At 34.3% G+C, this 71,534-nt stretch overlaps 9 protein-coding genes and 1 pseudogene across 9 annotated transcripts in view; 7 read left to right on the top strand and 3 right to left on the bottom strand.

Annotated features, from left to right (window-relative positions):
* LOC126672240 (uncharacterized) overlaps positions 1–1,019 on the bottom strand; it is a 1,335-nt gene extending 316 nt beyond the window's left edge. The window contains exon 1 of the mRNA XM_050366189.1: positions 1–1,019. This exon is cut by the window's left edge and continues 316 nt beyond it. Coding sequence (XP_050222146.1) covers positions 1–1,019 — 1,019 coding nt within the window.
* Positions 1,020–5,413: 4,394 nt separating this feature from the next.
* On the bottom strand, positions 5,414–7,275 carry LOC126674904 (AAA-ATPase ASD, mitochondrial-like). Its single transcript, XM_050369448.2, has one exon. The coding sequence runs from the start codon at positions 7,217–7,219 to the stop codon at positions 5,639–5,641; it is 1,581 nt and encodes a 526-aa protein (XP_050225405.1). The 5' UTR covers positions 7,220–7,275; the 3' UTR covers positions 5,414–5,638.
* A 1,820-nt stretch (positions 7,276–9,095) lies between these two features.
* On the top strand, positions 9,096–10,117 carry LOC126674408 (uncharacterized). Its single transcript, XM_050368856.2, has 2 exons — positions 9,096–9,187; positions 9,274–10,117. The coding sequence occupies exon 2, from the start codon at positions 9,284–9,286 to the stop codon at positions 9,683–9,685; it is 402 nt and encodes a 133-aa protein (XP_050224813.1). The 5' UTR covers positions 9,096–9,187; positions 9,274–9,283; the 3' UTR covers positions 9,686–10,117.
* Positions 10,118–20,703: 10,586 nt separating this feature from the next.
* Positions 20,704–21,399, top strand: LOC126671874 (uncharacterized). The gene is made up of 2 exons (XM_050365690.2): positions 20,704–21,004; positions 21,074–21,399. Exons 1-2 carry the CDS (start codon positions 20,724–20,726, stop codon positions 21,393–21,395), a joined length of 603 nt encoding a protein of 200 aa, XP_050221647.1. The 5' UTR covers positions 20,704–20,723; the 3' UTR covers positions 21,396–21,399.
* A 75-nt stretch (positions 21,400–21,474) lies between these two features.
* Positions 21,475–23,095, top strand: LOC126672239 (uncharacterized). Its single transcript, XM_050366188.1, has 6 exons — positions 21,475–21,574; positions 21,652–21,783; positions 21,863–22,156; positions 22,230–22,337; positions 22,628–22,924; positions 22,970–23,095. The coding sequence occupies exons 3-6, from the start codon at positions 21,959–21,961 to the stop codon at positions 23,093–23,095; spliced, it is 729 nt and encodes a 242-aa protein (XP_050222145.1). The 5' UTR covers positions 21,475–21,574; positions 21,652–21,783; positions 21,863–21,958.
* Positions 23,096–27,731: 4,636 nt separating this feature from the next.
* LOC126674945 (AAA-ATPase ASD, mitochondrial-like) lies at positions 27,732–29,621 on the top strand. Its single transcript, XM_050369496.2, has 2 exons — positions 27,732–28,335; positions 28,416–29,621. Exons 1-2 carry the CDS (start codon positions 27,922–27,924, stop codon positions 29,427–29,429), a joined length of 1,428 nt encoding a protein of 475 aa, XP_050225453.1. The 5' UTR covers positions 27,732–27,921; the 3' UTR covers positions 29,430–29,621.
* Positions 29,622–31,638: 2,017 nt separating this feature from the next.
* Positions 31,639–32,589, bottom strand: LOC126672238 (NAC domain-containing protein 30-like). The gene has a single exon (XM_050366187.1). It carries the CDS (start codon positions 32,587–32,589, stop codon positions 31,639–31,641), a length of 951 nt encoding a protein of 316 aa, XP_050222144.1.
* A 23,809-nt stretch (positions 32,590–56,398) lies between these two features.
* LOC126672237 (uncharacterized) lies at positions 56,399–58,970 on the top strand (annotated as a pseudogene).
* A 1,293-nt stretch (positions 58,971–60,263) lies between these two features.
* On the top strand, positions 60,264–61,340 carry LOC126672236 (uncharacterized). Its single transcript, XM_050366186.1, has 3 exons — positions 60,264–60,341; positions 60,475–60,650; positions 60,698–61,340. Exons 1-3 carry the CDS (start codon positions 60,264–60,266, stop codon positions 61,338–61,340), a joined length of 897 nt encoding a protein of 298 aa, XP_050222143.1.
* An 8,739-nt stretch (positions 61,341–70,079) lies between these two features.
* On the top strand, positions 70,080–71,060 carry LOC126672235 (NAC domain-containing protein 30-like). The gene has a single exon (XM_050366185.2). It carries the CDS (start codon positions 70,087–70,089, stop codon positions 71,035–71,037), a length of 951 nt encoding a protein of 316 aa, XP_050222142.1. The 5' UTR covers positions 70,080–70,086; the 3' UTR covers positions 71,038–71,060.
* The last annotated feature ends 474 nt before the right edge of the window (positions 71,061–71,534 follow it).

Below are 71,534 nucleotides of genomic sequence, written 5' to 3'. Positions count from 1 at the left end.
CCGTGATCCTTACCAACTTCACTCTGACTGACCATCACCTCCACAAGGTCTAGGCCGCCGGTAATCATCCCCTTCCCTGCTATGCTTTGGTCTTCGCACTGGGATGTGATGTTAGCCCTGCTTTCTGAGCTTTCTCCTCGATTTTCCTTCCCCTTTTCGCACGCCTGTTCTCCTCCCCTCCCTCTTTCTATTGGGAGCTGGTCCATCTCCGGTGCCCGGAAAATTCCATCTTTGTTTCCTTCGCCGCCGTTTTCACCATGTTTCTGACGTTTTCCCTTAGTCACGAACCTTTGAGTTGGTCCTGCTCTTATGGTTTCATTGTATTTGTACATACCGTCTTCCTTTCCTGGAATGCTGCATTCGAGGATAGGATGCCCTATTATCCCACACTTCATGCACAAATCTGGCAATCTTTCATATTTGAGCATAATGACAGTCGGAGCTCCTTCTGCCTCTAACTTCACCTTCAACCCTCTTTTTAGAGGTTTGGTAATGTCCATCTTCACTCGGACTCTTAGATACTTTCCAAGACAGTCCCCAGTGGCCCCTGGGTCCACCTCTTCCACCTCCCCTATCTGAGCTCCAAGCGAAAGTCCCGCCTCTCGCGTCATGCCCATAAGCGGCAAGTTGTGAATTTGAACCCAGAAAGATGTTTTATCAAACTTCATTGTTGAATAGTTACCCAGCCCTGTGGGGGCCTCCAGCACAATAAGTAGCTCCTGGAATCTCCACGGTCCTCCTCCCATGATCCTTCGTCTATCCTCCAGTGATTCGAAATGAACGACGAACATGTTTTCTCCTACCGATTCCACCACCATTGGTTTCAAAGTTCGCCAGAGGTAGTTAGCAGCTGAGATAAAACCTTCCCTATTAACTTTCTTCGTTGAGAGAACCTTGCCTACCAGAGAATGTGCAATTTTTGATTCTCCTACATTCCTAGCTTTCTCGCCAAGATCGCATACCACTAAATCCTCGTCATCTGATAACGATAAGGACTCACACAGAGACGCAATATCCATTCTTACCACACCCTTATGCAGCTCCACTATTGGAGAGAAAAACTACTCATGAGAGAGAAACTTTTTATCCCAAAAGGAACATTTTGAAGATGTCCACTCTGATAAATTCAGGAAATCCTTTTTAAAGATAGGCCACATGCACCTTCTTGTAAAAAAGAAATTAAAGTCATCCGGTACATGAATTTTATTGCATCGCAACCCGCGAAAGTCATAAAAATTTCTTCCGAGAAACTTTTGATGAGATCGATAACAATATAAAAAAACAAAGACTCCAAATAGGCAATGCATTAAGCGAAATCAAATTGAGAAAGCGATTTAAATAAGTTCTTCTAGAAAAGTTGGACATTCTACTTAATTGAATTTGGACTAATATTAGGGGTGTGCAGTATTCGGTCAAAACCGAATTAAACGACCGAACCAAATCGAAATTTTAATTTGGTTCGGTTTTTGATTAATTCGCTTCAGTTTCGGTTTTCATTTTTAAAAAGTTTGGTTAATTCGGTTCGGTTCGGTTTTGACTATGGAATTTCCGAATTAACCGAACCGATCGAAATAACCGAATTATATATATTAATAGTGTTATTTTTGTAATATTTTTAAAAAAATTAAGGTAATTTTTTATTTTTTTAGAATTTAGTTACTAAAACCCCTAAAATTTTACTTAAATTATAAAATTAGTATTAAAATTATTATTTTTTATTTTTTATTTTATTTTTAATAACTAATTCGGTTATTTCGGTTAACCGAAATAACCGACCAAACCAAAATATTATTTCAGTTCGGTTTCAATTTTGGAAATTTCTAACATTTCGAGTTCGGTTAATTTGGTTTCGGTTCGGTTTCGGTGACCGAACCGACCGATGCACACCCCTCACTAGTATAATGATTACAATCTCCAAAATAAAATTGTTACACTGTTTTCTTTTATTTTAATATGAATAATATTAAAGCCAACTAGATATGAATTTTTTTTTATCCAAAAATTTATATAAATATTTATAAGAATAATGTCAAATAAAATCACGAACTTTACATGTTTTTTCATTTTAATCACGCAATTTAAATTTTGTCATTTTCATACATGAACTGCCTCTAATTCATACACGGTGCTGAAATGTCACGGTTTCATTGGTGTGAGGTGGAGGTCATTTTACACCAATAAATGTGCAACCTCAGCGCCGTATATGAATTTGGAAAAGTGTGGTAGTTCGTGAATGAAAATAATAAAATTTAAACTGTATGATTAAAATGAAAAAACATGTAAAATTTGTGGTTATATTATTACTACCAAACCGATTAGCTTAGCTAATGCAAAGGCGAGAAGTCTCATGGAGGTGGGCGGGAGAGCATGGGATGAGGGCTTAGTAAGGGATGTCTTCGATGGCAATGATGTCGATAAGATCCTTAGCATCCCGGTTAGCAATCGGAATGTGATGGATGGATGGAAGTGGATTCTTGACTCCAAGGAGAAATATTCGGTCCGTAGTGTGTATAGGACTGCTGTTGGTGATATTTGTGACCAACCGAATAGCTTATGGAATTTGCGCATTCCGTTACATGTACGTAACTTCCTGTGGCGTGCTTGTTCAGATTTTCTCCCAACAACGGATATCCTTGCTTCTAAAAGGGTATTTGCTAATGAACAGTGTGTTGTGTGTGACAATAGCAAAGAAAGCGCTGTTCACTTGTTCTTTGAATGTCCGGTTGCTGTTGATTGTTGGCAGCTGATTTCGGTTCATCCGCCGTGCATGGGAAGTAGATTTGCTGATCGGTTTAGTGTGTGGTCAGAGTTGCTACCAAATGAGGAGAGATCACTAGTTGCTTTGGTCTGCTGGAATATTTGGATTAATCGCAATAATGCAGTGTGGAATAAGAAGAAGGGTTCGCCGGAGTCCATTATAGCTGCTGCCGGTACCCAGTTAGCGTCGTGGAAGATGGCGCAGAACAAAGCAGGGAAACTCCGTTTTGCTAACCTGATGAAGAATGATGGCTGCTCAAGATGGTGCCCGCCGGATTCAGGCTGGCTTAAGGTTAATATAGATGCTGCAAAATTCACAGGTCAAGGAAGTATGGGAATCGGGATTGTGGTTAGAGACGAAGCTGGTAAAGTGAAGCAAGCTAGGCAAGTGAAGTTAGCTGGCAGCTTCTCTCCAAGAATTGCTGAAGCGATAGGTATACGAGAAGCGTTGAGTTGGCTAAAGGGCTATGATCAGCTGATTATCGAATCCGACGCGATGGAGGTTGTGGTGGAGATCAGAAACCCGAGTCTGTTTGAGCCAGATATCATTATTGAGGATTGTGTTAATTTAGCAAAGCAGTTTAGTAACATTCTATTTTTATTTGTGAGGCGATCTGCGAATCAGACCGCGCATGTTATGGCGCAACGAGCCCGTTCCATTTCAGGTCATCAGGAGTGGTACTGTCACTTTCCTGAATTTCTCACGTCTGTAACTGCTTTGCATTATTAATGATATCGACTTTGATTCTAAAAAAAAAACTCATATTTATATAGTAGTAACACTTTTAAGAAGTTAGCACAGTGGGAAAAATTTAATAGTGAAATAATTAATTTATAAAAGTCTAAACGTCATTATTCTAACTTTTGTTTATGATTGTCTGTCATAGCATTACATTTAATCAAAATTTAATCCTGACATAATCTTTTCGATTAGCATATTGAAAAGATAAACTATGAAGATACAATAATAAATTTTTAGATTAATTGAATCTGAGTATTAATAATAGTATCAAATTATAATACTTAATTCACAATAAAAATATATTATAAGTTGAGAAAGAAGAGCTATCATCATGTGAACACAGAAAAAATGAAACTGCATGGAAAATCCTTTGAAGCTCTCTCCTTGATGACGTAGACAAAATGACACAAGCAGAACGATAAATTACAGAAGCATAAGACTAAAATGCGCCATGAATACTTATAAACACAACGGTTGCGCCACGTCATTCGTGCAACAAACTAATGAGTCGTTAGTTATGTGCAAATATTTAATGATAAAAAAATAAGTAATAAATAAAAAATTTCTATCTCAAATGATTATTGGCTTGTTGTAAAAATGACGTGGCACATCCGTTGTATGAGATACACACTCTATGCGCCACAGATTGAGAATCCTTTGATTTTAATTGTAATAATACATTTAAATTTAATTTAATGACGACTCTTTTTAGATAAATTTGACGTGGCAGTGAATCATTTAAAAACAATTATGTGATGATATTAATATTAATTTATTTATTAAACTTTAGCTAATGCTTTAAAAAAACTTTCACCTTTTAACTCCTTTTTGTTTAGACTCTCATACATTTGCAATATATAATTAAATTAATATTTCCAACCAGTATATAATAAAGAACACATAAATAAAAATTTATATTAATTTTTTAATTAAAATTAAATATTTCAATTGACTAAAATTAAAATTGTAACTATACGAAATATCACTATTTAATAAAAGTTAATGCACATCTTTTAATATAACCTCTCCTTTAAACTAGTCAACAATGATAATATACATTTTTAACTAACTTTATTATCAAAAAAATTATATAAACGTATATCACTTTTTTTTAATTAAGTTTAATAAAAAAATTAATTTATCAATTATATTTTAATTAAAAATTACTTTAATTACAGCCTATTCAACCTAATTAAATCAATTAATTTTATTTTTCTTATGTGTCATCCATTATATTAGTAATTTTTGAATTTCTTATTTAATTGGATGAATATAACTTCAAAATTGATTTTTTTTTTGTTTTTTCTTAGTAGATATGTATAGCTATCCTGAGAATAATTAGTAGGTTTGTATTTCAATACAAAATGTACTAGTAAATAAATTAGTTATTAATATACGATTCAGATATGAGTCCTATTTAAGAATAGAATTATAGTTATTATTCCTTCATATATCTTTTCATTTTTTCTACCAAAGCTCAAAAGTCAAAACATAGTTGAATTTATGTTATTGGGTAATGTTTGACAGATCAATCGACTCAATTTATTTGAAAGTACATTCATAGTTAGTATGATTTTTCATTTTTTGTTGATAGTTTCTATTATTTTCACATAATAACCCAACTATTATGCAAATGAGGGTGTTCTTGTAATATCATTATTCAAAAGTGTATGCAAATAACAAACAAAATTACAAGAATACCCTCATTTTAATGAGGTGTTATGACATAATTAGCTTAGTCTACGGATGACGTGGTGAACTGAGTTTACATATGAATTTCTCCTCATATACTCACGTTAAAAGTTTTCTAATACAAATAGAATTATGGTTATTATTCCTACATATATATCTTTTCATTTTTTCTACCAAAGCTCAAAAGTCAAAACATAGTTGAATTTATGTTTTTGGGTAATGTTTGACAGATCAATCGACTCAATTTATTTGAAAGTACATTCATAGTTAATATGATTTGTCATTTTTTGTTGATAGCTTCTATTATTTTCACTAATAACCCAACTATATGAACTAATCTAACAACTTAATTTGCTCGTTATCATACTCCCAAATTTTATTTTACAAATCAAAACTAATACTTAAAACACAAAATTTATTTAAACCACTCTTCCCAATTTATATTCTTCAGTCTGAACTCTTTTTATCTCCATCTGATATGAATCCATTTTCTTTAATTTCTTTATCTATTTTCCCATTCTCCTTTTCATCATCTTCTTTCTCCTTCTCTTTAGCTTCTTTCTCAGCCTTCAACTTTGCTTTTTCCTCTTCTTCTTCAGTCTTTTTTCTTGCTTCCTCCTCCTTTGTCTCCTCAAGAGCAGCAATCAAATTCTTCAGACAACTCTCCGCGTCTTCCTCATCGGATTTCGGCATCAAATTCTCCGCAACATCAGCCGGAGTCATCTTAATCTCCCCCAACAATTCGCTAACTCTTGAAAACAGTTCATGATCATCAACATCCAAATAATTCCTAGCCAAAACCTTGAACGCTTCGAAGCAACAATACGACATTTCGATATGTTTATCCATTCTTCCCCTTCTGATCAAAGCAGGATCAAGCTTCTCTACGTAATTAGTAGTAAACACAATAATCCTTTCTCCTCCACAAGCTGACCAAATTCCATCAATGAAATTCAAAAGCCCTGATAAAGTAACTTTACTTGCTTTCTTGCTTTCTTCTTCATCTTTCTTTTTCTTCTCAGAAATCGGATCTTTACTCTCTTTCGCGTCTTCCTCATCCCCGTCTTTTGCCTTTGGTTTCCTCTGGCCCGTAAGATCGAGTGAGCAATCAATATCTTCTATTATGATAATAGATTTTCCTGTCGTTTCGATTAACAATCTTCGAAGCTCGCTGTTGTCCTTAACCGTAGTCAACTCGAGATCATATATGTCGTAATTCAACAGATTCGCCATGGCGGCTATCATAGTCGATTTTCCAGTTCCAGGAGGACCATGAAGGAGATAACCGCGCTTCCATGGTTTTCCAACTTTCGCGTAATATTCTTTCGCTTTACTGAACTTGATAAGATCATTCATTATATCTCTTTTCTTCTTATCCGTCATTGCTAGCGTTTCGAAGCTTGCAGGATGCTCGAAAACGACGTGGCTCCATTTGCTTGCAGGCATCCATTCCCTCCAATCCTTGCTTGGATTGTTAGTATAAAGCTTCCTTTGTCGATTCTTGATGGCGATCAATTTCCCTTCTTTTATCACATGATCAATATACGAATTAGTAATTAAATCTCTGTGACGTCTATGAACTGTAAGCCTGAAAAATCTCCTATCCTCGGTATCAGGAAATACAGAAAACGACTGCGTCTTTGGAATCCGTTTACTCGAAGCCCACCAGATCTTAATCCCTTGATATTCATCGGTGATTTCTTCGTAATCATCCATGGTGAGAACAACAGATTGGCTATCGTTGACAGCATCCGCCTTGAGCCTCTTGGCGCAAGTGGATGAGTTGGCGCTGAGATAGTTCCGAATGTTGGCGTACACGTCGGTCTGTTTGAGACGATAGCCGGAGTGCTCATGGAAGGTGATCTGAATGTAAGGGTAGACGAGAGAAACCAGTTTCTGAGTGTATCTGTCGAGATAGCCGCGAAGTTGGTGAGGGAAATATTGTTGAAACATAGCCCAAGCAAACATTAGGCCAGCAATGGCGGAACCTAAGCTGGTAAACATTTCTGTAAGTGTCAATTTCTCCATTTTTAGTGAGGTTTGAATGATATAATTGAATGGTTTGTGTGGGGAGGCATTTTATAGTGAAAGAATAAGCAGAGTATGGTTAGCTTGGTCTTCAAGGCAATGATATTCTATTTATTATTTTGGCAGTTTCCGAAAATAATAGATGAAAGAAGATGGAAACTACCAAGTGGGCATTAGATTATTTTTTTTTTTGGGTAAGTTCATCCGGTCCGTCAGTAATCCGGATCTGACCCGCGCCGCGCGCCTGGCATGGTGGTTGAGTCTACTAATAGAGATTTTCTGCATTCAAAAGAGTCGAAACCGAGACCTTACTTAAACAATACCAATCCGCTTACCACTTTAATCAGACCCCATTGATAGTAGGCATTAGATTTTGATATGTTATAATTTGTCATTTTTGGCTCTCACCAATCCTAAATTTCTAGTATTAAAAATGCAAGAGGGATTAAATTTTTTGTCGAGTGACCTTATAATTAAAATTAAGTTGAACATGAAAGGTGTCAAAACGTCGCCCAAGCAAACATTAGGCCAGCAATGGCGGAACCTAAGTTGGTAAACATTTCTGTAAGGGTAAATTTCTCCATTTTTAGTTGGGTTTGAATGTTATAATTGAAAGGTTTGTGTGGGGAGGCATTTTATAGTGAAAGAATAAGCAGAGTATGGAAGTCTTCAATGCAATGATACTCTAGTAGACATTTGACTGCCATTATTTTGGTGAAATCTCTTAGTAAAATTATTGTTTTTGTATGCCTGCTATTTTAATAGTGGAAGATTAATTTGGATTTTAGCCGATGGACTTAACCCAACAATAAGGGGAACTGTGTTAAAATTATCGGTGGCATTTATTATTTTATTTATGTACATTTTTATTTCGACAAAATAATTCTGCTGCGTACCCAATATTTCTTCATTAATGAAATATCCATTATTATGTGTCTGTGCCTGTGTCTATTTTAAATAAAAGAGATTACTATCAAAATGTTACTAAAATTTGAATTTCAATTTTATAAAATCAAAATAATTTAGATATTTTAACATTTGATGTCGATTCAATTTTGTTTAACGAATAAATATTCTAATTTTAAAAAAAAGCTACAGTTATTTTATTTTATTCATTTGACAATTGGATGAATGTGATAAAAAATTATCCAACTATAAAGCAAGATTTATTTTATAAAAAATAAAATAACCATAAAGAAAGACCCTTAATTTTTCTATTAATAAACACTATAGAAATCCAAATTGTTACCAATTTAATTGCATCTAACTTTTTTTTACTACTAGTTTTGCATTACGCACGTGACTCGTAACGTAACTTGTCAATTTATATAATACTTTATGACCTACTTTTATTTATAAATTATTATAACTTATTTTACGAACTACATTCGAAAGCAGAAAATCAATTTTAATCAAAAATTGGAGAATTTTTTAGGTAGACTCGGTCTACCACATTATCCGTGGACTAAGCTAAACATAGCATAACACCTCATTAAAATGAGGGTATTCTTATAATATCATCATTTAAAAGTGTATGCAAATAACAAACGAAATTACAAGAATACCCTTATTTTAATAAGGTGTTATGATATGATTGACTTAGTTCACGGATGACGTGGTAGAACAAGTTTACATAAAAATTTCTCCAAAAAATTGAAGGTAACCAATTATCTTTTATTATATTGCCACAACACCATATGACTTAAGAGCTACATACTCGGAACTGCCAAGGAAGAAACATGGAAAGTAGCAAATACGGATTTGAAAACTTTCTGGGAAAGCAAGTCAACAAGTCAGCAGCATCTAATAAAAAAATTTATAATTAAACAACATAAATTTATTTATCCATCATTATTGGTGGTCTGATATATATTATTTACTATTTTTTTGATTTTTATTGAATATATCAATTACTCTTTGAAAGATGATGTTTGTTTGTTTTTAGTGTTTAAAGGAGCACATGCCCTAGTAAAATCCCTAGTAACCGATTTGTTAATTTCAGTCAATTTTTTTATCTCATTCCCTTTGATGATTGGCTGTTTGGTAACTTGCAGGGTCTTTCTAATGGAAAGGATTCAGAAACTTGGAGCATTACTTTTGGCATTGCTTGTTGGGTCTTATGGAAGCAGCGCAATGATTTTGTGTTTAACAACAACAGTTGCAGCTCCGTCACTCTTGCGCTCGAAGTTCGCCGGATGGTGGATTACACTACTCAAGCTCAGCGCTACGCCCTTCTTTCCAATCCAGGTCTGCGAAGTGAGCATGAAGTTCTTATTGGCTGGAGTCCTCCTCCCCCTTTTGTGCTTAAGATCAACACTGATGGGGCGCTTCGGACTTCAGAGAATAAAGCTGCTTCAGGTGGCGTTGCTCAGAATAACAACGGCGATTGGGTTTTTGGGTTCAGCAGATATATTGGTTATTGCTCAGTTATCCAGGCTGAACTTTGGGGAGCTTTGGATGGTTTAGATATTGCTTGAAATAGAGGCTCTAGAAATATTATTCTGGAAATGGATAGCTTGCTCGCGGTGGAAAGTCTTATGCGCAATGACATGACGACTAATGCCAATACTAACCTGCTGCTTGCCATCAGAAACCTTATGCGCAGGGACTGGCACGTTTGTATCCAGCATATTCATGGGGAAGGCAACCGTTGTGTCTACAAGATGGCGAGTGTTGGCCTCACTCATACTTTGGGGCTGCGAATCTACGACAACATGTTAGCTAATTGTTCCAGTTTTATTCTTGATGATGTTGCGGGTGTTTCGATTCCCCGTATGTGTCGTTTGGTTTAGTTTTTCCCTGGCCTTGGCCAATCCTTTTGTAGCAAAAAAAAAAAAAGAAGCACATGCCAAATCGCACCCAGCACTCATATATAACATGTTTCTAGAGATGATATAACCGAGTAATATACATCCATGCATATGTATGACATTTATGTTAGAGTTTTTAGATTTATAATGTAGCGAAATTTTAAAAAATTTAGTAAAACTTAAAATAAGATTTATGTAATTAACAGACATATATGGTTGTATAATTAAAACTAATTAAATGTCAAACACAACATTAATATAGTCAGAAAGAGATGTGGTTCACTTTGCTGATATCTTATCTCGGATCAAAAACGCATCTAAAAGAATGCGTCCTCTTTGAATATCCATACAATAGTTTCTCTCCAAAATGAGTGCTTGTGTGCCAACACATTTTACTTTTAAAAATAATTTTGAATAAAATGACTAATATTTTGTAAGTGTCTTGTGTTTAATTTCGAAAAACACATACCTAAATTCTTGGTTTAAGTGTGTATTTATAGGCAAATAATACATTTAGGATTTACTCAAAAAACGTGTGTTCCAATCAAAATCAAACACTTTATTTTTTATATTTTTTTAAGTTTAAGTATATCTCTTTTTGATAATTTCACATATATATTAATTATTCAAAACATAATACATTAAAAATAAGTCTTATGCTTTAAATTTGAAATTTAATTAATATAAAAATAAGTCTTATCCTTTAAATCACATTATTCCATTGGGCTATACAACCCATAATTCTTTTGGCCATGTTTTTAATGTCGATCCTGTAAATTCATATAACATTGGCAGTGAGTTCGAAATTCCTATTTTGGCACACATCATTAGTGGCCTCTCGCAACACATTATAACTACCCAAATTATATAAAAATCGATTATCAGATTTCACGTTACATAATAATATTTTGATCCATTTGTCTCAAGATATACAAATTGAATATAAGGCCGAGTACAGTCATCCTTATATAATTCAATTATATATTAGTTTTCTAATTTTAAGTAAACTGAAAATGATAAATCTTTATCGATTCATTTAGTATGGTCATGCATTTTATTCGGTCTATCTTTTTAAGGGGCTCATAGATATCTAACTCAAGTAAATGAAGGACAAATTTTTCTTTGTCACTTACATTTCTCACATATTTACTTTCATATTTAACAACAATCTATTTCATTATCTTATTAATGATAATGTAAAAATGTATCAAAATAAGAAATAGTTATATAGAAATACATGGTGATTTCAAGGTAAAATAAGAAATTTTATATTACTATTATGAAAAATATTTAGTTAGTGATCTATGTAGTATTCTCATGATAGATCATACAATGTTTCATTTAATAAGTGGCACATATGATTTAACTTAATACTCATATACATGATTAGTTAATATTAGTCAATATCATACTAGTTTTAATGTACTATTAAAAGTAGAGATAGATTGAATATAATTCTATATTAATTTTAAGACTTTTACTATTAAGTCATATACTTGATGATTTTAAAAAAATTAATCATTTAATTATTTAATTATAATATAATATGATAATAAAAATGCCAACTAATTAATAATAAAATACTAAAATCAATACATGATCAAATAGGATTAACTTAGAGCATATCACTATTTGATATATATATTATGTTGCGCCGACAATTAATTAAATGTGTATAAATCTAACAATATTTAAAAAAAAAGCTTAATTAGTCAAAATCCCCCTCCCCTCACTTTTAACCTCCTTTGCAATTGACCCTGATGTAGGAATATTTTTAATTTTACCCTAATTTAGATTTTTATGTTTTGATTGTATCTCAGAGCATTAAATTAACCTCTTTTCACTTAAAAAAAAGTTTAAAATAATCTTTCATATTTTATATTATTAATAATATTAAGGTCTAATTGAAATTTAGGCTAAAAATAAAAGATTATTTTAGATTTTTTTCTAAGTGAAAATATGTCAATTTAATGTCTTGAGGTACAATTGAAACACAAAAAGATAAACTGGGGTAAAATTAAAAACATTTCTATATCAGGATGCAATTGTAAAAGAAATTAAAAATGAGGGGATTTTATGTGATTAGAAAAATATAGTAGATTAAACTGAATTTTTTAAAATTATTATATATTTAATAAATGAAAGCATACGTGTTGATAAATATGTTTTGCCTTATAATATTAAGAAACTTGAAATTATATTTCAAGAAAAAAGGGTGTAGTAGGTAGTATGATGAAAGAAAAAGACAAATGAAGAATTCAAAATTCATGGATGTGTAAGCCTTTTATGTTTTATCCAATGATAATTTTTCAAAGTGAAAACGTAATTTATGACTCAAAATAATAATATATCTAGTGTGCTTTGTTGCAAACAATTATTTTATAAAAAAGTTTCAACCACCCAAACATGAAGCTTGGCTAAGGGAATCAAATACAAGAAGCATGGTCCCATAAATTCTCTAACATTTTGCGGTCATGTTTGGAAATTTTGTTTATAAATTAGACCATGACATCAATGTTAAACAATTGTCGTTGCAACACTTTCATATGTCACAAGTGACATCTACTCACTTAATTGACAAGTTATAGCAGCCTGCCTTTGCCGACTTTTGGCCACTTCTTAAAAGCCATAAGTCAATTATAATACTCCTCTTTTATTTAAAATAGGGCTAACATCATAAAAATTCACCAATTTTATACGTTTTTCTAATTTAATCACATTTTATTTTAAATTTTTCATAAAATTATACCAACTTTCATTTTTTTCTCAAATTTATACACGGCGCTGACGTGTCACTTATATATTGGTTAAAAATAATTTACACCTCAGCTAATTGCACCAAAGAATGGATGTCACGTTAGTACCGTGTATAAATTTGAAAAAGAATGAAAGTTGATATATTTTTATGTGAAGTTTTAAAGAACATGATTAAATTGAAAAAACGTGTAAAATTGATGAATTTTTATGACATTACCTCTTTAAAATATATCATTTTTTGTATAAAAAATATCTCTTCCAATGTGAATTTTACAATTTATGGAAGCTCTAAATAAAATTTTTCATATTTTGTTCATAAATTAAAGTCAATGTAGACCTATATTCAATTTTTTTAAGGAATAATCTTGTTTTAATATTAAATGTTTACGAATTTTGACGGTTAAGCCAAATTTTTTAAAATCGCTAGAATTTTTCCATTTTAAAATATTTATAATCTTTTCTAACCATTTGTAGATAATAACTTAGGATTAAATTTAATAAATGGCTACAAAAAGTTATAAATATCACAAAATAAGCTCATCCTGACAATTTTAAAAGGTTCAGATATAACTGATAAAACTAATAAAAATTTGATATTAAAACAAAATTTGCCCTTTTTTAATACTATGATGCAATCTCTCCATCTACAATTGATAGACTGATTTGAATTTTACATATTAAAAGATTTAGTTAGTTTAGTTACTTATAATACTCTTATAAAATAATTCTCCCCCTGTTTCAATAAATTTATCCACTTTCTCTATAATTTTAATTCTAAAACTTTTGTATATATCTAGTGTCAAATAAGTAAAAAAAGACCAAATCTTTTATAAAATTTTCACAAAAGTACAAACTTTTCAATTTTATTCAATTTGTTCTAAAACGCAGGATGTCGTTTCAATAGTGTCCAACTCTAAAATGACACGTGATTTTGCTTATGTGGAGATGATGTGCATGCAACACATGTGCCATCATTGTCAAACACTAGGTTAAAAGTGTAAATAAGGTTTTAGATTTTTCTTCAAAAATATTTAAACCGTCAACCTTTAAATCGTTTCAATTTAATTTTTAAATTTCAAACACTTATCTGCACTTTTCACCTAGTATTTGCCATGATGGCATATGTCTGGCATATGCCACCTCAGCGCCACATAAGCAAAATTGCATGCCATTTTAGAGTTGGACATAATTGAAATAAAATCCTCTATTTCAAGACAAATTGGATAAAATTAAAAGGTTTGGACTGTTTGACAATTTTTAGTCATTGGCCTATTTCTAATAAATAACAAACTTTATAATTATTTTTTCTATATCACCCTTATTTTTAACCCACTAATGAATTAGAATTTAAGGGGTAATGTCATAAAAAATCACCAACTTTATACATCTTCTCATTTTAATCACGACGTTTAAAAATCGTCATTTTCATACACAAACCAGCATTTTTTTCCAAATTCACACACCGTTCAAAAATCCGGAGAAAATTGTTGACGTGTCACTATTTGGTTCGTTATGGCATGTCACTATCTGACTGCCAACTCAGCAATTTGTTAGTGATATGCACTAGGTCAATTATGTTTGACCATGTTTTGACTTTATCATTTTATTATTTATTGATTGGCAGTTTTTATCATTTTATATTAATGATTAAAATACTTGAATGGTTAATTCTTTCTAAGGTCATCGAGTATGTGACTTGATAGTAGAACCCTCAGGTTTAATAAAAGAATTATATACCATCTATCCCTAGTCTTAATAGAACATTGAGACTAGTATAATGTTGACTGATGATTATGTTTTACTAATCATGTATATGAGATATTAAGTCAAATCATAGGTTCTATTTGAGAAATAAGGCACTGGATGACCCACTGTGAGAATACTACATAGATCACTGTCATAAGTAATTCTCATTACAGTTCTATTAGTATAATCCTTTGACCTTGAAATCATCATGGATTTCTACATAGCTATTTCATATTTTGATACAGTCTTACATTATCTTTAACAGGATAATGGAATAGATTGTCATTGGATATGAAAGTAACTATGTGAGAAATATGAGTGACTGAGAAGGAATTTGTCCCTCATTTATTTGAGTAAGATATCTATGGGCCCCTTGAAGAAGATAGACTGAAGAAAATGCATGGTCATGCTAATTGATAAGAAGTTATCATTTTCAGTCTACTTAGAGTCAAGAAACTAATGATTGAATGTTATAAGGATGACATAACTATGCCTTATATTCAATCTGGATATCGAGTGACAAAGAGATTAAAATATTATTGTAAATGGTTAAATCGGATTATCGATATTCACATAACTTGGGTAGTCATAATGTCTTGCTAGAGGCCACTTATGACTTGTGGGCTGAAATAGGGATTTCGAGCCTACTGCCAACGTTATATGAACCTACAGGGTCGCACACTAAGAACAGGCCCAAAACAGTTATGGGTTGTACAAGCCCAATGTGATTAAGTGATTAATTATATATATATATATATATAATTCGTAATATATATATATATATTAATAAATATATATATTAATTCGAAATTTAAGGATAAGTGTTTTCCTTAATTTATTATTTTTTGGAAGATAATAAATATAGTAATTAATATATATATGGATAATTATCAAAAAGGAGTTTTTGATAAACATAAACTTGTAGAATTGCAATGAGATTGAAATTCGAATTTGTCTCAAATCCTAGTGTTATTTATCACTATAAATACTCATTAAGCAATTGGTTTGAGAATCACGAAATTCATTATTCACTAAATCACTAAAATTCGAAATTGTTTGTGAAGCAATAGTGCTAGCACACAAGCACTAGTTTTGGCTAAGGTCTGTTCGTGTGGATACTCGTAGAGGACGCGTTCTTTTGGAGGCGTTTCTGATCCGAGGTCAGGTATCACCAAAGTGAACCACCTCCTTCCTTCCTACATTGCTGTTGAATTCGACATACAAGTAAGTAATTATTCTGTTAATTCGAATTACATGGATCTTGGTTTGGGTTTTTAGATAAATTTTTGAAATTCCGCTGCGTTATGAACCTATAAAACCCAACACAATTTTCACCGGATTTTTGAACGGTGTATGAATTTGGAAAAAAATGATAGTTCGTGTATGAAAATGTCGATTTTTAAACAGCGTGATTAAAATGAAAAAACGTTTAAAGTTGGTGAATTTTTAAGACATTAACCTTTATTTTTTCTATATCACCCTTATTTTTAACCCACTAATTAATTAGAATTTATTGTTATCTATTGAAAATTAAAAGTAAGCAAGAGTTAGTGGATATTAAATAGGGGTATGATAAGAAAAATGAAAAAAAAAATTGAAAAAAATTATATTAATTATATTTTTAAAAACTCTGTAATAATGATAAGGTGCACAATGTTTTTGGGACAGAGAGAGTAGTTTATATTAATACTTATTTATTCTACATTGTGCATTTAACTCTTGAAATGTGCAAGTATTATTAAGCAATGTTTTAAAATCCGGACCAGTAAATAAACCAGTAACATCAGCGGTTCAAGGTCCAACCATATCGGTTAAACCACCGACCCGACTGGTTGAGTGTACCATTTTTTATTTGTCTAAAGAAAAATTTCATTACGAAATGAAGAAGATCGGAGAGAGTCCAAAATTAAATTAAAGAGCAAATAGTATAAAGTGCGGTTATCAAAAGTATGGAGGTCTAATTCCTTAAACGATGCAAAGAAAAATAAACAAAGGGTCAACGCGCCCCCTAAACTTGTGACACGGGGTTATCTAACCCACTTTATTCTTTTTTGAGCAACTAACCTCAAAACTCTTTATTTTTGGGTCAAATAACCCATAATTGTATTTTTAAAACGCGTAAAATACAAATCGGAGGTGAGCGATGCAAAAAAGTAATTAGATATTTCCGTAATTGTTGCGATATAATAATTTTAAATCTATTTTTTGAAATAAAAATATAAATTATGGGGTTATTTGACCCAAAAATGAAGAGTTTTGGGGTTAGTTGCTCAAAAAAGTATAAAATGGATTAGATGACCCCGTGTAACAAGTTCAGGGGGCGCGTTGATCCTTTGTTCAAAGAAAAATGTATGTTCCAATGTTGTGTCTCTTCCTTACTCTTTTTCCATTTCTTCTTTCTTTCTCATTAATACTTTCATTTCAAATTCCATAAATTATACTTCATCCTTTCAAATTTAACTTTTTTTAGTACAATGAGAAGAGGGACAGCCTAAAACAAACTAGAAACTAGCGCTCCATTTCCAGATTCTCCATAATGTGACCCTAAAATGACATTCGGCCTTGTCATTGAAGACCTCCTTCCCCGACAGGTTACGTAGCACATAATATTTAAACTCAATGTTAAAAAATATGTTTTGCATAGAACGGTTGATAAGCCTTAGCAAAACTTGCTTAGCATAAACAGAGCTTCTAAGGACATGGTCGACGTCCTCCTCCAAAGAAAAACAACAAGAGCGGCCTTTATCATAAAAAGTATGCTCGCAACACCTCTCCACATTGCTCATCAGCTTATCATAAATAGTAAGCCATAACATATGACAGATCCTTTCAGGCCCAAGACAATCCCACACATTTTTCCAGCACATCTATTCCTCATTTCAATCAGAAGTTTCCAAGGCATTATAAGTAGTGCTAGTAGTGAACAGATCTAAAGAACAATGACCCCAATAAATAAAGTCTTCCCCATAATTCTACTTCAGCAAAATGTATCTAGCAATTTTGAGAATCCAAGAGCACTACTGTAAATTGGAGAATTTTTCCCACCACCACTCTCTATTATCATCATTAAAGCATTCACTGTTAGATTAATCTTAAAAATAGGCACATGCTCGGTAGAAGCCTGAATAAGGGTTGTGTTAACATCGAGCCGTGGATCCAAAAAAGTGAATTTTAAAGCTGTCCCCGAAAGCCCATTTAACACCCTCATGCACCTTTGGCCATATCTTATTCAACTTTTTTCAAAGATAGGAAGCTTCTACAACTCTTTTAAGATTGGAGAGATTATTAATATCAAAGTTATACACTACTAGAATGCAGCGTTTTAGCGACGGAAATTAGCGACGGAAATTAGCGACGGACGCCAATTCTGTCGCTAAAAACATCATTAGCGACGGAAAATAGCGACAGACGCTATCTCCGTCGCTAATTGGTGATATTACTTGGCGGGAGTCTTCCCGCCAAGTAAGGGAAACAAATTAGCGACGGATTATTCTATGTCCGTCGCTAATTTGGTGATTGTTCTTGGCGGGAAGACTCCCGCCAAGTGAAAGGGTAGATATTAGCGACGGAATGTACATTCCGTCGCTATTTGAAATAAAGTTAGCGACGGATTGTACAAATCCGTCGCTAATATCTATTAAATGAAACGCAGAGTTTCATTGAAGGATTGCCGACGGATTACCGACGGATACTAATCCGTCGGTAAAAAATGAAACCCCTAAATCAGCACGACTCCTCTTCTTCTTCCCCAGTTTTTCATTTTTCTCCCTAAAATCATTTTCTCCCTAAATCAGATAACCCTAAATCAGATTTCCTTCGATTTCCTTTGATTTCCACCGTTTCCTTCGATTTCCACCGTTCTGCTGCCGTCCACCGCCGATTTCCTTCAAATTCCACCGTTGCTGCTGCCGTCCGCCGCTGCTGCCGTTAACCGCCGCTGCTGCCGTCCACCGCCGCTGTTGCTATCCACCGGTGAGTGCTTTTACCTACTTTCTTTTTCATTTATTTAATTTGTTAATTTTAGTTTTCAATTTGTTAAGTTTTAATTTTTTGTTTAATTTTGCAAAATCGTTGTCCACCGCCTTCAGCCGCTGCCTCCGCCCAAACCTGCCGCCTCCGTCCAATTCTGGTGTCAGACACCTCCTGCCGCTCCCTACGCCCGAACCCGCTGCCTGCCAGCCTTGGTTTGAACCCGCTGCCTTCGCCCGAACTTGCCGCTACCTTCGCCCGAACCCGCTGCCAGCCTTGCTTTGAACCCGCTGCCAGCCCATTCCGAACCCGCGTACAGCCCCGTGTAGGTAGGTTTTTATATATCTGAAATTTTGTTAATTTTTAGATATTAATTATGTTAATTTTTAGATAATTAAGATTATATATTGGTTGGATTATAGTTAAGTTAGATTTTCTAAAATAAGTTAATTTATAATTAGATTATATTATCATTAGGTTAATTTGTTAAATTCTAACCTTAATTTTTAATCAGGATTGTATTAAGTAAATGTGATAATATATTTTAATTTATTTTTAATTAGAATTGTAATAGATTATATTATCATTAGGATTATAATAAATAAATACATTATTTAGTAAATTTGATTGTTTACTTTGTAATGTTAGAAAATATTCTAATTTTTTATTTATTAGTGTATTTTAATGGATTTTTTATTAGTAATATTATATTAATTATGTTAGTTAATTAGGTTATATATTTGGTTAGTTAATTATTGTTTGGTTATTTAATTAGCTTGGTGTGTTGGTTGTTTTAGAAAATGTATTGTTTATCTGCAGGGTTTCCCTGAAAAATGGGTGATGCTCATTTATAGGGAAATTGCTGCCGGATTTTTGTTAAAAAAATATACAATTTGAAAAATATTTGGTACTTTATTTGTATTTTTCAATTTTTTGTTAAAAAAATGTACCGTTGGATTGTAAAAAATGTTTCTTAATTAGTTTATTTGTAATGTTATAAAAAACTGACGAAAAATATTACTGTAGGTTTGTTTTAGCTACCTGTAGTTGCTGATATAGCCGTTGATAGTCTTCTCATTTGCGGTTCTGCTCTTCAACAAGTACGTATTTTTTTATTTTTGTATATTTGTATTTCATTTTAATTAGTTAGAATAAATTCAATAACAGTGAAAATAATATAATTAACAAAGATTTTATTCCCACCGAATAAAATCTTACCTAGCCGTAGAAACCCGTCCCGTGTGTTCAAGAGATTGAACGACACGGGATTGTACGTGTGTACAGTTCGTAAAACTGCCGTCGTCTGCGTAATTTGATCACGAAAAAACATATATGTATGGATATGGTATAGGAATATTTGGTAGTTTTCTGGCGTATGTTCTCCGGGTGGCTATTTAATATAGGCTGTGTAACGCTTATTCCTTACGGAATATATAATTAGCGTTACACACCCTATATTATATAATGCACTTGGGGGACGACGCCGGAAGGCTGCCGAATATTTTTTCCGTATTCATGCATATATCGTGATCGAATTATGGGGCGCCAGTTTTGCGAATGGGATAGGACCCTACCCTTTTAGCAGTCAATTACATTGACTTTGCTACATTGAGCTTATGAACCAGTACCTAATTGATTGCCACAGAAAGTTTTTACCTACAGGTCACCATTTCCGTCGGAATGTTACCGAATTCCGAAAAGGCAAACAAGTTAGACATCAATTTGGAGGTGTGAGGACTGGAGATGAAGTGTTAGCAGAGGTGGACGGTTTGGGGTTTAAGAGGGCCTATGAGAATGATGCTAAGGCTACGAATGATGAACTATCTAAAGGCCGTGGTTGGAACCGAAAAAGTATATTTTGGGATTTACCGTATTGGAGGACAAATGTGATCCGGCATAATCTCGATGTCATGCATATTGAGAAAAATGTATTTGACAACGTTTTCAATACCGTGCTCAATGTACCTGGTAAGACGAAAGATACGGCAAAATCTCGGGCAGAGTTGAATAAAATTTGTGATCGTCCTGGCCTGGCACAAGATGAGGAAACTGGTAGATATCCAAAGGCTTTGTATGCTTTGGACAGAGATTTAAAAAAGATTTTGTTAGAATGGATTCAAAAGTTAAAGTTTCCGGATGGTTACGTGTCCAACTTGTCTAGGTGCGTTGATTTAAACAGTTTAAAGATGATGGACATGAAAAGTCATGATTGTCATGTCTTCATGCAACGACTTTTGCCAATTGCTCTTCGGGAGCTTCTTCCGGCAGAAGTGTGGGAGCCTTTAACAGAGTTGAGTATATTCTTCAGAGAGTTAACCGCCACATCGCTGAAAAAGGCAGATCTTCAGAGATTAGAGCTTGATATCCCGAAGATACTGTGCAAGTTGGAACGTATATTTCCGCCGAGTTTTTTTGATTCGATGGAACATCTCCCCGTACACCTTCCATACGAAGCTATGATGGCAGGACCTGTTCAGTATCGTTGGATGTATCCGTTTGAAAGGTGATATATTTAAAGTTCTATTTCGTCAACCGATAATTAGGTAAATTAACTAATTATATGATTATGCAGATACCTGAGAAAACTCAAAAATAAGGTTTCGAATAAAGGCAGAGTGGAAGGAAGCATTAGCAGCGGATATCTACTGGAGGAAACAGCAAAATTTGCATCTTTTTATTTCAAGGATGGTGATCCGATGGTACCATGTCGGATGCAAAGAAATGAAGTTTGCGAAATGGACGTTGATGATGATTTCGACAGATTAAATATTTTCAAACCAAAAGGGCGACCTGTAGGTGCTTGTCGGAACAGATATCTGGATGATGCTGAATATGTTGCTGCCCGAAGCTACATCCTTTTGAATTGCCCTGAAATCGAACCTTACAGAGAGTAAGTCTTAATATACAAATTTAAGTTCAGTATTGAAGAATTTGATACAAATTGTATTAATTCGCTCGTATTCTTGTAAAAAGAGTTTTTGAAGGCGAGTTGTATGAATTCAACCCCGAAATTACACAGACCGAAGTTGTAGTCAAATTGGAGAGGGAATTCGCCTTTTGGTTCGAGCAATATGTAAGTATTAATGTTGTTTTACCGTCGTAGTTGTATATTATATTATCGTGTTGATCCGTATAATAATTGTGCTACAGGTGAAAGACCCAACTGTCAGTACCAATCCCTATATTCTAAGTCTTGCAAAGGGACCGCTTAGATCGGTCAAAACATTCAAGGGGTACTGTGTGACAGCAGAGCATAAGGGCTTCTACTTCGAGGAGTTCAAGGTTGTTAAATTAAAATTGTAAATATATGTTTAACTGTCTTTTTGATTTCTAATTGTTTTTATTAATTAATGGTTTGCAGAAGGGTTTTTGCTGGGACTCCACCCACCCTGAGGACCTGATTAGAGGGGTCTTCTACCGACATGCGGCTAATCGGTACAAAGATACTCTCCACAACATGAAGCCAGATAAAAAAGAGGGCAGTGTTAGTGCTGATACTTGGGCGTCGTGGAAGCGAGACTGGGATACTGCTGAGGCTAAGAAGAAGTCTGAGGTAGCACGAGCTAATCGGCTGAGTGAGCCGTCCGGAGCTGGCACCGGACCGGTTCGACATACCGCAGGATCGAGATCGGCTACGAGGCATAAGACAGTTATGGTAAGTTTTTAATATTACTAATCGTTATATATTCTGTTTATCTACTAATTAACTTTTTCATTTCATATGATAGACTGAGGAGCTCGGTCGAGAGCCCACTTTAGCTGAGTTGCATGTACGGTTGCACCTGACCAAGGCTGATCGGACTGTCTTCGTTGACAAGAGATCAAAGGATAAAAACGTAAGTTTATTTTAACCTTAAGTGACTGCTTACTATGATATAAATATAACTTTATATAGTTAGTTGTTTATAGGATGTTTACGTGTTCGTTGTGGGTGTTGTGATTGCTATTTCGTATTGTTGAACAGAGTTGTCTGTAGTTGTTGCAGGATGTCCCTGAAAAATGGGTGATGATCTAATTTTAGAGAAAATGCTGCCGAATTTTAGTTAGAAATGTAGGTTTAAACTAATATTTGTGAAGTATTTTTATAAAGTTTTACTAAACTATAAATTTGTATTTTTATTCTCAGGACCGTTTCCAGGCAGAGCTTGCTGCAGCGACCCAGTCTCAGGCGGCTGGAGAAGGGAGTTCGTCGACTCCAGAGCCGATCGACGAGAACGAGCTGTTTTTGTCTCTCGAGGCAATCAAGAAGCAGCGAGTCTACGGTATTGGTTCGGCTTCAGCATCCTACATCGGCCAGAGCAGCCGATTGCGCCGCGGCGGATCATCCCAGTCACAGCAGCAGGCGGTCGTTAGTGAGGAGATCGAGCAGCGCATTGCTAGAGAGGTTGAGGAGCGACTCGAGCAGCGGATGCGTACTGTGGAGGCAGGTTTTGAAGAGCGGGTCGAGCAGCGGATCCGTACTGTGGAGGCGGGTTTCGACGAGCGGATCCGTACTGAGCTTGCGCGACTGATGACTACACTCCCACCGGAGTTACGACCGCAGTTTCCCCCACCTCCACCTCCACCGGCTGACGACACTACTAGTTTGGGGTAATATAGTATTTGGACTTGGATTTTTATAATACAGTTTGCATATTTTGACTTATTTAGTATTTATCGAATTGTATACTTTTTTACCGTTTATTTATATATAACGGTTTCGGTTTATGTTTATTTGTGTTTCGGTTTTTGTTTATTTGTTGTTGTCTATTGTGTCTGTCTTTGATTAGTTAACGGGTCTATTCAAAAACAGGGAAAATCGAAAAATGCCGAAAAACGGGAATTTTCTGCCAAAAAAACAAAAAATTAGCGACCACATATGAGCTTTTAGCGACGGATATTCCGTCGCTAAAATGCTCAAAAACGACAAAATTGGACTATTTAGCGACGGAAAATCCGTCGCTAAATAGTCCAATTTTGCGACTACATTTAGCGACGGACAGTTCCGTCGCTGATTTAGCGACGGAAATGTCCGTCGCTAAATGTGTCGGTATTTGGTCGGTCAACCCGACCAAAATACCGACAGGTCCAGGTCAACTTACCGACGGAAATTTCCGTCGGTAAGTTGGCGACGGTTCGTTTTTTGGGTCGCTAAACGATTAGCGACCCAAATTTTACCGACGGATTGAGTCCGTCGGTAATCCGTCGCTAATCAAGATTAGCGACGGATATTAGCCAATTAGCGACGGAAATATCCGTCGCTAATTGGCTGATTTCTTGTAGTGATACTTAGCACGAATAACACTCACCCATAACTTATTCGGACTAGTAATGACATTCCAGCCAAGTTTCATGAGGAGAGCATGATTTATAGAAGACATATGCTTAAATCGAAGCCTTCATGCTTCTTCGGATGGCAAACGGTATCCCAATTCTCTATGCTCATTTTCTTACCATCCTTGGAGGAACCCCATATAAATTTCATGTAAAACAACTCTATATCATCATACTCACCCTTAGAAAGAGCTAAAGTTTGCATCGAGTAAAGCGGAATAGCATCCATAACTGACTTCGCAATAGTTTCCCTTCCTTCTATAACTGACGACTTAGTTTTCCAGTTTGAAAGCTTGGACTTGATCTGATTCATGATACCCCGCGTGTGAATTTTAGTCAACCGGCTATGTAATATAGGAATACCTAAGTAAGTTCCTAAGTTTGAGGTAATATAAGACCCCAACTTGGCAGCGACAAAATTACCAGTGGCATTAGAAACATTTCGGGAAAATAGCACTTTGGTTTTTTCTCCAGACTAATTCTTTACCTGGATAACTCAAGAAGGATGATAAACCTGATTAACAACTTCAGCTTGGGCCATAAAAGCTTCACAAAACTACAGCAAATCACCGCAAAAATAAAATAGGATAGCAGAGGGAATTACGACTCATCTTCATAGATTTCCACCGGCGGTTCTCACATTCCCAATTAATGAGGTGTCCAAGTCTCTCGATATAGAGAACAAAAAGATCAGACGAGATAGGATCACCTTGTCTCAACCCGCACTTTGTAGAAATAGAGTCTAAAGGGACATCCATTCTAAAGGATGCTCGTACAACTCATAATAACAACATGAAAATAAGTCAGGATACCCACATCGTTAAGGGTATCTTTAAAAAAATTCCATGAGATCTCTTCATAAGCCTTTTCTAAATTAAATTTAAATCGCCATAACCCTTTTCCGCCCTTAATTATTACGCCTGGATGTAGAGCCTCTTAAGCAAAAATAATATTATCTGTATTTTGACGCTCTGCTGCAAAACTAGTTTAAGTCGGGTTAATGATTTGAGGTATAATACCTTTAAGCCTATTAGAAATTAGCATGGTAATGATTCTATATTTCACATTACACAAATTAATGGGTCTAAACGACTTAAGAGAAACCGGATTAGCGCATTTAGGGATAAAAGTGATCAGAGTACGGTTAACCATCTCAGGCATGATCACCATTAAAAAATACCTTTCACAAAATTGCAAATGCTCTCCCCCACAAGATCTCACTAACTCTAATAGAGCATGGCTTGCAAACCATCAACTCATGGAGCCTTTAACGGCTTCATATCCTAGAGAGCCTTTTTAATCTAGTCCGAGTGAACTGGCTTAGCCAGATCTTTTTTTAAAAAAATGCTCTCCAATAATACAAAACCCACCATGAAGAGGGAACGGTTTTTCAAGTACAACAATTTTATAGATTAATTTTGCATAATAATTTGTGGCCATATGCTTCAAAACAACCTAGTCTTCTATAGTGTCTCCCTCCGAATTTTGTAAAACCCGGATTCTATTGAGCCTTCGTCTTTAATTCACTTTCCTATGGAAGAAGTTTGTGTTACGGTCACCATCGACAACCCAATCATTTCATGAATACTGTAACCATGAGAGCCTTTTCTTGTAAAAAGTCTCATCCAGCTCATATATAAACAAAACTTCAAGGTCAATTAGCTTTTGTGAATTGTAATTGTCTCTAACAGTACTTTGGCACGCACTTTCAATTTTGGCAAATTTGAACATCAATTTTCTGTAATTTTACATACTAAGCAATTTTCTATCAAAAAAATGCTGACGTGACCACAAGAACCGTATTTATTCCTGTGTACACGTCAGTATTTTCTGGCGGAATTTCTCGGTGTCTAAAATAGCAAAAAAATAATACTTCCTCCGTCCCAAAACAATAGTACAATTTTCTTATTTTTTTTTCCAAAACAATAGTCCACTTTCCTTATAAGTCACAATTTAGAATGTTTATTTTTCATATTGCCCTTATTTAAAGTGTATCATTTATTACTATTAGCGTATACTCATAACATTTAATAAGAGTATGATAGGAAAAATAAAGATAAACTTGTGAAAAGTTAGAGCATTAATTGTATTTCTTAAACTGTGTGAAAAGGGAAAAGTGTACTATTGTTTTGGGACGGAGGGAGTAGTTCATTTATTAGTTTGTCAAAATTTAAAGTTCGTGCTAAATATGCAAAACGCGCTAAAGTCCAAAAAATTTATGCTATTAATCCTTTTTTTAAAATATAAACCTTTGCGTATTTTATTAATTACGAGAAATTCTTTCAATTTCTACAATTATATACAATTTGAAAGCCTTTTTTTGCAATTATGACCAAAATTTTAAATTTTATTATTTAAATTTAAACTTTTGCATTTTTTAACAATTGTGATCAAACATTTATATTTATTTTTTTAGAAGCTAGACAAAAAAATTGAAATTTAATCGTAATTAATAAAAGACGCAAATTTTTGAATTTAAAAATAAAACTCAAAGTTTTGGTCACAATTATAAAAAAAAACTTTCAAATTGCATATAATTGTAAAAATTAAAAGATTTGGTCGTAATCGATAAAATATTTAAATGTTAGGATTTAAAATATAGTTTCTCTAAAATTTAAATTATAACAAAAAATGAAAATTTGTTTGTCAAAAGACAGTCTAAAATATAAATGTTTTTTTTTTATAATTATAAAGCGGAAAACATAAGAAATTATTTATAAAATGCCTCATTTTAAAATATAATTACAGTGTTTCACCTATTTTTCTATAATTTCTCCCTCTACCCTTATTTAAAACATAATATCAAAAATATCCTACTATATATTGTGATATTATCTCATTTTAGGTCATTTGATTCTCATAGCCACCATATTTTTTCTCTTTTCTCACACAAATTCTCTTTTTCTTTCTACTTTTCTCTTCCTATCAAATTTCTCTCTTCCTTTCAACTTCTCTCTATCAAATTTTTCTTCCTCTTTTAATGTTTTTCGATCGCCACTTTCTTTCATCTGGCCGTCGCACGTTATCCGGTTGATTTTCCGACTTATTTTTTCACCGTCGCATTTTTTCGATGGATCTCTCATCGTCGCGATTCTTCCAATGATTTTTCCGTCGCCGCGTTTCTTTTGATGGATTCATCGACGTCATTTTTAGATATTTTGTAATTTGTTTTTAGTTTTTTTTAATGATAAATTAGATTTTTATAAATAGATTATTGTAGATCTATTATTTTTATATTTATAAATTTTTTTATGATTCATATATCTCATCTTTTTTGATCAAAGATATGTTTTTTTATTTTATTTTTGATGCTACTGATTTATAAAAATGAATTGATTTATGGTGTATTGGTAGTGTTTTTATGTTTTATTTACGTTATATTATAATTTTGGTGTATTTATAGTGCATTTCTTGTGTTTATCTGGTGTATTTATGTTTTTTTTGTGTATTTGTAGTGTTTATGATGTATTTGCATTGTTTTTGTGGTATACACTATGAAAACATTACAAAAATACTATAGACACACTATATGTACACTTTTATTACACTATAAAAACACCATAGTTACACTAAAAAAAATGCAATAAATACACTATAATACACCATAATTATACTCAAAAAGATAATAAACAAAAAAAAATACCATAAAAAATCTATAAAAAAGAGAATAAATCATTTAAAAGTGTAGGAAATTTAGAAAAGTAAAGACAATGTAAAATTGTAAATAAAATACTAGAAAATAGTGTAGTGTAGAAAAAAATTTCAAAATCATTTTTAAAAAATGAAATTTCTCAATTTTTAAATTTATTTAAAGTGCCTGTTAATATGAGAAAGAGGCATGCGATAATTTATATAAAATGAGACGTAATGGATATTAATTTTATTCAATGCATTCACATGTTACCATATAAAAATTGTGTTTGTCTCATCTCATGCAGTCTAGATTTGTCAAAACCAAGAGTGAACACATTTTGTATACTATTTTACTACTTCTTCTATATAATACAGCTACTCATCTCTCTTCTCTTTACATAACCAATCCCAAACAACACCGCCATTAAAATCCTTGAAACATTGAGCTACAAAGAATAAGAACAAACTCTGAAAATGATTCGTCTGAAAGACGGAGACATGTTAGCCCAAGTCGGATCATTAATCGCTAGTTTAATGTTCGTATGGGCTATGTTCAAGCAATACTTCCCCTATGAGCTACGAGACCGTCTCGAGAAATACACTCAAAGAGCCTTCACTTTTGTTTACCCTTACATCCAAATCACATTCCATGAGTTCACCGGGGAGCGTCTGATGCGAAGCGAGGCTTATTCCGCCATCGAAACGTATCTTAGCTCGAGTACTTCTACGCAGGCGAAGAGACTAAAGGCTGAAGTTGTTAAGAACAATCAATCACTAGTTCTTAGTATGGATGATCATGAAGAAGTTTCTGATGAATTTAAAGGAGTAAAACTTTGGTGGGCTTCTGGCAAAAATGTTTTTAAGTCTCAAACATTATCTTTCCATCAGGTATAAATCTTATGAGTTTACGAGTTTTGTTTTCGCTGTTTTTTGTGTCGTTTTGTTTCAGCGTTTCTGTTTCCGTGCAGGTGACGGATGAGAAAAGGTATTACAAGCTTAGATTCCATAAGAAACATAGAGATCTAATAGTTGGGCCGTATTTGAATCATGTTCTGAAAGAAGGAAAGGCAATAAAAGTGCGAAATCGACAGAAAAAACTCTACACAAACAACGGATCGCATTGGAGTCATGTAGTTTTCGAGCATCCTGCGAGTTTCAAGACATTAGCAATGGAAGCAGAGAAGAAGAAAGAAATAATGGATGATTTGATTACATTCAGCCAAGCTGAAGATTTCTACGCGAGAATCGGAAGGGCGTGGAAACGAGGTTATCTTCTCTACGGGCCACCCGGGACTGGGAAATCTACTATGATTGCAGCAATGGCAAATCTTTTGAACTATGACATTTATGATCTGGAGTTAACTGCTGTGAAAGACAATACAGAGCTACGAAAGCTACTAATCGAGACATCGAGCAGATCGATAATTGTGATCGAAGATATAGATTGCTCGCTTGATTTAACCGGTCAGAGAAGCAAAAAAAAGGAAAAAACAGAAGAAGGGGACGAAGCTAACAAAGAACAAAAGGCGAAACCGCCGAAAGAAGATGGAAAATACAGCCAGGTTACATTATCAGGGTTATTGAACTTCATTGATGGGTTATGGTCAGCTTGTGGAGGAGAAAGACTAATAGTATTCACCACGAATTTCTTAGAAAAACTCGATCCGGCGCTAATTCGGAAGGGTAGAATGGATAAACATGTAGAATTGTCATATTGCAGCTTTGAGGCATTCAAGGAATTGGCAAAGAATTATCTTCAGATTGAGTCTCATAATCTGTTTGATAAAATCAGGGAGGCGTTACGGGAAGCGAAGATGACGCCTGCGGACGTTGCGGAGCATTTGATGCCGAAGACTCTTCCTGGGAATGCTGAGGTTTGCTTGGAGAGTCTCATTGCTGGGCTTGAAAAGGCGAAAGAGGAAGCAAAATTGCAAACAGAGGACGAAGTAAAAAAAGAGACAGAGGAAGACTTAAGCAAGTAGTTTTGTTAATAGCATTCAGTATAAATATGTAATCTAACTCTATTACTTTCATCAGGATGTGAATTGAGCAATGTAAGTAGTGATTGATTGCAGTTCTGTATAAGTTGGTATTGCAGGGAACATGTTCGACCGAATGCCCCAATGAACTTGGATGTTCCTTTTCATAAACAATTTCACACTATGTTTGAAGAATCAGTTTCATAACTGTTTCAGGAAAATTCAGAAACATGTCTGATGATTTTACACAAATGATGGGAAATTTTTGCTTAGACATGGTCTCATGGACTAAACCAATCAAATCCTAGCAAAATATGGAGGAAAAAATAAATGTAAGTGAGAATTCAGATTCTCGCGTCTAGCCACACTAATTGTGCTACAAAATTGCTACAGAATTCAGAATCTCTAAGGGCTTTTTTGGCAATCAAATGTCACCCAGTTACAATTACGATATACAAAATTAAAGGAGCAATCCTTAAAACAACTGTTGAATGTCCTACAATCTTGAATAACTAGCTCATATAGCGAGTTCATGTTCATTGCATCAATGACGGCTTTGGCATCGCCTTCAAAAATAGGCCTAGTTAGGTTCAGTCTGGTAGCTAGAAAAATACCTTCCCCCAGAGCCATAGCTTCAATCAACATCAGGGACGAAACATGGTAGAATCGTTTGGCAAAGGAGCTAATGATCTTACCCGAGCTGCATTCCGCACAATACATGTTCCGACTCCTGTATTAGAAGCCGCATGAAAGGACCCGTCGAAGTTGACTTTGAAGGCTCCTGGAGGTGGAGGTTCTCTCAACATTGTAGCTGAACCGGTCCGAACGACATTAGCAAAAGGGAAAAAAAAAGGGTGCATAGCCGATTATGTTGGTTGCATTGGTGACAAGGAGGGGACCTTGTTTTGCTTAAATTGCCAGATTAAATTGTTCTGCTATGTATGACTAACAGTTTTAATTTTTTGGTTAAATTGGTTTCATTTAATTTTCGGTATGGATTTTTTGAATTAGCTTAACGGACCAAATTAACCAAATTACATATTTACATAATGTTATTTTTGTAATTGTTTTAATAAAATTTAAGTTATTTTTTACGGAAAGTATTAATTTCCCCTGAAAATGCGTTTTAATTACAAATTAAAACCAAAATAAATAAGTTTATTTTTTCATTAATTAAGAAATTTCAGTTATTTGGTTAATCGAAATAACCGAACGAATCGAAATATTATTTGGTTAGATTACTGTTCGATTTCAATATAATTTTTTTTCGGTTCGGTTATAAAAATTTATAATGATTATACGGTTCGAGTATTTGGTAATTTTTTTGTTGTGCAACTTGAATTGTTTTGAGTTAAGCCCACATTTTACTACAGCACAAGTGCACAGAACCAATACAAAAATATCACATTTAGCAGAGAAAAGTTGCTTACATTTGAACAAAGTATAAGAGTTGAAAACAGAAAAAATAATTATAATTTGATCAAGCATTTGCAGATCTCCTCTCAACTTTGACTCACCTTCAACAACAACAGAAGAAAATAATTGGAGAACCACACCCACCAACTTTCACAGAAAGACTTCATTATAAGAATTTATTTATACAAAACACTAATTAACAAACAACTACTAATAATATGTATGGCCCATTTTTTCTGATCCTTCGCTAATGCAAATAGATATAAAAGGTTAAATTGGAGCAATAATTTTGAGTCAAGTCTGTAAAATATAAAAGGTTAAATTGGAGCAATAATTTTTTCTGATCCTTCGCTAATTCAATTTATGTTTGGTATAAAAACCACAGATTAACTTGAAGATCAAGTAAAACCTCTTTTACAGCAAGACTTCATAATAATGCACTCTGAACATTGAGCAAGCAGATTTTATGAAATGAAAATGCAGCCCAAAGGATGACTAAATTAAATGAAATTAACTGTAAGCCCTCATGCACCAACTTTACACTAATCAGTTGGCCTCATAATCAGCATTATCATATCAAAAACTTGCTGTTTCAGAATTCAGCAACTTTCATAGCAGCACTTTAATATATTATAAATTGACAACCAAACACTAATTAACAAACAACTAAGAATGATAACACAATACCAATGAATCATTATATGTGAACTTTGAATATGAAGATTCATTGACAATCAAAAACTAGCAATGATAATCTGTGTCAAATGAGTAAAACTATACATAGCAAAAACTGTCCCTAATTAGCATCATAAAGCGGCAGTTCAAAATCCATCAGCTCCAAAAATTTCCCACTGAAGTTAAGATCTTCCAATCCCTCAAAAAATCCATCCAAATTCTCCTCACCTCCCTCTTTTACCTCTCCATTCATCTCAGTGTTCTTCTCGGCAAAGTTAGATGGCGGCAGCGGCTCAGAATTGAGCAATTCATCAAGACGTTCCCATTCCAATGCATCTTCTCCATTCTCAGAATATGTGCCCTCTTGATTGTCTTGCAAAGTTACTGTACCCTCATCATAATAATTTGCTTCTTCTGCTACGAATTCTTCAGTTAAGCCACCACCATAGTTCGGATATTCTTGATTGTACTCTTGTTCAATCCTGCATCCTTTCTCATTTGTTTCAGTTGCAACGGCCTGATCTCCATTGTGTTGTTCAATCCGGCATCTTTTTGCTTCACTCTCAAGAACTGCAGCCTCATGATTTCTTTTCTTGGGTTGTTTTCTGCCAGGTTTCAGTTCACAGATCACAAACTCCCAGCCCCTCCCCTCCACACTGTATTCCGTCATGATCCAACAGCGGTCTTGGTCGGGTCTCGATTTGTTCCAATAGCTGAAACTCTTCTTGTAGCCTACTAAATCAGAAACATGAATGGGTGATTTGTCACCGGAAGTCGCACCGTGCCATCCTCCGCCTCCAGAACCAAACTTGCGATCAATGTTGGTGCCGGTGCCCCTGGTAGCTTTCTTCTTTAGCTTGGTGTGGAAGAAAAGACGTTCAAGATTATTCTTCTGCTCTCCACCGAATCTGTTCCAAATTTGCCAAGGCTCTTCTCCACCGTAGAAATCGCAGAACGGAACAGGAAACTGGTGATCAATGTCGAACGCAGAGTCTTTTTGGTTGTTGATGTGGAGAAGATAGAAGCCCACAAGTTCTTGATCAGTAGGGTTAAATCTAAATCCAGGCAACATGTTTGTGAAACCCTAGAAATATTTGTTTCAGAAAATATAATTTGTTTCACTGCATAGTGTGGCTTTATATAAGCCTTACTGATCAACCGACTGCGCAAGGAGTTTCATCCGAATCCAACACTTACTTTCAATTCTCAGTTGACTGTGTTTCTTCTTACTTCCTAGATTAGAAGAGGTTGATACTGCACGTTTCTTTTTTAGGAAAAATCACAAATATTACTTGATATCACTTATCTTTCATGCAATATCCGATAGAATTCTACTCATTTTGGACTATTTTGCTTCTTTCCATACTTTAATTAGTTATTCGATTTAAATATTTTTTTATTTATGAGTTTAATCCTAATGCAACACTCTACTTAATTATTTGATTATTTTGCTTCTTTTTCATTCATAAAAAAAAGTCGAATTCTTATCATGTGTGGTATTTTATTTAATATTTACTTCGAAACATAAAACGAATTTTAGAAAAAATCTCAAATATTTATAGTTTAATAATCATTTATAAATATTTTATTATCTATAACTTGCTTATTTGGGTTTAGTCAGGGGCGGAATCAGGAAAAGAACCGGGAAAAAGTTTATTTGTTTTGTTCATTTCTTTTATCTTATATTAATTCTTTATTTCTTATTAAAATGAGGATATTCTTATAATTTTATTTGTTATATTTTTATATTTTTGAATAATGATATTACAAGAATACCCTCATTTTAATGAGGTGTTATAATATTATTGGCTCAGTCTACGGATGACGTGGTAGACTCTATCTAAAAAATTCTCGTAATTTCAGCTCTGGAAATAGCGCCACCCTTCTATCTTCTTAATAAATGAATTTTTAAAGAAAATACTATTTTAGAATTTAATTATTTGATTTTTTTTACTCAAGCAATAATCTCTTTAGTAATTATTTTTTCGAGTCATGTACACTTTTGAACCAAATAAATTCTAATTTTATATGCTTCATGTGCACCACTAGAAACGCTGAATTTTACCGACGAATTCAAGTTCATCGCTAAATTTACTTTTACCGACTTATTTAACGACAAATTATGAATCCGTCGCTAAATTTGGAAAATAATTTGGCGCCAATTTTAGCGACGGAAAAGGCAAATTTAGCAACGAATTAGCAAATCTGTCGCTAAATCATCCCTTAATGAAACGGATTTCAGTCCGTCGCCAAAATTAAACCTAATACCCCATAGTGTCCTTCTTCTTCCTCATTGTTTTTCTTCTCACTGTGGCTCCTCTCTTCCTCTCCCTTAAATGATATCGAGTTTTTTCCCGTAATGATAATGATTAATTCGTTCAATTTAGTAAATCAATTGAGCTATTGTGATAGCACTCTTGGTGACATCAAATTATGTCATTTGAATTGCATTTATCATTTGTTTGCATCGGTAATGGTTGTTAGTTTTAGAAACGGGTATTCATTCAATTCATTGGTTTGGGAATTTGATTTTTGACTTGTGTTTGATACATTTTAAGATTTATCGAGTGTGGTTTTATAGCAAGATTAATTTCTTGCTTGAGGACAAGTAAATGTTAATTGTAAGAATGTTTGATAGGAGTAGAATTACTCGGATATTAAACTCTGTAGATTACTAAACTTTCCTCAAATTACAGAAAGGTCACTAAAAAAAAATTTTGTTACAAAATGGTCATTGAACTATACCTTTTATTACAAAGGGATCCAGCTATCTAAAACGTTGCGTTTTAAGCTAAAATGCAACATTTTTGCTTACGTGGCAAGCCAAAATTACAAAAAGGAACATAGTTCAATGACCTTTTTATAATAAGAGGTATTATTCAGTGACATTTTTGTAATTCACGAAAAGCTTAGTGTTGTTTTTGTAACAATATAGACATTTTTGTAGTAAAAGGTATAGTTCAATGACCATTTTGTAACAAAAAATTTTTTTGTGATCTTTCTGTAATTTGAGTAAAGTCTAATGATATACAGAGTTTAATATCCAGAATTACTCATATTCTACGAGTCAATTTGTATCACATTATCGTGTTTTTCTATGCATTTTGAGGTGTTTTGTGTCTCATTTGATGCTTGAGCATTTCGGGTCCGGTAATGGTGATTACAAAGTTACATTAGCGGAAAATAGTATGGAATCGTGAAATAGATTTTTTTTTTGCCAAAAAGTAGTAATCTTCATTGATAATTGATTATGAGAGTCTAAAATCTAGCCACGTCAATTCGGCCAAATAATTGTTACAGAATTCGCTATCCTGAAGGGCTTTTTTGGCCACCATGTGTGCCACCCAGCTACAGTTTCTTCTAACGAAATTAAAACGACTAAATTCAGAATTTAAACAGAGAGCCTTACAATCTTGCACTATAATATCAGAATTCTTATCTGGATATTAAACTTCACATGCCACTGAGTTATCTAAAAATTACAGAATGGCTACTGAGTTTCAAATCATTAAAAGATGGTCACCGTCTTTTTGAATTATTTACCGGGAGGGTACTCGAGCCAAAACGCACCAATTATCTGCGTTTTTGCCTACGTGGATTGCCTGAGTTGGCGGAAAAACCTCCTCTCCTCCACATCCCACACCAAGAATGCCACCTGTTACCACATCGCCCAAGGGCAAAAATTATTCACTGCAATGATAACAAATTAAACGATTCTTTTCAAATTTCTTATTTATACTTTTTTCACCACCACATTTCTTTCATTAATTTTTTTCATTCCAAACATTTCTTTTTCTCATAACCATCCACGAAGATATCTGATCCATAAATGTTTTGTTTTTTTCAATTACTCTTCTCACCTCAAACTTAAGCTTTAAAATCGTTTGCCCCTTGTTAGCATAATTAATATGCTATTGGAGTAATGGCCAAGTATAAGACTTGGAGTAGTGGCCAAGTATATAACTTGGAGTAGTGGCCAAGTATAAGATACTTTCCTTTATTATTGCTTAACCTTGCCTATATAAATATGTTATTCTAGGATTTAGGCTTTTCTCTTCTATTGTTAGCCTCTATTTCTTTGTATCTTATTCTTCTATTCAATCAATGGTTTCGTATATTTCTATTAATGTTATCATGGTATCAGAGCCAAATTATTCGTCTGGTTGTTAGTCTTTTCTACTCCTCCTTTGAGTTTGTCCTCTCTAATTCGTTGATTTAATTTGTTAGTATTCTATTGATTTCTTTTTAATATGGCTGAAATTCGAGATGATTCGCTTCAAGCAGTTAGTGTTCAGTTAGATGGTAAAAATTATGCATATTGGAGTTATGTGATGAAAAATTTCTTAAAGGGTAAACAAAAGTGGGGTTATATTTCGGGTGATTTTGTCAAGCCTGAGGATGGCACAACTGCTGATTATGTGTCTTTGTTAGATAAGTGGGAAGTTGCTAATTCCAAAATTATTACTTGGATCAATAATTCTGTTAAGCACTCGATAGGGACCCATTTAGCAAAATATGAGACAGCTAAGGAGGTTTGGGATCATCTATCTAGACTGTACACACAGTCTAACTTTGCAAAACAATACCAATTGGAGTCTGATATTCGTGCTCTGCAGCAGAAAAGCATGAGTATTCAGGAATTCTATGATGCTATGACAGATTTGTGGGATCAGCTGGCTCTCACAGAATCTGCTGAATTACGAGGCTTTGGGCCTTATATTGCACGAAGAGAGGAGCAGAGATTGGTACAGTTCTTAATGGCTCTTCGTGATGAGTTTGAAGGACTTCGTGGGTCCATTCTGCATCGTCATCCGCTGCCTTCTGTTGATTCTGTTGTTAGTGAACTTTTGGCTGAGGAAATTCGTCTTAAGCCTTCTGTTGTAAAGGAAGTTTCTACGGTCTCTACTCCATCAGTCTTCGCCATGCCTCCACGACCAAACTTTTATTCTCAAGTCAGGCCATATGGAACTGTTGCTCGTGATGAATGTAGTTTTTGTAAACAGAAAGGTCATTGGAAATCACAATGTCCAAAGTTGGGTAAAGGAAAGCAGCAGTATACTCAGCAACAGCCCCATCAGCAGTCTCAGCAATGGAGTTACCGACCACCAGCTCCTCATAATGGACCTCCTCTTCTTCCTCGCCCTCACAATGCATTAACGACTTCTTCTTTAGATCCATCAATGGTTGAGCAGTTTCAACAGTTCCTTGCATCTCAGTCACATGCCATGGCAGCTTCATCTCAAATAGGTTTGTCATCTAGTTCGTCAGGTATACCTTCTTCCTCTTGGATTTTAGATTCTGGTGCTTCGAATCATATGTCACCTAATTTGTCATCTTTTACTTCTTTGACTCCTAAAGTTTCTGTTCCTGTCATGAGTGCTAGTGGTACACCTATGCCCTTGCAAGGTGTTGGTTCAGTTACTACACCTTCTTTGTCCTTATCTAATGTTTATCATATTCCTAGTCTTACTTTAAATCTTGCTTCTATTGGTCAAATTTGTGATAATGGTTGTTTAGTTTCCTTTTCTTCTTCTGCTTGTTATGTTCAGGATCCAAAGTCTCAGGAAGTGATTGGGACCGGCCATAGGGAAGGAGGACTTTATATATTGGATCAGCTCAAAACTCCTAAGATTGCGGCTGCTGTTCCTAGTGTGGATGTTTCATCTTTTCGTTTGAGTCAGTCTTCTTCTGTGTTTTATTTGTGGCATTCTCGCCTTGGTCATGTCTCTAGATCTCGATTACAATTTTTAGCGTCTACAGGAGTTTTAGGAGATTTGAAAACTCATGATATTTCTGATTGCAGTGGTTGTAAACTTGCAAAGTTCTCTGCTTTGCCTTTTCCTAAAAGTAATTCTTTTGCTGTTGCACCTTTTGATCTCATTCATTCTGATGTTTGGGGACCCTCTCCTGTTCCTACAAAGGGGGGCTCTCGTTATTATGTCTCTTTTATTGATGATTGCACTCGTTATTGTTGGATTTATCTTATGAAACGTCGCTCAGACTTTTTTGACATTTATAATGAGTTTTGCTCTCTTGTAAAAACTCAACATGAAGCTGTTATTAAATGTTTTAGATGTGATTTGGGGGGCGAATATACTTCTCATGCTTTTAAGGAACTTCTTGCTTTAGATGGCACAATTTACCAAACTTCTTGCACTGATACTCCTGAACAAAATGGGGTTGCTGAAAGAAAACATAGGCATATTCTTGAGACTGCTAGGTCACTTTTATTGTCTGCTAGTGTTCCTAGTGAATTTTGGGGGGAGGCAGCTCTTACTTCTGTTTATTTGATTAATAGAATTCCTACTTCTCATAATTCTGGCTTGTCTCCTTATGAGAGATTGTATGGTTGTCTTCCAGATTATTCTTCTCTTCGTGTTTTTGGTTCCACCTGTTTTGTTCTTCTTCCTCGTGTTCAGCAGAGTAAGTTAACTTCACGGTCTGCCATATGTGTTTTTCTTGGTTATGGCGCAGGACAAAAGGGGTATCGTTGTTTTGATCCAGTCAGTCATAAGCTATATGTTTCTCGTCATGTTGTCTTTCTTGAACATATTCCTTATTTTACAATTCCTGACCGTTCTTACAGTATATCTATGCCTGATCTTATTCACATTGATCCTTTTACTGCTGATAATGATGAGATACCTCGTGATGGCCATCCTGACACTCCTATTGGCCCCTCAACTACAATCACTACCCAATCATCTTCTGAGACTGCGGATACTACTGAACACCGTTATCCTGTACGAAATCGTAAGTCTACTAAACAACCTAATTTTGCTTATTCTTGTCTTTCCAGTTCATTTTCTTCATTCCTTGCTTCTATTCATTGTCTTTCTGAGCCTTCATCTTTCAAAGAGGCAGTTCTTGATCCTCTTTGGCAACGTGCTATGGCTGAGGAGCTCACTGCTCTTCACCAAACCCATACTTGGGATTTAGTGTCTCTTCCTGCAGGAAAACGTGCTATTGGTTCTCGTTGGGTCTATAAAATTAAAACTAAGGCTGATGGATATATTGAAAGATATAAAGCTCGCTTGGTTGCTAAGGGTTATTCTCAGGAATATGGTATGGATTATGAGGAGACTTTTGCTCCTGTTGCAAAAATGACTACAGTTCGAACTCTTATTGCGGTTGCTTCTGTTCGTCGTTGGGATATCACTCAAATGGATGTAAAAAATGCCTTTCTGAATGGCGACCTTCATGAAGAAGTCTATATGGTTCCTCCTCCTGGTATTGATCACCAACCTGGTGAAGTTTGCAAACTTAGGAAGGCTCTTTATGGTCTCAAACAGGCTCCCCGTGCCTGGTTTGAGAAATTCTCTACTGTGATTACTTCTCTTGGTTTTTGCCCAAGTAACCATGATTCTGCTTTGTTTGTCAAGTGTACCTCGGCTGGTCGAATTTTGCTTTCGCTTTATGTTGATGATATGATTATTACAGGTGATGATGTTGTTAGTATTAACTTATTGAAGTCTAAGTTGACTCGAAGTTTTGCCATGAAAGACTTGGGTCCCCTTCGTTACTTCTTGGGTATTGAAGTTGCTTCTTCTCCAAAAGGGTATCTTCTTTCTCAATCTAAGTATATTTCTGATATTTTTGAGCGTGCTCGCCTCTCAGATAACAAGACTGTTGATACTCCAATTGAGCTCAATGCTCGGTACTCTATTTCTGATGGGTCTCCACTGCCAGATCCGAGTCTTTATAGAACGGTTGTTGGAAGTTTGGTTTATCTCACTATCACTCGCCCTGATATTGCCTATGCTGTTCACATAGTCAGTCAGTTTGTTACTTCTCCTACTACAGTTCATTGGGCTGCTGTTATTCGCATCTTGAGATATCTCCGTGGCACTCAGTTTCAGACTCTTTTGCTTTCCTCTACTTCATCTTTAGAGTTATGTGCTTACTCTGATGCTGATTGGGCTGGTGATCCTACTGACCGCAAATCTACTACTGGATTTTGTATTTTTCTGGGTGATTCTCTTATCTCTTGGAAAAGTAAAAAGCAGGATGTTATATCTCGGTCTTCAACAGAGGCCGAATACCGTGCTATGGCTTCTACTACTTGTGAAATCGTCTGGCTGCGATGGTTGCTTGCTGATATGGGCGTTTCTTTGCGGCGACCAACTTCTTTGCACTGTGATAATAAGAGTGCTATCCAGATTGCTCATAACTCGGTTTTTCACGAAAGGACCAAGCATATTGAGATTGACTGTCATATTACTCGCCATCATCTTCAGAATGGCACATTGACATTGCCATTTGTCTCTTCCTCCTTACAGCTTGCAGATTTGTTTACTAAATCATTGTCCTCTTCGCGCTTTCGTTTTTTGACTGACAAACTCTCGATGCTTATTGCTATCGCATCATGAGTTTGAGGGGGAATGTTAGCATAATTAATATGCTATTGGAGTAATGGCCAAGTATAAGACTTGGAGTAGTGGCCAAGTATATAACTTGGAGTAGTGGCCAAGTATAAGATACTTTCCTTTATTATTGCTTAGCCTTGCCTATATAAAGGCCTCCTATGTTATTCTAGGATTTAGGCTTTTCTCTTCTATTGTTAGCCTCTATTTCTTTGTATCTTATTCTTCTATTCAATCAATGGTTTCGTATATTTCTATTAATGTTATCACCCCTAACCTATACAAAACCCCTGCAAATCTGAAAATCCTAAATTTTTTTCTTTCAATTGAACTGTAACAGTTGAAAAATGGAGTATAAAATCTCGATCCCCAATTGTGATTGCAATCGACTGACTATATTAAGAACATCTTGGACTGAGACTAACCCAGGAAGACGTGTTTTTGGCTAATATGGTTATCATTTAATATTTTAGTTGCTGGTTGTAAATTTTGATTTCTGTAATCTTGTTATTCATCAAACTGAATCTTTGAATTTTGTATGTCATAGTTTATTGATGGCTGCGATTTTTTCTATTGGTTGGATCCACCCTTGTCTCATAATGCTAAAGCTGTCAAACTTGGATCACTGAGCAAGTTGGAAAAGGAAGCAAATTGCAAGAAGATGAAGAAATCAAGCTACTTTGATGGTTTTTGTGGTTGCATTTTATCTGGGTAGATACAGCTGCAATTAGGTTGATGATGTGTTGCTAACAATACGCATGCGTACCTAGTGAACATGTAATACAGACTGCGAAGTCCGGATATAGTACCCACATATAAGGTAGAGCATCGGTCGGTTTGGTTCGATTCCTAATTGACCACAACAAACCAAGCCGAATTACACCAAATCTCTCACTGAACCGTATATTAATTAACCAAACACCAAAATTATTTTTGATCAAAAATTTCGATCGGTTCGGTATTTGTTTTTTTAATCGGTTTGGGCTTTTTATAAAGCCCATCAAATTTTAACCAAAATTCTTTCACTTATCTTTCATGCAATATCCGATAGAATTCTACTCATTTTGGACTATTTTGATTCTTTCTATACTTTAATTAGTTATTCGATTTAAATAATTTTTATTTGTGAGTTTAATCCTAATGCAATACTCTACTTAATTATTCGATTATTTTGCTTCTTTTTTTTAGTCATAAAAAAAAGTCTAATTCTTATCATATGTGGTATTTTATTTAATATTCACTTTAAAACATAAAACGAATTTTAGGAAAAATCTCAAATATTTATAGTTTAATAATCATTTATAAATATTTTATTATCTGTAACTTGCTTATTTGGGCTTAGTCAGGGGCCGAATCAGGATTGCAAATTAGGGGGGTCGAAATTCATTGGGGTTGTTTCAGCCCGGAGTAAATTATATGTGAATAGCAATTAATTTTATTTCGAAATTATAATTGGAGTACCTACTTAATCATACGAGTTGGTATTTCTTTATGTTCCAACAATGAATACATCCATATCCTAAATTAATTTATTTTGATTTATTTTCATCAAATATTTATATATAAAAATCACAAAAAATTTACAAATATTACTTTGCTAACTATTAATAATATACAATCAATTTTCAACTAAATAAATTAATTTAAATAACCTAGAAATATAAATTTAAATAATTATGTATAAATGTATAAATTAAATTAATATGTTTAAGTAAAAAAATGAAAGGAAACAGTTACATAGAAATGGAGGTGGTTTGATTTTTAAAGATAAATATTAAAAATTTATTAGAATCAATAATTATAATTGAAAAAAATATTTTGATTTTGAAAGATAAAAATTAGAAATATTTATATTAAAGAATTAGATTAGGTTAAAGATCTCAAGGAGAATTTAAGTTAAAAAATGACTTTCAAATTTAATTTTATTGATAAAAGATACTTGGAAATTTTAAAAATTTTAAAAAATGAATATATGCATTGAAAGGAGAAATAATTAATTTAAAATAAAGGCTATCTATCAAAAAAAATTGGAATAAATGTTGTTTCTCAAATAGTCTCGTTGCTCCTAAGGTATTTTCTGATTATATTAAAATAAAGCAATATACTCAAAAGAAGTCCTGAAGGGCCTAATGACAAATTTTAGTCAATAAAGGCCCGTTTGGCCTTCCAAATTTTATAAAAAAAGGGAATTACACCATTTACCAAAAAAAAATGAAAATGATTATAAAATTATATGTTGACTTTTTTCATTTATAAAAATATTAATAATATTTACAAAAGTACAAAAAAATAAAAAATAATATCAAACATACGGTGTATAATGTGGGTATAATGTCAGTATACTAATAAACTAACATTATATCAAAATTATACCAAAATTATACCGACATTATACATACTGAGATTTTATTAATATTAAATGGAAAAATTTATCAAAATTACATCAAATCGTATACTAAAAATTAAATTAATAATATATCAAAATTATACCAACAGTATACCAAAAGTGTACACATCAAAATATACTGAAATTTTATTATTACATCAACATTACACCACATCGCATACTAAATATTAACCTAACAATATACTAAAATTATACCAACAATATACAAATTCTCTAGTTCATTACCAACTATAGTGAAAAGTACATATAAAAAAAATATACATGTTATCAACTAGAAAAAATATATTAAAAATTTATAATCGATATACCGGAAATATACTGAAATTATACCAATAATAAATCAAATATTATTTTTAAATTATCTGATTTATAGTTTTAGTATTCCAAAATTATACCATAATTATACCGACATTATACAAATCGTACTTTTGTAATTAATTTTCATTTTTTGGTACTTTTGTAATTAATTTTAAATCAGTCGTATTTTTGTAAATAAAAAAAGTTTACTGGTACTTTTGTAAATATTTTTAAAATTTTAGGTACTTTTGTCATCGCCCCTTTTAAAAAGAATCGGACCCAACATGTAAAGAAAAGGGTTCTTATTCTTCCCTGGCTGTATAGTCAGGGCTAAACGCAGTAGAACCGTTGCGTTCAGCAACGTAGGAGCAACGTCGAAGCTGATTCGCAAGGACCGGTGTAGTAGCCCCAGTCCCTCGTTTTTCTCCGGCGGCGAGAAGGGTCGGCTGAGTAGAATAGGAAAAGAAAATAATAGTTTTTGGGAAGAAGTTTATTTGTTTTGTTTTGTTTATTTCTTTTATCATATATTAATTTTTATTCATTTCTGTTAATTTTATATTAACTTTTAAGTTAAATTGTAATTTAGAAAAAAAAAATAAGAAAGTAAATCGGAACGATGTTTCCTCTCCCTTCCTCCAACCCTAACACCAACCACTACTAAAATTCTGTCATTTAGCGACGGATTTTTCCGTCCCTAAATGACCAAAATCTGTCGTTAATACGTTTAGCGACGGATTCATCGTCGCTAAATTATTTAACGACGGATTTTAGCGACGGATTTGAATCCGTCACTAAATTTTTAAATAAAAAAAATTTTAATTTTTTTTATTCAAATCGTAAATTGAATTATATTATTTAATCTATCACCCACCGTTACCCACCCACGCTAGGTTATCCGCCGTCACTATCCCATGATTTTTGCAAACTTTCCAGTACACCAATCCCTCATCCGCCGTTACTATTCCATGATTTTTGCAAACTTCCCAGTAGGTCACCCATCTCTCCATTGCTCCCGCTCAATCCTCTTTAATTCTGAAGTTCTCACACGCGTAGCTCCATATTGACCATCTCAGCTTCTTATTCTATATCCATCTATATTATATTTAAATATAACTAAAAATAACAAATATTTACTGTCGCATATTTAAATAATTTTTTTTCATAATAATTAGTTTCAATAATTATTTTAAAAATAAATAAATAATGTTTTTCAATATTTTTAAAAGAATATTTTTAATAAACTTTTTTATTTTTCTTTTTAAATAATATTTTTTTAAAATATTTTGTTTTAAAATAACTTTTTTAAAATAAATATTTTTTTACATAGTTAATATTTTTTAAATAAATATTTATTTAAAAACAAATATATTTCAATAAACATTTTTCTAAATAAAAAATTATTTTTTTTAAGTTATAATTTTTTTACTTTTTTAAAATAATAATAATTTTTTAAATATTTAGTTTTAAAATAATTTTTTTAAAATAATTTTTTTAAATAAAAAATTAATATATTTTTTAAATAAATATTTTTTTTAAAAAAATTAATATATTTTAATAAATATTTTCTTAAATTAAAAATTAATTTTTTTAACTAAAATCCGTCGCTAAAACGCAGTTTTCTAGTAGTGAACCCTAAACTAAAAACCTTCGACCACAAACTTTGGCCAGCTTCAAGCCTTCTTCTTATCATCATCAACATTAGCAGAAATCAATCCATCATTCAGGTAGTTAATCGTATGAACACAGTATCAATAGGGTCCTTCAGAATCAGGGCTTTTGTTTCAAGGTTCCCCAAGCCTTTTATTCACGTCGGGCATGGCAGAAAACAACAAAAACCCATGCAAAACCCTATGACATTTCCATCCGCACGCAACAATTCTAAACCCTTTAAGGAATGAGTCAGAGACTTTAGATCATATGCCAATGTTTTATCCCATAATATCAATCGCTAGTCTTGTCCGCTGAATCGAGACATACTTTGATTTTTTAAGTTACCAATATTGCTGACATTCAAAAGGTGAAACATGAGTTGCTGAATAAGGGAGTTTCTTTTTCTTTAATTTCCTACCTAGAGGGTCGTTCTATTATGCTGAATTTTGAGGAGTCTGCACATTTGGAGGATTTCAAGTCTAACACTACCGTTTTGTTGACAAATTATTCCTCCGGTATTCAAGCTTGGGATGGTTATTTCATTGCCAAGGAACGTTATACCTGGATAACGTTCGCTGGAATCCCTCTTTGTGCATGAAATGAGGAGTTTTTTTACCATCACATGTAATCATTTTGGGGAGGTTATTTCTGCACATAATATGTTCTTATCTTATGAACTGATGAAAACGGGTTTACTGTTTTTGTCTACTTTGTTGCCCTTTATTTATTGTTCATTCCGAGCTAAATTCAATGGGAAAGAGTTTCTGATTAAAGTTCGGGAATCAGATTTACCAATGTTTTTACTTTAACACATGCTCAGATTCAGACTTAGATTCTGTAGATAAAGAGCCACCTCCTACCTCTAAGATCCCTCATGTTTCATCAACTCGCTCTACTGATTTGCAACTAAACAACAACACAGTCTTTATTCTGTATTCACCTCCAAAATCTCCAGCTCAGGCAATTTCAATAGCAAAGGAGGCAACATCTTCTTCAGTTCCAGGTCTCACTAACGTTACACTAAGGAGGAAGACCAAACACATTGATAACAAGGGTAATTTGATTTCAGTATCACAAAATTCTAGGTCTGATAACACTATTATAGCTAATACAATTTGTGATCGTGTCCGAATGGTTAAAGAGGCCAAAATTCAGTCGGATATTGAGGTGGAGGCGATGAAAACATGGGAAGTGGGGCTTGATTTGGGTTTGTTTAAAGAGGAAAACGAGAAGCAAATTATTTCTCTCATTTCACAAGGCATTAAGAATATCTCTTGAATAGATTTTTCTTTCCAGGTTACCCATCTCTTATTGTCTTGATCTTTCAATTTTATTTCTTGGAATTGTCGAAGGGGTCTGTCCTTTGCCCGTAAAATATATTTATTCGTTCATTGGTGTCTTCGAATAGTTTATTGCTTTTGGGTCTTATTGAGACCAAAATAGAGCATTTTGATGATTTGATGGTTCAGTTTCTTTGGCCAATTCTTGATTTCATTATGCTTTTGTTTCCTCTATTGGTGCTTCGGGTGGTTTGATTTGCATTTAGAATCCGAAACTTATCTTCCCCTCTAGGATTGTTAAAACTAATATATGGATTAGCTTGGATTTTATTTGGTCAAATATTAACATCAAATTTATCTTAGTTTATGCTAATAATTGTCCTAAGGGCTGAGCGTCTTTATGATTTGATACTCTTCATGAGCTTGCTACTCATATGTTGTGTATTTTGGTTGGTGATTTAAATGAGATTTTGAAGCCTTCTAGGAGGCTTAATTATAGCAGTTTTACTCCTTCAGTGCTTGATTTTTGTGGCATTTGTTCAACTTCTAGTCTTGTTACATCCAACCTTCAAGGTAGATTCTTTACCAGGCATCACATAATTACAAGATCAAAGATTGACAAATGCTTCTTATCCCCTTCGGTTTTTTCAGTTTGGCTAAATAATGTTATGAAATCCTTGCCAAGATCTTAGAAGGGTTATGTATGTAGACACCTATTTTATGGACAGGAAAAAAGTGATGAGAGACTGAAGCGTCCAATGATGATTTCCAAAGAAATCTGTCTAGGTGACGAGCTATCAATTTTCTTGCTGGAATCTAAGCAGGCGGAATATGCGCATAGCTGGAAACTTGGAGGATTAAAACATGATTAGCCATAATAAAAATCCAAAAAGATTCTAGTCTACGTCTAGAAATTAGACTAATTGCAATATCTTAGAAGTGTATGGGCCAATTGGTAAGTTTTACGGATTAAAATTGACCATACCCAAACACATAAGATCTTAGGAGCCTTTTTGACACTTTTAGGCACCTAAATTGACTTTTAGCATCTTTTTAATTGGCTAGCAAGTTCATCCGAAAATTAAAAGTAAAATGCTAAGGTAAATAATTAGAAGCTAATTCTAATCCTAATCCTAAAACACTTATCACTTAACACTTCTTCAACCATAACCCAAACTCTAACTAGGCAAAATGTTAAATTAACTTAAGTAAAACCAAAATCGTAATCACCTCTATATAAACAACTTTAAGACAAATGAGCCAGGGGTCGGATAAGAGAGGTAAAAACCATACATGCAAAAATTGATCCCCTCCTCTAGAAAACCCCTAATTTGGCCAAACACCCTAGCACACACATATATCACACCTGATTCCAGTCTTAAAAACACTAAATACATGTTAATTCTCAAAGAACACTACCCTGCACTGACTCAAAGCTGGATTCGGTATCCGCTTTGCCAGCAAACGAGCCAAGGACTCAGACTGGTAATTCTGAGGATCCTCTCTTTATTGCTTTTTATGTTCATGAATGTTGAATTTAATTGCTCAAAACTGTATATTTAGCTTGTTATTGATTTTGCCATGAAAATTTCATATTTTTATCAAATTTCCATGAATTCGATGAATAAGCATGTTAATGACTGAATTAACATTTTTTGTGTGCATAAATCTAGAAACCTAGTAGTTTAGAGCACCCAGAATGCATGTTTATGATGTTTTTAAGCTTTTTTGCCATGAAAATAAACACCGGGAGCTGCTAAAAAATTGATGATTTCAGTGTTTAATTCGCGTTTAAACACTTTCAGACCATTATATTTGTTTCCCTTGTTTATTTTTATGCGCGTTTTTGACTATTTTTGCACGAAAAATGGAGCTGAAACAATCCGAAATGAGCTGAAAAACTGTTGTTGCTGTCCCTGCTGTCCGCCGTTGCTGTCGTCGGTGTAACTAGTGCCGCCTCCAGAAAAAACTGGCGGTGCCACCACCCTGTCTTCCCAGCCCGGAAGTCACATCGGCGCTGTGTGCATCGTGCCCAAACTCCCAGAACTTGACTCTCAGATCTCCTATACTTCGATCAAGACTTCCAAATGTATTTTCAGGCTCGTTCGGGCTCAGAATTAGGCCCGGTTTGAACCCAGACATAGAGAATTTAATGTAGTTTAATTTTATGCACTGTAATTTGTCAAACCCACTGTAGATCGGGCCCATGAGTCCAGATATTTAAAATAAAGTATAAACCCGGCCCACGAGCCCCGCAAACCCATTAATTTCCAGAACAGATAACGAGTTCACAAAACTTGGAATCAATTGCGGTTTGAACCGATAGAGCTGTAACAACGAGACGGACAACTTCGATGTTCTAACCGAGAACTAGTTCTGACCACACTGACGGTCAAACCCACGCGAGTGCAAGGCACTAAAAAACTCAACGAGATTTAAATGGTATTTCTAACCTTGTATGCATACCAACTTCCCATGAGCATGTTAACATTTTTTACTACTTTTTTAGCATGCCAAATCTAATATTAATAGGGCAAAGGACTAACCATGTTAGATTAACAAATAAAATCAAATCCAGCCAATCACTTAGACATCTTAAAACTAACACGAAAAAGTAGTAATGGTTGTATAAGGCATTCAAGATGACTTATTAAATTCAATCAAATGTAGACATCCGGTTTTTAGGTTTTGTGCATGTAATCAATCCAGACCAGCCAGACTTATGTTATTTGCTAGAAACCGCCAGGTTTAGATGTATGCTTAGGAGTACAAATTACTTTCTTTGCATGTCCAGTCTAAATCGAGTCATATACGCGTTAAACGTGTTTATTTCTTTCCAGACTTGTTTATTTCCAAATTATATCCTATAACCTGTTTTTGAATGTTGCGATGAGAATAAACCGAATATGTCCAGTAAATAAAATCGGTAACTGATAAGCCAAGCACACGAGTATCGGGGAGGTCCACGAACCCGGTCTTTTTGGTCCGGCGTATGATAATCTTACGAGAGGCGAGTAAGGTTATCCAGTCGGTAAAAAAGGCATTCCTAGTTGAACTAGATGGAGAATCCGTTTTCCAAACCATTTCCAGATCAAGAAGTCAGCCATAAGCCTGGACGAGCGGCCCCCGAACCCCTCTCCGCTCACAATGTCCCTCTTCTCTTTTGTTCAGATGTGGCTACAGATTGGGGTCATAAGCCATTTAAATAGATTAACGCTTTATGGAGTCACAAAGATTTTTACTCTTTTGTGGATGCTTCTTGGTCCTCTAATCCTTATAGGCTGTCGGCAGTTAACTTGGTGATCAAGTTCAGAGAACTCAAAAAAGCTAATAGAACTTGGAAACGAGAGATATTTGGTGACTTGAATTCTAGACTTCTGCAAGTTCAGTCAAATATTACGGTTTTGGAAGCTCAATCTGACTTCCAGAGCCTTTTTGAAGGGGACGGTACAAGACTTGTCGATCTTAATTTTGAGTTTAATTGTCTCTCTAAGAATTTAGAATCTCTCAGACATCAAAAATCAAGGGTTAATTGGAATTTACATGGTGACAAAAATTCCAAGTTTTTTCATGCAGTGGCCTCGATTCATTCTAAAAGCAATGTAATTTCTGAAATTAACATTGATGGGTTATCTTTCACAAATCCTTTAGCAATTAAGCAGCATGTACACCTTTAATACAAGGGTTTGTTTCGGCATTCCTCATCAGATTCTCTTTGGTTTCTTTGCTTGTTCGGTCTCTAACTGATTTGCAGTCTGCTTCACTTTTGGTTCCTTTTTCGGAGGAGGAAGTTTTTGCTACTCTTAAGGGTTGTGATGACAATAAAGCTCCAGGTCTTGATGCATTCAGTCACTTCTTCTATAAAAAGGCTTGGAACATCATAAAAGTGGATATTCTTGCTCTTTTTCATGAGTTTTTTTACGACTGCTTTTTTTCCTATTGGTTTGAATATAGCGTTTCTTGTGTTGCTTTTGAAATTTTGTGGTACTTCTGAGATCAAAGACGTTTTCCCAATCATCTTAATGAATGGTGTTTTTAAATTACTCTGCAAGGTTCTGGCTAACACACTTTGTCCTTTGCTTTCTTAGGTTATTTTTGAGAATCTATTTGGATTCATTAAAGGGGGGAGTATACATGATTGACATATGATTGTTTCTGAGATTATTCATCTTGTTAAGCATAGGAGAGATCAAGTATTTCTTACTAAACTTGACTTCAGGAAGGCATTTGACACCATTTATTGGCAAATTATTTTGCAAACGCTTCACAGGATAAATTTTGATAGGAGATGGATTACATGGGTCTTTTTTTTTTATTCTACATAGCTTTGAGTTCTTCTGAATGGATGTCCAACAGAAAAAAAAATTCATGGGCAAAGAAGTTTGATAGGGGGATCCTATATCTCCAATGTTATTCGTTTTAGCGGTTGAGGAATTGTAAGCTATGCTTATTAAAGCTTCCAATTTCTGTGTCTTAACAGGTATTCATATTGATGGTTTGACGGATCCGGTTTCAATCCCTCAATTTATGGATGATGCTCTTTTGTTTGTCCCTGATGATTTGTCAATGATTAAGAATTTGTTACGAATTATAAGGTGTTTTAAGCTTATCTCTAGTCTTAAAATGAATTATAACAAATCATCCATTGTTGGTATCAATGTTGATCAATCCTCCTTGTTTAGAGCTTACGACATAATTCATTGCAAAATTGAGGAACTACAAATTGCGTATTTTGATATGCCTTTATCGAAGAGATCAGTGGGTGCAAAATTATGGGATCCGGTGGTGTCTAATATATATTCCATTTCCGAGAGATCACCACGGCAGAATTATATATTCCATTTCCAAGCGGTTCTCCAACGTGGCCTCCCCATCATTGAAAGAAGCGATGGCATTGAGGGAGGCCATATAACTAGCATTACAGATCCAATTACCCGAGCCTATTTTCGAAGGAGATACAAAGAACATAATATATCCTATGAGGTTTAACAGCTCAATGGATAAGGAAGGATATTAAACTCCATAGGTCACTAAGTTATTTGAAGATTACAAAATGGGCACTGAGTTTCAAATTGTTAAAAAATGGTCATTGTCTTTTTAAATTATTTCACCGGTAGGGTATTCGAGGCAAAACGCACCGATTATCTTTGTTTTTGCCTACGTGGATCGCCTGAGTTGGGGGAAAAACCTTCTCTCCTCCACATCCCACACCAAGGATGCCACTTGTTGTCACATCACCCAAGTTAAAAAAATATTCACTGCAACAGTAACAGGTAGATGAAAGGGTAAACAAACAACCCTAATTTTCTCAAACCTAAGTTTCGACCTCTTCCACTTTGTCTTTCATCACGATGTTGATAGAACTAGAACCCTAATTTTCATTTCTTCGATTAGAACCCTTAATTTCTCTTTTCTTCGACTAGAACCCCAATTTAAGTTGGCTAGCTTCGTTAAAGACATGGACAAGCAATGTTGTATTCGACTCCATGGATTTGCACCTTTAGTTTACAGTAATTGCTTATCTATATACTCTCTTTATTGTATTTTCTTCTTCTATCTAATTTCTTTTTGTACATGATTTCTTTTTGTAACCATAATTTAAATTTCTTCTTATAGTACCTGATTCGGAATACTTCACCATCCGTATTCATAAAACTATTATGGGTCCAGAGATAGGTTATGATCGCTCTATAATAGGATGCATTGATTATTGTACTGCGCCAACTTGTTCAATGTCCGAGATTGTTAATAAGAGTAGCATTTTAGAGTTAGGGTTTGAGGTATAAAATTATAAGTACTACCATGATTTTGATAGAGGTAAGATGTAGTTAATACCTTTAAAGAATGACGACGATGTTCAAATTATGGCATTAAGTTTGGTGAAGGTAAAGTGGTGGTAGATGTGCCTGTTGTCTTGGAAATGTTTGATGAGATTGGAGTTGAACCACATGAGATTTGTGTTGAATGCAACTCTGATAGTGATCTAGGGAAATCTGAATACAGTTATGATCACAACTTTAATAGGGATGAGGATATGTAAGCAGAAGATGAACTTGCTCTTGAAAGGGAAATGACAGGAAGTGAAGGTATAATTGAGCTAGTGCATGAAGATGAGACCAATGGTGCACATGAAGTTATACATCTGGATGCAATTGAGACTGAGGCTGAAGCTCAGGTTACAGCAGCTCAGGGTACAATAAATCAGGGTACAACATATCAAGGGTACAACAACTCAGGGTACAGCAGCTCAGGGTATTACAGCTCAAGGCAGTAAAGCTCAGGGTAGCAGAGCTCAGGGTGCATCTCAAGGTGGCACTCAAGTTCAGAATGAAGATCTTGATTCATATTTTGCAATTTCTAATGAGGTTTACTCATGCTCAGACAGTGACTCTTATGTTGAGTCTTCAAAGCCTAGGTTTTCTGAGTTCAATGAAGAGAATATGGATAATCTAGAATTTCAAATTGGGATGAAACTTGGAAGTTTTGGGGAGTTTAAAGAGGCTGTTAGAAATTATGGGATTAGGAATCGTTATGTCATGAAGTTTAAGCGTAGTAACAAGACTAGATGTAGGGCTTTTCTACAAGAATGGATACCCTTTCTACCTATGGACATCATATATGAAAGATGATGTGAACATAGTTCATATTAAGGCAGGAAAACTAGAGCATCAATGTACCAGAGATCACAATATTAGACATGTGAATCCCAAGTAGCTATCAAAAAAATATCTTAAGCAATTTAGGGCTGATCCTAATTGGAGTCTAGATGGAATAATGCGAGCAGTAAGGAGTAATTAGAAGGCTAATATTTCTAGGGTGACAACATATAGGGAAAAATCTGCAGCTTTCTTGGAGATCAATGGTGATGAAACTGAGCAAATGAAGATGCTCCTTGACTATAGATTGGAGCTGATAAGGACACATCCAACTTTTACAGTTATGTTTAAAAGAGCAGAGGGTGTGTTTGAGGCAATGTATGTATGTCTTGCACCATTGAGGGATGGATTTTTGGATGGTTGTAAGAGGGTAATTTAAGTGGATGGTTGCTGGTTTAAGGGGTTATATGGAGGGCAGTTACTTGCAGCTGTGGGTATTTATGCTAATGACTGCACCTACCCTATAGCCTGGTGTGTTGTAGACTGGGAGATTAAGGAGAATTGGATGTGGTTTCTTGGGCTTCTAGCACATGACTTGCAAATTTGCAACCATGGATGGTGCTTCATGGGCGATAGGCAAAAAGTATCATTACTCTTCTGACTAATATGTTTAAACTGTGGTTGTTAGTTTGATGATTAGGTTGTGTTTATTAGCTATGGTAATTAGCTGTTTGGTTCTTAAAGCTTTAACCATGTGATTCTCGAAGCTAGAACTAAGTGGATAGTATCAATGAATGAGATGATGAGGACCAAGTTGATGGTTAGGATTCACCAAAAAGATATGCAATGCTTAAGTTGGAAACCATATACTACCCCAAGATTCTTAGAAAGCTAAAAAAAGGCAAGTCAAATTAGTTGCTATTATAGAGGTGTATTTGATGGAGGTGATACTTATCGGGTGTTTGGTTCTGATGGTCAGTTTATAGTTGACAAGAAAGAGATGACATGTGCTTGTAGGAGATGGAAGTTGACAGGCATACCCTATCATCATGCCATAACAGCAATGAATGAGAACAATGACAACCTAGAGAAGTATTTGATTGACTGTTATAGAGTGTCAACATATCTGAGAACATATAGCCACCTACTAAGTCCCATTAATGGCAAAGAACTATGGCCAAAGAGTGCTGATCCACCTATAATACCACCTGCCCCAGTAAATTTTAGGAGAGGTAGAAGACAACTTCTTAGAAGACTAGAAGAAGATGAATAGGAAAGGCTAAGGCATGGTATGACTAATGGAAAAGTGACTAGCAGGGGTCAATTGAATAAATGCTCATTGTGTGGTAAAATGGGGCACAACAAGAAAAAAATGCAAGTTTGTAGTACCTTCACAGCCTACTGCTCCTCATGGATCTTTTGGTCATCATGGATCCTCTGCTCCACATGAAGGTGGATCTGCAGCTGCACATGATTCTCCTCCTCCTCCAGATGTTGGATTTGCTGCTCCACATGAAGATCGATATGGAGCTGCACATGATGCTCCTCCTCCTGAAGATGCTGGATCTGCTGCTCCTCAAGATGCTGCTCCTTCTCAAGATGCTGGATCTGAATGAGCTATCAACTTTGCAAAACTGAATGCTGAACTTGATGTTGAATTTGATGCAGCAGTAGATAAAATAGCTGCTGCTATGGAACAACAACCTACCACTGGACTAGATGAGATCCCAACTCAGCAGAGTGTTTTAATAGTGAGTCATATTTTGTGCTCTTTTCCTTGTGCTTGTTGTGCTTGTTTTGTGAATAATAACTGCTGTTATTGCTTTGTGAATGTAGAACTGTACTAGTAACACAAATATGCCTAACAAGTCTACAACTACGAGGCTTAGTCAAAGGCAAAAACCGCCTACCTTCTAACAGCTAAGAGCAAGCAAGCTACCAGTTAGAAGAAGGTTAAAACTCTTAGAACACCTGAACCATCAAACTTGAAGATGCCAGTTATGCAAAATAGAAAGTCTAGTAAGGCTGCTTCAAGTGGCACCAAAACTGCATCAAGTGGTGCCAAAACTACTTCAAATGCTACCAGAACGGCTTCAAGTGCTATCAAAGCTCCATCAACTTCACAAGCATGAGTACTAGCTAGGGAAGAAGGTATTCAAATAAGGAAAAGAAAGGCATGTGTTCCACCAGGTCAAGTTGACAAACCATGAAGATAAAAGCTTCAAAAGATGCTTAAGGACAATATTTTGGAGGGGGGGTGTACAATATTATTATTATACTACTTTTGTTTTGTTAGGAGTAACCTTTGTTTAAATGGGGGACTAAAACAATAGTTGGTGTAAGTGAATATTTAACTCTATTTTTTGCTAGGTTAGTGGTTTGAGTAAATATTGCATCCACCTCCTTTTTATAAAGCTCATGCTGATGTATGCAATAAAGTTGATTCTCTGACGTATGTTCTTGAAATTGTTTTGTAATGAGAGACTTAAAACTGTTATGCATTATTTGTTTTCAATACTTGCTACAGATAATCGTTTTGTTGTGCACCTTACAAAATATTGTGCACCTTATTTGTATTTAAGTAATGATACAATACACCATTAGCTTAAAACTAATCACAGTTTTTAAACTGAATTGCAGTAAAATACACCATTAGCTTAAAACTGATCACTTGATATTGAAGTTTAAGTACACTATTTAAATTGAAGTTAAATACTAATTCATTAGCTTAATACATCATCAGCCTAATACCTTCATCTTATTACAACATTAGCTTACTACATAATCTGCCTAATACATCATGATAGGAGTAGAAATACTCCTTCCTTTAGGCGTGTTTAGAACTCGGTAATTGTATGTTTTGATCATTTTATTGGTGTTTTATTGGCTTATTATTACTCTGAGATTTTCAGGTAATATATGCAATTATAGCGAGTATCGGAGTATTTTTGGTGAAATTCAGGAGTTAGGGGTCACAAAGCAAGTGAGAGCAGAATTGGAGGGCCAAAAGTGAATTTTTCAAAACCAATTAAAGGGGTGTGCGAACGCACACTCCCTTATGAATAAAGTGTGAGATCACACACTAGTATGAGAACGGGGAATGCTACTCGAGCTCATCACGAGCTGGGGACCAAGTTACATGAGCTGAAGAAGAATTTGGATGGCTAAGTAGAACGCACACCCCCAAGGGAAACTGGAGTGTGCGTTCGCACACTCCCAGTCCAAAGCATTGTGATCCAACGCACACTCCCATATGTGTGATCGCATACTACGCACATAATCAATTTTAATTGGACAAAAATACCTTTATTCACCAGCGATCTCCACCAAATTCGAGGGCAATTTTGGGATTTTATTACCATTCCACCTAATGACATTAGAGATATCGGCAGGGGCGGATCTAGCCTTGGGCTCGGGTAGGCTCGAGCACGGGCTGCCGCCGGAAATTTGGAGGACCGGCGCTGGTCTCTGAAATCCAGCCATGGCTGCCATAGGGAAGACAAAGGCTGCGTGAAGGAGGAAGAAGAAGGTTGTTTGCCTTCTGATTTTTTTTTTTAAATTGAAGAGGCCAAAACGACGTTGTTTTGGCCTCTTATTTTTTTTATTAAATAGAGGCCAAAACGACGTCGTTTTGGCCTCTATTTCATTAAAAAAATAAGGGGCCAAAACGACGCCGTTTTGGCCCCAAGTTTCATCTGCTCCGCATCAAACAGAGCAGATGAAACGGGACTAATGCTTATTAAATGCATCAGTCCCAAACTTCCACCCACCATTAAAAAAAGAATAGCCCCACACCACTTTTCTTGTTTAATATTTATAAATCACAATATTTCTATTCAATCCCTCAATTTTTCTTGTTATACTTATATGGCATTTGAAGTAAATATTATTAATCTCTAAACTCTTTAACCTAATTTCAAAATCTACAACCTAATTCCTAAATATCATAACCTAATTTTTCAATTTCAAATTCTCCTCCAAAATCAATCAACCTCTAACTTTGGGTAAGTCTTTTTCTTTTTTAATTTTATTTATGTAATTTTATTTAATTAATTTATTTGTCTTAGGGTGAAATAACTCTATTCAATTCTATTTGTTTAGGTTTTCCACTTGATTTATTCATAAAAAAACAAAAAAAGGAATTGGACTACAACAAGTAAGTATTCTAAATTATTGTTATTTTATTTTATTGATAAATATTTGATGAATATTATTATTATTTGGATATTTTTGTGAATATTAAATTAAATTGTATGATAAAACTAATTGAAATAATTGTATTTAGGTTATGGATAAATATGTTATTAGAACACCAAAAATTGTTAATTCTTGTGATAAAGAAGATGATTTGGGTGTATTATCGGGAGAAAAAAGAAAACGTGTTGAGTTTGATTCTACTGATGTAATTGCGGACCCTGGAGAACGAATTGCGATTGATGACTATGAAATCAATATTAGAGATGAAGTGAGACGTGCGTATGTGCTTAAAGGTCCTTGTCAACCAAAGGGTCATAAATTTCCTCAAAAAAAACTTGGAAATCAAAATAGAAGTTTTCAAAGTACTTGGTTTCGTGATTATGTGTGGTTGGAGTATAGTGTATCAAAAGATGCAGGATTTTGTTTATGGTGTTATTTGTTTAAACCGCCAAAACCCAAATCTCAAGGCGGTCGAGAAGTATTCACAAAAACAGGATTCAATAATTGGAAGAATGCAAGAGCTAGCTTGGGAGAACATGTTGGAAATGTTGACAGTGACCATAATTATGCTGCGAGAAAATATGAAGCATATAAAAACCAACGACAAAGTGTGGAGCACATATTTACTCAGCATTCTTCTCACGCAGAGGTTGCTTATCGTACTCGATTGACAGCAGTATTGGATGTTATTCGATTCTTACTCAAACAAGGATTAGCTTTTCGAGGACATGATGAGTCGAATGATTCATTGAGTAGAGGCAACTTTCTTGAGTTACTCCAAAGGGATTGTGAGCATAATGAAGAGATTGCAAAGGTGTTAAATATTAATGCTCCAGGTAATTTATAAATATGATTTAATTAATTTATATTTAATAGTAATATAATTTAATTATGTCTAATTATCAAATTATTTTTTCAATGTTATAGGAAACAATCAGATGACTGCTCCAAGTATTCAAAAAGAGATAGTGAATGCTTGTGCAGAAGAAGTGAGAACTACTATTATTAAGAATATTGGAGATCGTTTTTTCACACTCATGGTTGACGAATCCCGCGATAACTCTGTGAAAGAACAAATGGCTATTATGGTGAGATATGTTGACGATCATGGAGAAATCCTTGAGAGGTTTCTTTCAGTTGAGCATGTAGCAGATACTTCATCACATACTTTAAAGGAAGCTATTGACAAGTTTTTTTGCCAAGTATGGACTATCAATATCTAGACTGCGAGGACAAGTATATGATGGGGCTTCAAACATGCGTGGAGAATTCAACGGTTTAAAGGCTCTCATACTTAATGAGAATCCTTATGCTAGGTATGTTCATTGTTTTGCTCACCAGCTTCAATTGGTAGTAGTTGCAGTTGCAAAAACATTACCGATTGTGGAGAATTCATTTAGCTATTTATCCATAATTGTGAACACTGTTGGAGCTTCCTGTAAAAGAAAAGATGCACTCAGACAAACCCAACATGATCATATTGTCACACAATTAGAAAATGGTGAAATCTCTTCGGGAAGAGGGATGCATCAAGAGACAAGTCTTGCAAGACCTGGAGACACGAGGTGGGGTTCTCATTACCATACGGTACTGCGTATATTGGCGATGTGGCCTTCAGTAATGGAAGTGCTTGGAAATGTTCATGATGATGCAATTGGTTCAAAGGATAGAGGTGCAGCTTTGGGTTTGCTTGACCGAATGGAAAATTTTGAATTCGTGTTCACCTTGCATTTGATGAAAAGAGTATTGGCAATTACAAATGGACTGTCACAAGTTTTGCAAGAGAAAAATCAAAATATTGTGAATGCTATGGACATGATACATGCCGTGAAGGTTAAGTTTCAGTCATTTAGGGAAGATGGATGGAATAATCTTTTTGATGAGGTATGCAAGTTTTGTGTTGAAAATTCTATCGACGTGCCTAATTTGGAAGATAATTTGCCGATCCGTGGTCGATCAAAACGTGAAGGTCAAAGTATAACATATCTTCACCGTTTTCGTGTGGAAATTTTTTTTTTGAGGTTAGTAATTTCTTGAATATACTATTTTTAATTATTATTATTACCCTTTATAATTTTCCTAAGTTTAATATTTTTTTTTACTTTTATTAGGTTATTGATGTGATTGTGCACGAGATGAATAGTCGTTTCTCAGAAGGGAATAATGAGTTGCTTTCTTGCATAAGCTGTCTGGATCCGAGACAATCATTTTCTAGATTTAATGCTTTGAAATTGCGCCGTTTAGCCGATTTTTATCCAGAAGATTTTTCTGCATTTGATTTGACGATGTTAAACGATCAGTTGGATATATACATATATGATGTGAGGCAAAGGGCTGATTTTGTTGAACTTGTGGGAATCGGACAACTTGCAAAGAAGCTGGTGGAAACAGAGAAGTACTTGATTTATCCTCTTATTTATCGATTGATAGAATTAGCATTGGTTTTACCAGTTGCAACTGCTTCAGTTGAAAGGGCATTTTCAGCAATGAATATTATCAAGACTGATTTGCGTAACAAAATGGGGGATGGATTTTTGAGCGATAGTTTATCATGTTATATTGAAAAAGCAATTTTTTTAAAGATTGATAATGAGCTCATTCTACAGCGCTTTCAAGCTATGCAGACCCGGAGAATGCAATTGCCTCGTATTGATCGAAATTAATGTAAGTAATATCTATTGTTTGTTTTTTTATTACATATTTTTATACAAATGAATTTATTTACTACGTGTTATTTAGCCCGGGCTGAAATGAATTTCTGGATCCGCCACTAGACATCGGGAGCCATATAATACTAGTTTTAATCATTGTATTATGGTTCGCTTAATTTTGTATTAGACAAAACCCTAGTTTTAATATAGCTTAATCATCTTTTGCGTTCTTGGATCAATTTTTCTGCATTATCACTTTAATTATTATTAGATTACTTGAGAACAAGGTTCGATTTATTTTAATTTCAAATTCGATATTTACTTTCATTTCAGAATGATTTCCTTTATTATTTATTGAAGTTTACCTATTGTTATGCGTAACTAAACCCTTCGTTGGGAATTATTAATTAAAATTATGTCTGTCTAATTAAATTGGAATTATGGGTTAGCGATATATCTTAATTAATGTGCTTAATGCTTAGCCTAAACTGATCACTTAGCCTATGCCATATGTTTTACTTTTAACTCGAGAGAGTAAAATTGGAATATAACAACATAATTAAGAACGTAGGAGCTAATTGTGCAAGAGTGAATTAACGAGTGCGTGTTCTTTGGATTCGCTTCATAAACATTCAATTAACTAATATTTAGGTTAGTCATTGTGCGAGAGTGAATAATTAATCTATTATTAGTTAGTTTTATGCTTTTGCCTGCAATTGCTCGAGAGAGAATTTTAGGTGCTTCCGATTAGACGGAACCATATCAGAACACTACAATCCATAACCCGAATTAAGTAAACAGCATAACAAAGATTAATAATCCCTGCTTTTTCTATTATTGTTAAACACCATTCTAATTACAGCTTTAGTTTATTTAATTTACATTGCTTTAATTATGTCTTTTAATTTACTCAAATAAACAAAAATATCCTTTCGACTATCCAAATCGAGTTTGTTGACTGGTTGTATTTAGAAGTTTTCTCCGTGGATACGATACCCGGACTTTGCAGTCTGTACTACAGTTGGCTACGTACGCTTGCGTATTTTTACCAACAAGTTTTTGGCGCCGTTGCCGTGGAAAGCGTATCTTTAATAACTAAGTTAGGATAGCTTGACTTGTTTTAGTTTTTTTTTTATTTTATTTTTTACGCATGTGGTTTTTCGATTGTGTTGTTTCAGGTACCCTTCTCATAGTGTATGCATAATACACAGCTCAAAGGACTACCTCTAGAACCGTTTCAGGAAGATCTCACTACCTTTGAGCAGTGTCCGAAAATCAGCGCACTCAACTCAAAGGAACCTCAATATGGCTAACAAAAATGATGTTCCTCCTGGGTTCAACAATGGCTGGAAACAGAGTAGTTCCACAGAATCAGCAGAATCCGTAGGATGCACAGGGCCAGAATAATAACGGGCAGAGAGTACCGACATTGATGGAGTTCTTCCAGCCAAATGTGGGCAATACTACTCATGGCTATTTTGCTCATCCTGTGTAAACAACTCACTATGAAATCAAGACGAGCATCATTCAGCTCTTAGAGGCTCGCTGCCAGTTCTATGGGCTACCCATTAAAGATCCGAATGCGCACCTCGTGAACTTTCTAGAAGTGTGTAGTACATTCAAGCTCTGTAACATGACTGAGGATGAAGTGTTGCTGCGGTTATTCCCGTTTTCTCTGAGGGATAGAGCGAAGTAATAGATTCATGAACTACCTAGAGCGGGGATTAACAATTGGTCAGATTTGGCAAAAGATTTCATGAGCAAGTACTGTTTTATGGAAAGACTGCAAAGTTGACAAGGGATATTATGCTCTATCAGCAAAATGATGGAGAATCGGTACATGAAGCATGGGGGCGATACAAGGAGATGCAGAGGAAAGTTCCTCATCATCATATCACTAGAGAGAATCTGATTCAAAATTTATACAATGGATCAACTGAGTTGGGCAGAAGCAATATAGATGCAGTTGCAGGAGGGTCACTAATGAGGAAGAGGACCGATGCAGCATTTTCTCTATTAGATGAGATGGCTATAAATGGATGTACTTGGCCGACGGAGAGGGTGAAAGTACTTGCGCATAAAGGAGTAATGGAAGTCAGTATAGATCCAGCTATGGAGAGTCTGAAAGTGAAGAATGCCTCACTGCAAGTTCAGGTTGACATTCTTAAGAGGCAAGTTGCAGGGATGAATATGGGCAATGTTGCTGTAGTGCAGAGTAGCTATGAAGTATGTGGAGATTCGAACCATGCGACAAATGACTACTATGTGATGGGGCAGACCTTCAATGAGCAGGTCAATTTTGTGGGAGGCCAGAGGCCAGTCAATGTCCCATATGCCGTTACTTACAATCCGGGATGGAGGAATTACCCAAATTTCTCATGAAATGATAATGGGGGAAATGCTAATAATCAGACGGGTCCGAATTTTCAAGGAGGACAAAGGCCACAACAGAACCAGGGCAACTTCCAAAATCATAGGAACTTCAAGAACTAGAGAAATTTCCAACATCAAAATAGTAGGCCACAACATCCACCTGGATTTCAGCATAGAGAGCATGGAGAGTCTCTTCATAGCAAGTTTGATAAGATGATGGAGATGAAAGATGCTGAGACACATAAAACATTTAAGAATCATGCTGCTACAATTAATAATCTTGAGGTACAGAATAAGCAGATGGCTAAAGCACCACAGAGCCAAGATCAAGGGGGTTTGCCATCCACTACCGAGGAAAACCCCAGAGAGCATCTCAAGGCCATTGAATTGAGAAGTGGGAAGGCATTGGATGATCCATATGCACGACGTGCTACTGTTGAGGTGGAATAGGAACAGTAGAAGGGTGGTGATCCTGATAAGGCAGTTTCTAAACCACCTCCACCACCTCCTTTTGTGTCAAAGGTGTCATTCCCACATAGAGTGAAGAAGCCGCAAGATACTTGGAAGTTTCACAAATTTCTTGAAACTTTCAAGAAGCTATAGATTAACATTAGTCTAGCAGACGCACTGAGAGAGATGACGCACTATGCCAAGTTTCTCAAGGAGATAATCACCAACAAACAGAGTTGGGAGACAGAGGGCACCGTGCCTATGACAGAGAACTGAAGCTCAATCATATTGATCAACCTACCGACAAAGCTCAAGGATCTAGGGAGTTTCACTATCCCTTGTACTATCGGTAACATGTATTCTGTTAATTGCCTTTGCGATTTAGGTGCTAGTATTAATTTGATGCCCTTATTCCTTTTTCGTAGTATGTTTGGTGATCAACAGGTACAGGCTACGCCGATGATGCTGCAGCTAGCGGATCACTCTCTGAAGAAGCCACATGGGATTGTGGAGGATATCTTAGTTAAGGTCAACAAATTCATATTTCCTATGGATTTTGTTGTCCTTGACTATGCAACGGACAGAGAGTGCCCGATGATATTGCGGCGACCATTTATGAACTCTGGTAGAGCACTTATTGATGTTCATGATGTCAAGCTGACCCTGAGGATTGGAGATGAGAGCGTCGAGTTTAACATGAGGAAGATCACACGCCATCCCCATACCGGAGGAGAGTGTATGCGGGTAGACATGGTGGATAAGTTAGTAGAAGAGAAACTATAAGAAAACAAGTCCATCATTCTTTCTATGCCGAGTAAAGAGGAAGATGCTAAAGAGGAAGAGTACATTAAGGAACCAGTCCTCGAACCATTGTTGAAGAGCAAGCACATTACTCCTCTCTAGGGATGAGCATAAACCGAATCAAACCGAGAAACTGAATTGGACCGAACCGATATTTGATGTTTGGATCGGTTGTTTGGTGAAAGCGGTGCATTTTGGTTGAGGAAAAGGGAAAGTTTGGGGTTCGGTAAGTGATTTGGTTTAGGGTTATGAATAACTGAACCGGTAGAAAAACCGAACCCAAAGAAATATCTATGCGACGTCGTTTTGCATATATATCAGCTCTACCCGATGCGACGTAGTTCCCCCTTCTATATAAACCCTTCATTAAAAAACCCTAACCCTAAAACTCATTTTCTCTTCTGTCTCTAACTCACCGCCTCCCTCTTTGATCCCTCATCTCTCATTCTCTCTCGATGTGTTAATGAAAAATCCTAGATTTTACCTTTCAATCTCTCACCAGGCCCTCTCTGAGTCTTAAACCTATCAAATCTTAGTATTTGTTTAGTTATAATCAATTTTCCTCAACTTATTTGCGCTTTGATTCGATGAAAATCCAAGATTTTAAGCTTTGTTTTCAGGAAATAAAGATTTATTTCACTAATCTCTGTCTTCTACACTTATAAATCTTGCTTGTTACTGATCTCATGTGAGATTTTTCCTTTCTCTTCTGTATTTTAGATGTTCGAGTTCATGGTTTATATTTTAACGAATGTTTTGTTCCTTTCATGTTCAAAACTGGGGATTTCTGGATAAAATACAATATACAGGTAATAGTTTGTTCTATTTCTCTTTGATTATTCGTTTATCTTATACTTTGTGGTATATATATCTCGGTTTCCCCCTAATGTTGTGTATTTCTTTCTTCCATGTTCAAAAATGGGATTTTTTGGCTCCAACTTATACATGTAATGGATGTTTCTATTTATGTTCTTTTATTTGTTCATCTTCTGTGATTCTTTTTATGTTGTCATGTTTGTTTATCTGATGGTTCTTTCTTTATGTTTTGCATGGTGTGGATTGGATTATCTGAAAAGATTCACTCACTGAGTGAATCAATACTGGTGGTGGAAGCCCTTTGAGTTTTTGGCCCTGTTCTGACTTTGATATCATCTCATAGCAATCTGCTTACCTCCAATTAGTTGGTTGTTGGCATCTATTTTCTGGGTATGGAACTTAGAGAAATCATTACTTGTTGTCTACTTGTCTTGATAATGTTATTATTATTATTATTTCATGATTGTTTGTGTTGGTGTAATGGTTGGAAGCTTTTATTGATTTATATTTACTTTCATTGCTCACGCAGATGTCTGGCTCTGATAAACAGCAAGTTGTTGTTGCTTCTAATGATAGGGTTGATGGCTCAACAAGATGATGATAATGCCGCTGGTACTGGTCTTATTAGAGGTAATTTTTCAATATATTTAAGTGATTTTTCATATGCTTTTCATTTTATCATTGGGCTATGATGAAACTTTCACCACTTCAAAAACTGACATATAAGACCTTGGTATTTCCAGGATGAGGCTATTGTAGCCACTGTGAGGATTTCATCGCCTGATAAAGATTTGAAAACCTTATTTTCGAGCCCCTGTTTTCCAAAGTTTCAACATTTTATTCAATTGTAGTTTCATTTTTGATTCAATTAGCTCAAAATTATTTTATGTTCATATTTCAATAAGTTTCAATTTATTTTAAATTTTAAATTCAGGATTGTTTCCTGTACTGTAATCTGTGAATCTTGATTCCTTCCTCTCCTTCGTGCTGGTTGAATCTTGATTGAATATCGATGGCATGTTGTTGCTGCCATGCCAATGTTGTTTTTTGAATGCTTTGATCGACAGTCCAGATTTAATTTTTGCCTTAATACTCTTAGGTGGCGTTTGATAAAACTGAAAATTAAGTGCTGAATTTTAAGTGCTGAAAATAATAAATGCTGATTTTTTAAGTGCTGAATTAAATAAGTCTGTTTGATAACTGCAAGTCTGCAATTACTGAATATTATTGAAATTATTATATTTATATATTAAATCTTTAAAGATTAACTATTTTAAAATAAATTACTATATATAAATTATATATTATTTAAATTTTTAAAATATAAATAAATAATATATAAAAGATATTATGGATATTACATATATCATAGATAAAAATTATAATTTTTAGTTGCATATGTTGGTAATTAGGCTTTAAAGATTATAATGACGCTCCCTTTTAACTTAAAAATTGGCCCTTAAAATAAAATACTAATTTTTAAAGTTTGAAAAACAGTTTAAATCTGATAATTGATGTTGTGTGTTACAAACAGAAGTCCAAATAATATTAAAAAGTGGAAACATTAAATAAATGACATATACACTATAAAAAAAGTAAAAATAAAAAATAAAATATTTATAATGAAAATATAGTACTTTGCAATTTTAAATGCCAATCTAAATATAATACAACCATAGTGATATTAAAAAAATGATATATATGAGATAAAATATTTTTAGTCGTGAGTAATAATTGGAAATAATAAGAATATAAAATTTATTCAATGATAAAACTAATATTTATTAACTTAATGTTTTCAGTTAAAAAAATAAGTTAAAATTTTTGATTTATTATTTTAAGTGCTTTTTGACTTAACTGAATAAGTTAAATTGAACTTTTTTGAGTTATTAAACCAACTTAAAACAATTAAGAGCTTAAATATTAATTCAAGTATTAGTTTTATTTTGGAAGACTATATAAAATATGAATCTCTCTTCAGTTTTTGCTAGTATACAGCTCAGGGCAGTTCAAGGCACCATTCATTATACAGTTGATTTGTAATAGGCCTAATTACTTAAAAATCACCCACCTTATAACGTTTTTTCATTTATACCATGACCTAGGAAAATTTTCAATTGTACCCTATTTTCAATTTTTATGTTTCATTTGTACCCAAAAATTAAACTTTTTGATAATTTAATTAATTTATAGATGAAAATATTAAAAACAAAATATATAAATGATTAACATTAACGTTTTATCAGAATATAGGTTAAAAATGAAGGACTAATTTAAACTCTTTTTCAAAAGAAAATAGGTCAATTAAACTCATTAGGGTAGAGATGAAACATAACAATCGAAAATAGGGTACAATTGAAAATTTTCCTAGATCATGGTATAAATGAAAAAAAAAATTACAAGCTGGCTGGTTTTTAAGTAATTAGACCTTTATAATATGTAAAGTAGAGTAGTTTTTTTGCTACATTCTGAAGTCTATAATATATTTGGCTTATTCACCAGTTGGTTTGTAATTAGAATTTCATTATTTTGTATGTCTTGATCAATGTTTTTGAAACCGGACCGGAAAGCGAACCGGCTTCATTAGAGGTTTATGGTTTGATCGGTTCAACCGGGTTGGATAAGATTTTTTACTTTTAATAAATATAAATAATTTAAATTAAAAATACTTAATTTTATAAATAAAAAAATAAAAAATATTTGTATAAAATTATTTTCAAAATTTCATTATGCAAAATATGATTATAAGTGATCAATATTTTAAAATATATAGAATAAATACTTTTTATGAGAAAAAAGAATAAATTTTTTCATTGTTAATTAAATTAAAATTATATAAATAAAATTTATAAATAAAAAATACAATGGTATATTTAATTAAAATTAATTATTCAATTTGTGAAGTGTAATTATAATTGATCATTATTTAAGTGTATATAAAATAATTTTATTGTATAAAATAGTTAATTTTTTAAAAATAGAGTATGTATTAATTTCAATTGTCAAATTTAATAAATAAAAATTTGATAATTTATTTCAATAAAAACATATGTTAAATTTTATTGTGTGAAATTTATTAAGAATAATAAATATTTTAAGAAGATATAGAATAACTAATGTATATAAGAAAAAAAAAGTGTTGTGTAAGAGAGAAAAAATATGTTGCGGATAAGAGAGAAAAAAATATTATGTAAGAGAGAGAAAAAAAAAGTGTTGTGTAAGAAAAAGAAAAATAAACGTGTTGTGTGGTTAAAGAATTGACACATGTGTAGGAGACCACAAATTAAATGAAAAGTGACTTTTTCACTCATTTGTTAGAAAACCGAGTTCATCCGGTTTTGGTCAGAAACCGGATTTTTCTGGTTAAACCCAGTTTCTGACCGATTTTCCAACTATAGGGTTTCTATCTATAACCGGACCGGACACCCGACCGGTTCACGGTTAACCCGGTCCGACCGGCCGGTCCAGTCCGGTTTTAACAACATTGGTCTTGATGTAAATTTAATTGCAAGTTAATATATTGTCATTTGTATTTTGCTCAGCATCATGTTTTTGTGGCCTGAAAGAATTTGGGTTAAAATTTGATGGGCTTTATAAAAAGCCCAAACCGTTTAAAAAAAACAAATACCGAACCGACCGAATTAGGTCAAAAATAATTTTGGTGTTTGGTTAATTAATTTACGGTTCAGTGAAAGATTTGGTGAAATTCGGCTTGGTAGTGGTCAATTAGGAATCGAACCAAACCGAACGATGCTCTACCCTATATGTGGGTACGATATCCGGACTTCGCAGTCTGTATTACATGTTAACTAGGTACGCATGGGTAATTTTATCAACACATCATCAGCCTAATTGCAGATAAAATGCAACCAAAAAAACCATCAAAGTAGCTTGATTTCTTCATCCTCTTGCAATTTGCTTCCTTTTCCAACTTCCTCAGTGATCCAAGTTTGACAGTTTTAGCATTATGAGACAAGGGTGGATCCAACCAATAGAAAAAATCGCAGCCACCAATAAACTATGACATACAAAATTCAAAGATTCAGTTTGATGAATAACAAAATTACAGAAGTCAAAATTTACAACCAGCAACTAAAATATTAAATGATAACCATATTAGCCAAAAATACAGTCCAAGATGTTCTTAATATAGTCAGTCGATTGCAATCACAATTGGGGATCAAGATTTTATACTCCATTTTTCAGCTGTTACAGTTCAATTGAAAGAAAAAAAATTAGGATTTTCAGATTTGCAGGGGTTTTGTATAGGTTAGGGCAAACGATTTTAAAGCTTAAGTTTGAGGTGAGAAGAGTAATTGAAAAAACAAAACATTTATGGATCAGATATCTTCGTGGATGGTTATGAGAAGAAGAAATGTTTGGAATGAAAAAAAATTAATGAAAGAAATGTGGTTGGGGAAAAAAGTATAAATAAGAAATTTGAAAAGAATCGTTTAATTTGTTATCATTGCAGTGAATAATTTTTGCCCTTGGGCGATGTGGCAACAGGTGGCATTCTTGGTGAGGGATGTGGAGGAGAGAAGGTTTTTCCCCCAACTCAGGCGATCCACGTAGGCAAAAACGCAGATAATTGGTGCGTTTTGGCTCGAGTACCCTCCCGGTAAATAATTCAAAAAGGCGGTGACCATCTTTTAATGATTTGAAACTCAGTAGCCATTCTGTAATTTTTAGATAACTCAGTGGCATGTGAAGTTTAATATCCAGATAAGGATTCTGATATTATAGTGCAAGATTGTAAGGCTCTCTGTTTAAATTCTGAATTTAGTCGTTTTAATTTCGTTAGAAGAAACTGTAGCTGGGTGGCACACATGGTGGCCAAAAAAGCCCTTCGGGATAGCGAATTCTGTAACAATTATTTGGCCGAATTGACGTGGCTAGATTTTAGACTCTCATAGTCGATTATCAATGAAGATTACTACTTTCTGGCAAAAAAAAATCTATTTCACGATTCCATACTATTTTCCGCTAATGTAACTTTGTAATCACCATTACCGGACCCGAAATGCTCAAGCATCAAATGAGACACAAAACACCTCAAAATGCATAGAAAAACACGATAATGTGATACAAATTGACTCGTAGAATATGAGTAATTCTACTCCTATCAAACATTCTTACAATTAACATTTACTTGTCCTCAAGCAAGAAATTAATCTTGCTATAAAACCACACTCGATAAATCTTAAAATGTATCAAACACAAGTCAAAAATCAAATTCCCAAACCAATGAATTGAATGAATACCCGTTTCTAAAACTAACAACCATTACCGATGCAAACAAATGATAAATGCAATTCAAATGACATAATTTGATATCACCAAGAGTGCTATCACAATAGCTCAATTGATTTACTAAATTGAACGAATTAATCATTATCATTACGGGAAAAAACTCGATATCATTTAAGGGAGAGGAAGAGAGGAGCCACAGTGAGAAGAAAAACAATGAGGAAGAAGAAGGACACTATGGGGTATTAGGTTTAATTTTGGCGACGGACTGAAATCCGTTTCATTAAGGGATGATTTAGCGACAGATTTGCTAATTCGTTGCTAAATTTGCCTTTTCCGTCGCTAAAATTGGCGCCAAATTATTTTCCAAATTTAGCGACGGATTCATAATTTGTCGTTAAATAAGTCGGTAAAAGTAAATTTAGCGATGAACTTGAATTCGTCGGTAAAATTCAGCGTTTCTAGTGGTGCACATGAAGCATATAAAATTAGAATTTATTTGGTTCAAAAGTGTACATGACTCGAAAAAATAATTACTAAAGAGATTATTGCTTGAGTAAAAAAAATCAAATAATTAAATTCTAAAATAGTATTTTCTTTAAAAATTCATTTATTAAGAAGATAGAAGGGTGGCGCTATTTCCAGAGCTGAAATTACGAGAATTTTTTAGATAGAGTCTACCACGTCATCCGTAGACTGAGCCAATAATATTATAACACCTCATTAAAATGAGGGTATTCTTGTAATATCATTATTCAAAAATATAAAAATATAACAAATAAAATTATAAGAATATCCTCATTTTAATAAGAAATAAAGAATTAATATAAGATAAAAGAAATGAACAAAACAAATAAACTTTTTCCCGGTTCTTTTCCTGATTCCGCCCCTGACTAAACCCAAATAAGCAAGTTATAGATAATAAAATATTTATAAATGATTATTAAACTATAAATATTTGAGATTTTTTCTAAAATTCGTTTTATGTTTCGAAGTAAATATTAAATAAAATACCACACATGATAAGAATTCGACTTTTTTTTATGAATGAAAAAGAAGCAAAATAATCAAATAATTAAGTAGAGTGTTGCATTAGGATTAAACTCATAAATAAAAAAATATTTAAATCGAATAACTAATTAAAGTATGGAAAGAAGCAAAATAGTCCAAAATGAGTAGAATTCTATGGGATATTGCATGAAAGATAAGTGATATCAAGTAATATTTGTGATTTTTCCTAAAAAAGAAACGTGCAGTATCAACCTCTTCTAATCTAGGAAGTAAGAAGAAACACAGTCAACTGAGAATTGAAAGTAAGTGTTGGATTCGGATGAAACTCCTTGCGCAGTCGGTTGATCAGTAAGGCTTATATAAAGCCACACTATGCAGTGAAACAAATTATATTTTCTGAAACAAATATTTCTAGGGTTTCACAAACATGTTGCCTGGATTTAGATTTAACCCTACTGATCAAGAACTTGTGGGCTTCTATCTTCTCCACATCAACAACCAAAAAGACTCTGCGTTCGACATTGATCACCAGTTTCCTGTTCCGTTCTGCGATTTCTACGGTGGAGAAGAGCCTTGGCAAATTTGGAACAGATTCGGTGGAGAGCAGAAGAATAATCTTGAACGTCTTTTCTTCCACACCAAGCTAAAGAAGAAAGCTACCAGGGGCACCGGCACCAACATTGATCGCAAGTTTGGTTCTGGAGGCGGAGGATGGCACGGTGCGACTTCCGGTGACAAATCACCCATTCATGTTTCTGATTTAGTAGGCTACAAGAAGAGTTTCAGCTATTGGAACAAATCGAGACCCGACCAAGACCGCTGTTGGATCATGACGGAATACAGTGTGGAGGGGAGGGGCTGGGAGTTTGTGATCTGTGAACTGAAACCTGGCAGAAAACAACCCAAGAAAAGAAATCATGAGGCTGCAGTTCTTGAGAGTGAAGCAAAAAGATGCCGGATTGAACAACACAATGGAGATCAGGCCGTTGCAACTGAAACAAATGAGAAAGGATGCAGGATTGAACAAGAGTACAATCAAGAATATCCGAACTATGGTGGTGGCTTAACTGAAGAATTCGTAGCAGAAGAAGCAAATTATTATGATGAGGGTACAGTAACTTTGCAAGACAATCAAGAGGGCACATATTCTGAGAATGGAGAAGATGCATTGGAATGGGAACGTCTTGATGAATTGCTCAATTCTGAGCCGCTGCCGCCATCTAACTTTGCCGAGAAGAACACTGAGATGAATGGAGAGGTAAAAGAGGGAGGTGAGGAGAATTTGGATGGATTTTTTGAGGGATTGGAAGATCTTAACTTCAGTGGGAAATTTTTGGAGCTGATGGATTTTGAACTGCCGCTTTATGATGCTAATTAGGGACATTGTTTTTATATTTTCTAGACCAGTTTTTGCTATGTATAGTTTTAATCGTTTGACACAGATTATCATTGTTAGTATTTGGTTGTCAATGTATCTTCATATGCAAAGTTCACATATAATGATTCATTGGTATTGTGTTATCATTCTTAGTTGTTTGTTAATTAGTGTTTGGTTGTCAATTTATAATATATTAAAGTGCTGCTATGAAAGTTGCTGAATTCTGAAACAGCAAGTTTTTGATATGATAATGATGATTATGAGGCCAACTGATTAGTGTAAAGTTGGTGCATGAGGGCTTACAGTTAATTTCATTTAATTTAGTCATCCTTTGGGCTGCATATGCATTTTCATTTCATAAAATCTGCTTACTCAAAGTTCAGAGTGCATTATTATGAAGTCTTGCTGTAAAAGAGGTTTTACTTGATCTTCAAGTTAATCTGTGGTTTTTATCCCAAACATAAATTCAATGCTTTCAATCTCATTCTTTTAAATTG

The sequence above is a fragment of the Mercurialis annua genome, linkage group LG3 (assembly GCF_937616625.2).
Source record: "Mercurialis annua linkage group LG3, ddMerAnnu1.2, whole genome shotgun sequence".
NCBI lineage: Eukaryota > Viridiplantae > Streptophyta > Magnoliopsida > Malpighiales > Euphorbiaceae > Mercurialis > Mercurialis annua.
Note: the sequence above shows the minus strand (reverse complement) of the source record. Positions and strands in the feature narration are given on the sequence as shown.

Excerpts from the sequence above, each read along its gene's own strand:
- LOC126672235 (XM_050366185.2), top strand. The coding sequence starts at position 70,087 with ATGTTGCCTGGATTTAGATTTAACCCTACTGATCAAGAACTTGTGGGC.
- LOC126674904 (XM_050369448.2), bottom strand. The coding sequence starts at position 7,219 with ATGGAGAAATTGACACTTACAGAAATGTTTACCAGCTTAGGTTCCGCC.
- LOC126674408 (XM_050368856.2), top strand. The coding sequence starts at position 9,284 with ATGGAAAGGATTCAGAAACTTGGAGCATTACTTTTGGCATTGCTTGTT.
- LOC126674945 (XM_050369496.2), top strand. The coding sequence starts at position 27,922 with ATGATTCGTCTGAAAGACGGAGACATGTTAGCCCAAGTCGGATCATTA. Across the intron at positions 28,336-28,415 it reads AAACATTATCTTTCCATCAG|GTGACGGATGAGAAAAGGTA; the intron begins GTATAAATCTTA and ends GTTTCCGTGCAG.
- LOC126672236 (XM_050366186.1), top strand. The coding sequence starts at position 60,264 with ATGGCTAACAAAAATGATGTTCCTCCTGGGTTCAACAATGGCTGGAAA. Across the intron at positions 60,342-60,474 it reads CCACAGAATCAGCAGAATCC|ACGAGCATCATTCAGCTCTT; the intron begins GTAGGATGCACA and ends TATGAAATCAAG. Across the intron at positions 60,651-60,697 it reads TCTCTGAGGGATAGAGCGAA|ATTTGGCAAAAGATTTCATG; the intron begins GTAATAGATTCA and ends ACAATTGGTCAG.
- LOC126672238 (XM_050366187.1), bottom strand. The coding sequence starts at position 32,589 with ATGTTGCCTGGATTTAGATTTAACCCTACTGATCAAGAACTTGTGGGC.
- LOC126671874 (XM_050365690.2), top strand. The coding sequence starts at position 20,724 with ATGCAACGACTTTTGCCAATTGCTCTTCGGGAGCTTCTTCCGGCAGAA. Across the intron at positions 21,005-21,073 it reads TGGATGTATCCGTTTGAAAG|ATACCTGAGAAAACTCAAAA; the intron begins GTGATATATTTA and ends ATGATTATGCAG.
- LOC126672239 (XM_050366188.1), top strand. The coding sequence starts at position 21,959 with ATGAAGCCAGATAAAAAAGAGGGCAGTGTTAGTGCTGATACTTGGGCG. Across the intron at positions 22,157-22,229 it reads CGAGGCATAAGACAGTTATG|ACTGAGGAGCTCGGTCGAGA; the intron begins GTAAGTTTTTAA and ends TTCATATGATAG. Across the intron at positions 22,925-22,969 it reads AGCGGATGCGTACTGTGGAG|GCGGGTTTCGACGAGCGGAT; the intron begins GCAGGTTTTGAA and ends CGTACTGTGGAG.